The sequence below is a fragment of the Lepus europaeus genome, chromosome 2 (assembly GCF_033115175.1).
Source record: "Lepus europaeus isolate LE1 chromosome 2, mLepTim1.pri, whole genome shotgun sequence".
Classification (NCBI taxonomy): domain Eukaryota; kingdom Metazoa; phylum Chordata; class Mammalia; order Lagomorpha; family Leporidae; genus Lepus; species Lepus europaeus.
The window spans coordinates 131,629,689-131,701,082 of NC_084828.1; the positions used below are offsets into that span (position 1 = coordinate 131,629,689).

General features: G+C 43.5%; 2 protein-coding genes and 1 pseudogene across 2 annotated transcripts; 2 read left to right on the plus strand and 1 right to left on the minus strand.

The window, feature by feature from the left end:
• The first annotated feature begins 1,485 nt into the window (after positions 1-1,485).
• ANKUB1 (ankyrin repeat and ubiquitin domain containing 1) lies at positions 1,486-36,662 on the plus strand. Its single transcript, XM_062178541.1, has 5 exons — positions 1,486-1,575; positions 3,830-3,973; positions 18,185-18,401; positions 31,421-31,535; positions 35,723-36,662. The coding sequence occupies exons 1-5, from the start codon at positions 1,486-1,488 to the stop codon at positions 36,660-36,662; spliced, it is 1,506 nt and encodes a 501-aa protein (XP_062034525.1).
• A 12,993-nt stretch (positions 36,663-49,655) lies between these two features.
• COMMD2 (COMM domain containing 2) lies at positions 49,656-64,300 on the plus strand. The gene is made up of 5 exons (XM_062213186.1): positions 49,656-49,795; positions 49,881-49,958; positions 51,228-51,310; positions 51,856-52,029; positions 63,755-64,300. The coding sequence occupies exons 1-5, from the start codon at positions 49,729-49,731 to the stop codon at positions 63,950-63,952; spliced, it is 600 nt and encodes a 199-aa protein (XP_062069170.1). The 5' UTR covers positions 49,656-49,728; the 3' UTR covers positions 63,953-64,300.
• Positions 64,301-68,168: 3,868 nt separating this feature from the next.
• LOC133749382 (large ribosomal subunit protein eL42-like) lies at positions 68,169-68,576 on the minus strand (annotated as a pseudogene).
• Between the last annotated feature and the right edge of the window lie 2,818 nt (positions 68,577-71,394).

Below are 71,394 nucleotides of genomic sequence, written 5' to 3' on the forward strand. Positions count from 1 at the left end.
ACCCTTTGCCCTTTATCTGCTTTCCATTTTCTCAAACATCTTACAGCTGAAACCCAAGTTGGGCACCAGAAGAGATCACTCAGCAGATTAACATTTCCTCAGCACCTTCCATGTGATTCACTTCGTGCTAAGTGCTTTTGAAAATAAAAATAGGCGCCAGTGTGGTGGTGTAGCAAGTGAAGCCACCGCCCGTGACACTGGCATCCTTATGGGCCCTGATTCAAGTCTCCACTGTCCCACTTCCAATCCAGCTCCCTGCTAATGGCTTGGGAAAAGCAGTGGAAGATGGCCCAAGTGCTTTGGGACCCTGCTACCCACGTGAGAGACCTGGAAAAAGCTCCTGGCTTCAGCTGCATTTGTTGCAGCCGTCTGAGGAGTGAACTACCCAGTGGCAGATCTCTCTCTGTCTCTCCCTCTCCCTTTATAACTCTGACTTTCAAATAAATCTTTTAAAATAAGTACAAGATAAGAATTCTGCCCTAGAAGGTATTTCAGGAAGGCCAAAGTATGTCTATGAAAATATGAACAGACATAATAACATTAAACCAGGTGCATAATACTGGATATTTCAGAGAATAAACAAAATTAACAGTAAAATGCTTGCTCTATAACCTTGAGTAATGGTTATCAATATCTTCACTCAGTTATTGAGTGTGGTTTGAAATGCTCCCCACCAACACCAAGGGAGGTTGAAGTAGGTAACAGTGACAAATTGTTCTAAATAACATAAAGGCAAAGACTAACAGAAATATCAACTATGTTGTGTTGCTATTCAGCAGATTCCATTATACAGAGACGGGGAGGGAAAGCTGCAGAGCCATTTGCCCACACATTGGTCTCCCTGGTGCAAGTGGGTATTGTTCTGCATCCCATGGTAGGATTAGAAATACTGCCAAGGAACAAATACACAAAGTTGTTATGGAAACCAGAATTCTTGGGCTCTGAGTTATTTACAGAGAACTTTCAGGATTACCACATTCAATAAAATCAACTCTGCTGTACCCTAGGGCAGTGCATCTCAATCAAAATCTCTTTTTTGAGGTTCTTCAACCAGCTATACTTAGGTAAATAGGAACTCAAGAGTCAGCAGATCGTGGTCACCTCACAGAGTCTAATTTATACATAGCATTTGTGAGTGACATGTTTGATGCTTGTTCACACTTGCCTCAACCATGGTCAAGTTCGCTCGTTTCCGTAATAGGAAGAAGGCAGCTGTTTACTATGCCTTCAGCCAAGAAACACTTCCTCCAGCGGAGCTGCTGTCTGTTTTGCCTGATGCTGTGATGCTGTGGGCTGTGGATTTTCACATTCTCTCTGTTCACTTTTGAGGTTACCCAGTGGCAGCCATCTCTGGCCATTATTTTTGACCTTGATCGTGAATCAATATTTTTCCAGCTACCCAGAAGGATCTTTGAAACAAAAGTTTTCAGTTGTTTTTTTGTTGATGTTGTTTTGTTCTGCTTTGTTTTGGAAGGCAATTGCACAATGAGGATTTTCATAGCCTTTGAGGGATCTTTCGAACCCTTCGATGTTGCAGCAGATGTGACTGTAGAGGCTGTGAAGCTGATGATACAGGTATGTATGATGCTCCTGACCCTCTACAACGTGCAGTAACTGTAACTGTGCAGTGCAGCTTAAAGTGAACCTAGACTGGACATCTTGTCGGGGATATTTTTAGCAAACAATGACCTAAAACTATCTGAGAATATCATTATTTGTTTGTATTAGAATGATAGGAAGACAGCAACTCTAGAGATGTTAGGCAAGAAAACAGAGCCAATAAATTCTCAGAAAAAAAAAAAAAAAGAGCTTCCTTTGTCTTTGGGGGATTTGTGGGTTGTGCATGGGCCAGGCAGTGTTACTACGGAAGAGAACAAAAACAACACAGTAACTTTAGGCTATAGAGATGAAATGTGCTAGGTGGCAGAGGGAGGCCTTGTTTGGTGAGCAGGCAATTAAAGAACCAAAGGATTTTGAAACAGAGACACTTTACACAACAAGTGCACTATAGCTTCCTTTTTCACTGAGAGAAAACTGAATGCAAGCTCAGATAGACTATCTTATCTAGGATCACCAAGCAGAATAAGAAAAATGTGCATACAGTATCTCCCTATAAATTTCTTAGAAATATTCACTCTAAAATGAAAAATTACACAAAATTATTTAGTCCCTGATCATAAAATATCTAACCTGGAGACAGTCATTCCCATCTGCTAAGGAGCATTAGTGAACCATAGTCACACAATATTTAACAGATTACTCAAATCTAGAATTTCTAACAAAAGAAATCTTAACCTTGGGTACCTTAGGAAGTCTGGTGAAGCCTATAGACTCCATAGAATGTCCTTAAATACATAAAATAAAATATATATAAAAAAGGAAACCTATTACATAATATACAATTTTCAAATATTAAAAATAGGAGCAGGAGGCCGGCGCCGCAGCTCACTAGGCTAATCCTCTGCCTGCGGCGCCGGCACACCGGGTTCTAGTCCTGGTCGGGGCACCGGATTCTGTCCCGGTTGTCCCTCTTCCAGGCCAGCTCTCTGCTGTGGCCCGGGAGTGCAGTGGAGGATGGCCCAAGTGCTTGGGCCCTGCACCCCATGGGAGACAGGGAGGAAGCACCTGGCTCCTGCCTTCGGTTCAGCACGGTGCGCCAGCTGCAGCGCACTGGCCACAGTGGCCGTTGTGGGGAGTAAACCAACAGAAAAAGGAAGACCTTTCTCCCTGTCTCTCTCTCTCACTGTCCACTCTGCCTGTCAAAAAAAAAAAAAAAATAGGGGCAGGTGGTATGGCACCTGCAGCAGGTTAATTCAGTGTGTGGGACCCACGCATCCTATATCAGAATGCTGGTCTGAGTCTCTGCTACTCTGCTTCTGATCTAGCTCCTTGCTAAAGTACCCAAGAAAGCAGTGGAAGATGACTCAAGTTCCTGGGTCCCTGATACCCACATGGGAGACTGAGATAGAATTTCAAGTTCCTGGCTTTGGCCGGGAGTTGACTGGGGAGTGAACCAATAGATGGAAAATTTCTCTCTCTCTTTCTCTGCCTTGCAAGTAGATGAAAAATAAATAAACATTAAGAAAAGATGGCTTTAAAAATATATATTAAGGGGCCAGTGCTGTGGTGTAGTGGGTAAAGCCACCTGCAGTACCAGCATCCCATATGGGCACTGGTTCGAAATCTGGCTGCTCCATTTCCAATCCAGCTCTCTGCTATGGCCTGAGAAATCAGTAGAAGATGGTCCAAGTGCTTGGGCCCCTGCACCCAACTGGGAAATATAGAAGAAGCTCCTGGCTTCAGATCAGCCCAGCTCTGGCCATTACAGCCATTTGGGGAGTAAACCAGCAGATAGAAGACCTCTCTCTGCCTCTGCCTCTCTGTAACTCTGCCTTTCAAATAAAAAAAAACTTTATTTTATATATATATAAAACATTTGTGATATAGTGACATGTGGGATTTTTTACAAACAAGTTCTAGCAGTGCATCTAATAACTACTGTACTTTCAAAGTAATGGTAAATATAAATAATATTTTGAATGACTGCAACAATGGTTATGTAAAAACATCTGTGATTTCCTTGGTGAAAAAGTCACAGGACAGCTGGGTACTACTACTATAGCTTGTTGCCTACATGTGTCTTTTTTTCCCATCTAAATTTATTAATTTGGGGAGAGGTCTAAAAGTTATGAAACCCTGTCTAATACTTTTTCCTTCTTGTCCCTAACAATTATAATACTAAGTGGAAAAATGTAAAAGAAAGAGATTACATTTCTGGTCTGGTAATACAGAAATACACTGTTTTCATAATATGCTCTTGATTTTAAAGGATTATTTCCACATTCCCCTCTCTGAAGACAAACAAGGCAGGCGGTATCTGGAACTGATGTACGCTGGAGCTGCACTAAAGAACAGCTGGAGTCTTGCTGATGTTGGAGTATCTTTCTGTTCAACTCTCAAATGCTTTCTTAAGGTACATTGACCATACCACATTTGTCCAGGTTGTCTTTCCTGTTTTGAATAAAGTAATTGAAAAGTCAACCAAAGTAATTTCATAAACTTGGAGATGTTCTTACCTTCTGCTCTCTTCCATTTCTGTAATGGTTCTTAGGCACGCTCTGTGTTGTAAGAAGAAGTAAAACAAGGAGCCTGAATAGCATTCCCCTTGTTTTACTCATTCGTCCCCTCCTTTTCCTTACTCCTTTGCTGCCTGCCCCATCCAGAGCTCACCACCACACAATATAGGAAGAAAACCAAGGAACATTTCTGGGATATTGACACGCAGAGAACAGGATTAGCTGCCTCTATGGAGCACACAATCATTAGGGGCAGAGGAATGAGGAAGGAGAAGAAAGTTTTAGTAACAATAAAAATGAAGGTGCAGTTCATACATCAAGAGTATCCTCCAACTTACGCATGCAAGGGAGATAGCTTTTCCACTTATGGAGCTTCCTTGATTGATGGTGCTTAACTTAGGGCCCATGGCTGAGCTTTAAGAACCTTACACAACCCTACAATGGTAAAATATATAAAAGTATGCTCCTAGAAAGTTTCCTGGATAAACTATCCTTAGCTTCAATTTTTAAAAAAGATTTATGGACCGGCGCCGTGGCTCACTAGGCTAATCCTCCGCCTGTAGCGCCAGTACCCCAGGTTCTAGTCTTGGTCGGGGCGCCAGATTCTGTCCTGGTTGCTCCTCTTCCAGTCCAGCTCTCTGCTGTGGCCCGGGAGTGCAGTGGAGGATGGCCCAAGTGCTTGGGCCCTGCACCCGCATGGGATACCAGGAGAAGCACCTGGCTCCTGGCTCCTGGCTTTGCACCGTGCCGGCCATAGCGGCCACTGGGGGGTGAACCAACGGAAAAAAGGAAGACCTTTCTCTCTGTCTCTCTCTCTCACTGTCCACTCCGCCTGTCAGAAAAAAAAAAAAAGATTTATGTATTTACTTGAAAGGCAGAATTACAGGGAGACAGAGGAGGAGACAGCGAGAGATCCTCCATCTGCTGGTTTACTCCCCTGAATGACCATGACAGCCAGAACTGGGCCTGTCGGAAGCCAGGAACCAGGGGCCAGGAGCCCCTTCTGGGTATCCCACATAGGTGCAGAGGCCCAAGCACTTGGGCTACCTTCTGCTGCTTTCCTAGGTGCATTAGCAGGGAGCTAGATCAGAAGTGGAGTAGCCAGGACTCAAACCGGTACCCATACGGGATACTAGCACCGCAGACAGAGGCTTTACTTGCTATGTCACAGTGCCAACACCAGCTTTCAATTTTTTAAATGGACAGGTACTCCAAAGAATGTAAGAGCTGCTGTATTTGGGTGGAAGTATTATTCTATACTAGCTTTTTACCCCATATGAAAACTTGGGCCTCAAGGAACTTCAAAAAGCACATATTCTCTGCTAAATAAGGAACTAATCTTCTCATATCTAGCATTTAAAAAATTTTGTGATACTTTAACTTAAGTCCTTGTTTTATTATGTATTTTAATTTATTTGAAAGGCACAGGCATACAGAGAGACAGACAAATAGGCAAAAAATCTGCCATCCTTACTCTACAGATGCTAGCAACAGAGAGAGAAGCTGAGAGCTGGGAATTCAGCGCAGGTCTTCCATGCAGATGACAGGAACCCAACCACGTGGGGCATCACCTAATGCCCCCGAGAATGCTAGTTAACAGGAAGCTGGATCAGAAGCAGAGTTGGGACTTGAACCCAGCCACTCCAACATGGAATGTGGGCCTCCCAAGTAGCATCTTAACCACTGTGCAAACACCCACTCTAGTTCCTTAAAGTGTTTTACTAATTGACTAGATGAATGTTCAAAATGAATACATCAATAATCATTAAGTAGTATAATTTGTAAAGACAAATTACAGAATAGCAGGCATTACATGATGCCATTTAGATTTTTTTAAAAAGACCATCTTAGATGTGCTTTTTATATTTATATGAGCATTTAATATTTGAGTTGGCTGGAGGAATTTGATGGCTCCTCAGGGAAGTAAATAAAGTGTGCTAACAGCACACTGCACTCAATAAAAAAAAAAAAAAGGTAGGAACTATATACAATGAGGCTTCAAAATTTTCACATAAAAAGTGGTAAGTGTTTGGTGCAGTGGTTAAGATGTACATTGAGACTCCTGCATCCCATATCAGAGTGTCTGGGTTTGACTCCTGGCTGTACTTCCAATTCCATCTTCCTGCTAATGTACATCCTGGGAGGCAGCAGGTGATGGCTCAAGCAGTTGGGTCCTTGCTGTCCACATGGGAGACCTGGATTGAGTTCAACCTCCTGGCTTTGGCCTGGCCTAGTGCTGGCTGTTTAAGGCATTTGAGGAGTAAACTAGGGGGATGGAAGATTTCTCTCCTTTTGTCTCTCTCTCCCTTTGAAATATATAAAAATAAAGATTTTTTAAAAGTTCTTAGAAATGCATATTATGAAAAAAACTATGCATAGTTTTCATGATTATCTGGCATCAAAATAAACTTATCTTTTTTTAATTTATTTTTATTTATTTATTTTTTTGACAGGCAGAGTGGACAGTGAGAGAGAGAGACAGAGAGAAAGGTCTTCCTTTGCCGTTGGTTCACCCTTGGGCCATCCTCCACTGCACTCCCGGGCCACAGCAGAGAGCTGGCCTGGAAGAGGGGCAACCGGGACAGGATCGGTGCCCCGACCGGGACTAGAACCCGGTGTGCTGGCGCCACAAGGCGGAAGATTAGCCTACTGACCCGTGGCGCCGGCCAATAAACTTATCTTTTAATTTCATTTTCCACAAACTTTCTGGAGTCTCCTAATGCAGTAAAAAGTCTCCACCTCTGCTCCAAGTTTCTCTCACCAGAGGCAACCTGTGTGTTTGTAGTTTTATTTACAAAAACATTTCATAAATTCTGCTAATAAGGCATCTCCTATCACAGCAACACAAGCTTCACCCTGAAATCTTAACATTTTCCTGGAGTTCTAAAATCCTAATGACAGAAATAGAATGTAGAGGTGAGAGAGCTTATTCAAGAGGGTCTAATGCAGAATATCACTACATGCCACATGGCCAACACACAGGGAATAATTAGAAATTCTCAAGTCCCATGGAAATCTTACTCATTTAATTCTTTACTATGTCCAGTAGAGTCACATTTAGAGAATTTCTGTCACTAGTTTGGGCTCAGAGAATAACATCTTTAATATCTGAAAGTAAAGAATTACTTAAATACTGGTTTCCACCCCAACTTAGTTTCTGTTTAAACAACAGAAGATAACAAAGCAGGCCTATTCTAAAAGTCCACACTACTTACTGTATGTGTGTGATAATAGTCTAAAATGGGCTTAAGGGGGCCTGCGTGTGGCATACATAGCAAATTAAGCCTCTGCCTGAAATGCTGGCATCCCATGTGAGCGCTGGTTCTTCGTGGCCTGGCTGCTCCACTTCCAGTCCAACTCCCAGCTAATGGCATGGGAAAGGAGCGGATGATGGCCCAAGTACGTTGGCCCCTGCTAACTCCTGGAGAGACTCAGAAGAGGCTCCGGTCTCCTGGCTTCAGTCTAGCCCAGTGCTGGTGGTTGCAGCCATCTGGGGAGTGAACAAACAGATGAAAGATCTCCCTCTCTCTGTCTCCCACTTTCTCTAACTCTGACTTTCAAAATAAACAAATAAACCTTAAAAAAAAAATGGGTTTAGAGGGCCTACAACTCAACAGCTCTATGTGGGTGCCTGTGAAGGATCCTAATCTCAGGCCCCAGGATACACAAGAAGTTGGCTAGATGCCTCTGTGAAACAACACTTAGAGTTGATCTCCATTTTAATATTCTCCTAGGATGTCTTTAAAAAGTCTGGGACATGGGGTCGACGCTGTGGCATAGTGGGTAAAGTCGCCGTCTGCAGTGCCATATGGACGCCAGTTCTAGTCCCGGCTGCTCCACTTCCAATCCAGCTCTCTGCTATGGCTTGGGAAAGCAGTAGAAAATGGCCCAAGTCCTTGGGCCCCTACACTCGCATGGGAGACCTGGAAGAAGCTCCTGGCTCCTGGCTTCAGATGGGTACAGCTCCAGCTGTTGCAGCCAATTGGGGAGTGAACCACCAGAAGGAAGACCTTTCTCTCTGTCTCTCCTTCTCTCTGACTTTCAAATAAGTAAATAAATCTTAAAAAAAAAAAAAAAAACAAAAAAAAAGTCTAGGACAGCTCAGATACCAACTGAGACCAAGAATAAGAAAATTAAAGTTAGCATTTATCAAAAAAAATGGGTTTACAGCAACTAAAATAGATCATTAAAACATCCCACACCTCAAAGAATGTAGTCATACCTGCTCTATGTTGTTTGATCTACCACAGATAACGAGAGCTGTTTTTTAAATCACGTCATTGCTTTATAGTATAATTATATCCCCAGATTTAACCAGGACCTTTCCTCTTTATACTATCTCACTGTGTGCAAGTTAGTTCTACCTTCGGAGAATCTCTGCTAGCACCCCTTATTTTGATACAATTTAGAAACATTATAATATGAACAAAAATTTTTACAAAGTTCAAACACTTGGCTCTGGTAGGCAGTTTTCCTTTTTGAAAAGGTACAAGTAGGTAAGTGCAATGAAATAAACCCAAGATAATTGATTTCCCTATTTTGTTCATGTATATGTGTAGCTTTGTTTCTATAAAAAGAAGGAAAGATATTAGATAAATGCAGAGCAAATCTACCCTTAAATAAATTTTAAAACAGTTAATCCACCTTCCATGCTTTTTACATCTTTTCTTTAGTGATAATGTAGGCACATTTGGAAAAGTGAACAGGAGGGTAACACAAGAGTAGTGAGGAAAGAATATTGCACTAACTTTCCCATTTTTGAAAAAGAACTCCTACAGAGGCCATAAGCAATATTTTTATGGCATGCAACTCCACGTTCCACTAGCACAGGTGTCAGTCCTGCCTGTTCACTGCCAACGCGCTTACTGTTCACTACATTCCTATAAACCACGGCCTGTGATGTTGTAAAAACCCAGATTTTTGTCCAGCATGCAGAGATAATATTGCTTTTTTAAAAACATATTTATTTGGCCGGCGCCGCGGCTCACTAGGCTAATCCTCCGCCTTGCAGCGCCGGCACACCGGGTTCTAGTCCCGGTCGGGGCGCCGATTCTGTCCCGGTTGCCCCTCTTCCAGGCCAGCTCTCTGCTGTGGCCAGGGAGTGCAGTGGAGGATGGCCCAAGTGCTTGGGCCCTGCACCCCATGGGAGACCAGGAGAAGCACCTGGCTCCTGCCATCGGATCAGCGCGGTGCGCCGGCCGCAGCGCGCTACCGCAGCGGCCATTGGAGGGTGAACCAACGGCAAAAGGAAGACCTTTCTCTCTGTCTCTCTCTCTCTCACTGTCCACTCTGCCTGTCAAAAAAAAAAAAAAACATATTTATTTATTTCAAAGGCAGAGCAACAGAGAAAAGGAGAGAGAGAGAGAGACAGACAGACAGACGGCAGGGCGGGGGGGTGGGGGGGTCTTCCATCCACTGGTTTATTCCCCAAATGGCCACAACAGGCAGGTATGGGCCAGGCCAAATCCAGGAGCCAATGACTCCATTCTGGTATCCCATATGGGTGGCAGACCATCTTCTGCTGCCTTCCAGGCACACTAGCTGGGAGCTGGATCAGAAGCAGAGCATCTGGGCCTCAAACCAACACTCTGATGTGGGATACCAGCATCACCAGTAGCATTTAACACGCTGTGCCACAACACCTGACCCAGATATTGAGGACAGTACTGCTTGAGTTTTGCTGTTGTCAACCCGTGCCTAAACCAATACCCAACATACCACAGACTCTACATAAATATGTGCTAAATGGATGAATTGATAAAGGCCTTGAGGGACATAGAATGAAAATGAACAAGAAGGTATGTGGCTATAATTGGAAACGTCAGAGCAAGGTACTGAGATGTATTTCAGGGTCGGGATCCCTTGATCGTGGTATCTCCCTTCCATCTCTACCCTCAAGGCAAGGTGCCCCTGAGAATTCCTGCATTTCTCTCTGTCCAGAACAAGGTCCTCAGTTGTAAGCAGTAGAAACAAACCCTGAGTAACTTAAGCAGGAAATAAACTGAAAGACCCCGGGGTAGTTTACAGTCTTACCAAGAAGAGTGGAGAATCTGGCTCTAAGGTTACGCAGCCAGAAACGACACCTAAATCATGCCTCAGAACCAACCCAGGAAGGCTGCTCCTGCGGCCACCACGGCACCCCTGCAGCAGGCACTAGACACACTGCTGCCAGGGCTGGAAGGCTTCAGAACTGCCGCTGCCATGAGTGCTGCGTGTCCCTTGCTACTCTGCCTTACTGGCTTAGAATTCAAAGTGGAGGGGGACAATTAGGCCCCATTGGGAGCACCTTGTCACACATCCATGCCCTCCTGCAAAGGGGACAACTGTCCCGGAGGCTGTGTCTTCTAGAGTATGAGGTCGGCTCAGCTTCCCTAAGACTCCCTCTGGTTTCCCTGCCTCCTTATAAAGCCACACTCCCACCAGCCAAGTGCTGGGCTAAAACAGTTAATCCCTTCTGATATCCTTGGAATGTGAGAAGCTGTTTTCTGGTGAGAGACTGTGTTAATCTTAGTGCCATTGCTTAGATGTCTGTCAGAGAAGTTGGAACTTATACTATATTGATAAGACTAAAACTGATGGAAAATGATACACAGTTTAGCTTTTAAAAGACAGTGTGACTCAGCCTTCTGCCTCTCTGCTGAGCTGCCCACCTGGCCTGCCCAGGTGTATTCTCTCCATTCAACCATGTAAACTCGCTCTCCCCCAGTCTGAGGCACTGGGCATTCTCTCAGTTTCTGTCTGGAGAGGTGCCCATCTGTTCCTACGGATGTCCCTACCCTAATAAACCTTGCTATTTGCTTTCCACTTACAAAAAAAAAAAAAAAAAACAAAAAAAAAACAAGACAGTGTGAGGCCAGCACCGCGGCTCAATAGGCCAATTCTCCGCCTTGCAGTGCCGGCACACCGGGTTCTAGTCCCAGTCGGGGCGTCAGGGCACTGGATTCTGTCCCAGTTGCCCCTCTTCCAGGCCAGCTCTCTGCTCTGGCCCAGGAGTGCAGTGGAGGATGGCCCAAGTGCTTGGGCCCTGCACCCGCATGGGAGACCAGGAGAAGCACCTGGCTCCTGCCTTTGGATCAGCGCGGTGCGCCGGACGCAGCGCACTGGCCACGGCGGCCATTGGAGGGTGAACCAACGGCAAAGGAAGACCTTTCTCTCTGTCTCTCTCTCACTGTCCACTCTGCCTGTCAAAAAAAAAAAAAAAAAAAAGACAGTGTGAATTTACAGAGACCAAAGTCCATGAGCTGCATACGTGGTTTTACACTTCCTATACATTTTTATACACACACAAAAAAGGTAGATATGTTTCTTTTTTTTTTTTTTAAGATTTATTTATTCACTTGAAAGTCAGAGATACACAGAGAAGGAGAGGCAGAGAGAGAGAAAGAAGCCTTCCATCCCTTGTTTCACTCCTCAAATGATCACAACAGCCAGAGCTGAGACAATCCGAAGCCAGGAGCCAGGAGCCAGAAGCTTCCTCCAGTCTCCCATGCAGTGCAGGGGCCCATCTACTGCTTTCCCAGGCCATAGCAGAGAGCTGGATTGGAAGTGGAGCAGTGAAGACTTGAATCAGCGCCCATATGAGATGCCAGCACTGCAGGCGGCGGCTTTACCCACTATGCCACAGTGCCAGCTCCAACATGTTTCTTAAAAATGTGCAATTTAGGGGTGAGCATTTGGTGTCCTGGTTGAGGTGCCATTTGGGATGCCCACATGCCATATCAGTGTCTGGGTTCATGACCTAGCTCTGCTTCCTCTTTCAGCTCCTGCTGCTGTACATCCTAGAAGGCAGCAGGTAATGGCTCAGGTAGTTGGGACCTTGCCACACATGTGGGAGACCTGGAAGGAATTCCTGGCTCCTGGCTTCAGCATGACCCAATCCCAGCAGTTGCATGCATAAGGAAATGAACCAGCAGATGGGAGATCACTTGCTCGCTCTCTCTCTCTCTTTGCCTTTCAAATTAAAAAAAAAATTAATGCACAACTTACAAACGAAAACATACTTCTAAAAAAATGGCTATCTTTCAAAGATGAGCCATAGTGAACAGTCTAGAAAGAGTTTGGTGAAGAAAGGTTTTCCAATTAAGTGTCCCAGATTGCAAGTATAAATTCTCCAAGATGATGGTGGTATAAGAGGAGAAATTTATTAAGACATCTCAACTGGAATTCATTCACTTTAACAAAAACAAACATTGCTTCTCCTTCTTGTTCATTCTGGAATAGCTGGTGCAAGTTCCTGTTCATTTGGTGCTACAACTCCAAAACAGCAAAAAAAAAAAAAAAAAGAAGAAGAAGAAGAATATATATATATAAAGTAGAACTTGAGAAAAAAGTACAGTAGCGTTCAAGACATATGCCAACTTCTGCTTTGTTTCAAATTGCTTTAACTTTTCCTGTTTTGTTGTTAGTGTTCTTTTTAAAGATTTATCTTTATTTATTTGAAAGTCAGAGTTATACAGAGAAAGGAGAGGCAGAGAGAGAGAGGTCTTCCATCTGATGGTTCACTTTCCAATTGGCTGCAACAGCTGGAGCTGTGCCAATCAGGAGCCAGGAGCTTCTTCTGGGTCTCCCATGTGGGTGCAGGGGCATGAGGACTTGGGCCATCTTTTACTGCTATCCCAGGCCATAGCAGAGAGCTGGATAGGAAGTGGAGTAGCAAGGACTCGAACTGACGCCCATATGGGATGCCGGTGCTTCAGGCCACAGTGCCGGCCCCTATTGTTAATGTTAATATATGTATTTACAGGGAGTTTGCATCTGTTTTTTTGAAAGCAAACGTAGAATTATTCTCATGAAATAGTAGGATGTACTTGTTTTTATTGAAAAGTTGGTGTGCATCTCCTATGGCAGTGTCTTTGTTTGTAAAGGAGAAAATGTATTTACCCCTGGGTGTAACTCATCAGCCTTCCTTGATTCAGAATGCTTGGGGAAGAGTATCATGTAGGTATTAAGGTAGGGAGATGCTATCAGCTATGTGCATAAGGTGAATTAGCAAGTTGCTATTAATCAGTAACTATCTGTAACCTCCTAGTGCAACCAACAAGTATCTCCAACCAGTGAGCCTCATTAGAACTCCTAATAAATTTTCCCACAAAGACAAGTTTTGTAAAATGGTGGATATGTATTGTTGAAAATAGTGCAATGAGAACTGTTCCAGATACATTATGAATTATTTGGGCCTTGGATGTCATGCAACATTTATTATTTATTTATATGGTTAAAAGTTTCTGGAAACTGAAAAAAAAGATTTTATAGCAGTAATTTTCTTGATATTTAAAAACCTAGCTTTGTTAATAATTAATATTTCCTATGCACTTTTTAAAAAAGTATTATTTATTTATTTTCAGTTATTTGAAAGGCAGAGTGACAGAGATGAATCTTTCATTTCCTGGTTCACTCTCCAAATTCCTGCAATGACCAGGGTTAGGCTAGGCCAAAGCCAGGATCCTAGGACTCCATCCAGGTCTCCCATGTGGTGGCAGGGACCCCAGTACTTGAGCCATCATCTTCTGCCTTCTAGGATGTGCACTGGGAGGAAACTGGATGGGAAATGGAGTAGCCAAGACTTTAACCAGGCACTCCGATATGAGATGCAGGCATCACAGATGGTAAGTTAAGATACTGCACCAAACGACTACCACTCTTCCATGCATTTTTTTCCACCAGGGAAACCTTTTATTTAAGGAATACAAATTTCAGGGCTAGCGCTATGGCACAGTGGGTTAACACCCTGGCCTGAAGTGCCAACATCCCATATGGGTGCCAGTTCGAGACATGGCTGCTCCACTTCCAATCCAGCTCTTTGCTATGGCCTGGGAAAGCAGTACAAGATGGCCCAAGTTCTTGGGCCCCTGCACCCAGGTGGGAGACCAGGAAGAAGCTCCTGGCTCCTGGCTTCGGATCAGCACTGCTCTGGCCGTTGCAGCCATCTGGGGAGTGAACCATCAGATGGAAGACCTCTCTCTCTCTCTGCGTCTCCTCTCTCTGGTTTTTTGTTGTTGTTGTTGTTGTTTGTTTGTTTGTTTGTTTGTTTTTTGACAGGCAGAGTGGATAGCGAGAGAGAGAGAGAGAGAGAAAGGTCTTCCTTTTTGCCGTTGGTTCACCCTCCAATGGCCGCTGCGGCCAGCGCATCTCGCTGATCCGAAGCCAGGAGCCAGGTGCTTCTCCTGGTCTCCCATGCGGGTGCAGGGCCCAAGGACCTGGGTCATCCTCCACTGCCTTCCCGGGCCATAGCAGAGAGCTGGCCTGGAAGAGGGGCAACTGGGATAGAATCCGGCGCCCCGACCAGTACTAGACCCCGGTGTCCGGTGCCGCAAGGCAGAGGATTAGCCTGTTAAGCCACAGCGCCGGCCACCTCTCCTCTCTCTGTATAACTCTGAATTTCAAATAAATAAATAAATCTTTTAAAAAAAGGAATACAAATTTCATAAGTACAACTTTAGGAATATAGTTATTCTTCCCACCATACCTGCTCTCCCACCCACATTCCCACCCCTTCTCCTCCATCCTCTCCCCTTCCCAGTCCCATTCTCCATTAAGATTGATTTTCAACTAACTTTGTACATAGAAGACCAACTCTATACTAAGTAAAGATTTCAACAACAATTTACACACACACACATACACAAACTGAGAACAAGTTTTACAGTTAACTCTCATAATAGAATTCAGTGAGGACAGAGGTCCTACAATGGGAAGTTAGTGCACAGTGACTCCTGTTGTTAACAATTAACACTCTTATGCATGACATCAGTGACCACCCAAGGCTCTTGACATTAGCTGGCTACTATGGAAGCCTTTTGAATCCACAAACTCCATCAGTATTTAGACAAGGCCATAAGCAAAGTGGAAGTTCTCTCCTCCCTTTAGTGAAAAGTACATCCTTCTTTGATGGCCACTTCTTTCTACTTGAGTCTCACTCACAGAGATCCTTCATATAGAACATTTTTTTGCCACATTGTCTTGGCTTTCCATGCCTGAAATGCTCTCATGGGCTGTATAGCCAGACCAGGAAGCCTTAAGGGATGATTCTGAGGTCAGAGTGCTACTTAAAGCGACTGTCATTCTATAAGTCTGCTATGTGGACTGCTTCTCATGTTGGAACATTTCCTCCTTTTTAATTCTATCTATTATCATTACCAGACACTTGATCCTATTTATATGATCACTTTAACACTTAATCCTATCTATATGTTCACTTTAACATTTAATACGATCACTTTAACACTTAAGATGACATTTTTACCACCCAGCTTAATGGGATTTGGGGTCCCTCCATGTACTTTTGATTTTCATTTAAAGATAGCCAAATATTTTTCAATATTCCTTGTTACTGCTTATTCCAGAGACAGCTAAATGTATAGCTAGGTTATATAAGCTAATCTTATAGACAGTAATGTATGATTGGTCCAATGCTAAGAAGTTTCTTTTTAATTTACTTATCTAACATCATATAGTAGTAGCTAGTTAATTGCTTAAAATGATTTGGGTGTCTACTATTTTGCTTACATATTATTCTATTTGTTTTAATTTCATGTGTTATTTGTGTGTATATAATTATAAGTCAGTAATCACACCAAAGGCTAAAGAGAAATCAGAGGGGTCTTAAAGAAATAAGAATAGCTATTATATAAAAGAAATTTTTTTCTCTGTTTCTCACTACCTTTTTATCCAGTTTTCAGGAATTTTTGCCTACCCATAATTACTACAAGGATTAACTTGAACAGACACTGACCTCATTGAACCATAAGAAATCATGAATATGGCGAAAGGAAAATTCTGTATTCTTTTGTTATTGAGTGAGTTTCTGAGAAATAACAATGAAAAATCGCTCTATGTATTTTGTATTCACTGAAGAGCATAGCTTGCTGGGCTGGCTTTACCTGCAGCTAAAGAGGGACTGAGCTTTCTCCCAGTCATTTTTGTTGTTTGTTTTTGCTTGCTTGTTTTTTGTTTAATTTTTTTCCAATGTATTTATTTATTTTTTTGACAGGCAAAAAATATAGTGATAGTGAGAGAGAGAGACAGAGAGAAAGGTCTTCCTTTTTGCCGTTGGTTCACCCTCCAATGGCCGCTGTGACCGGCGCACTGCGCTGATCTGAAGCCAGGAGCCAGGTGCTTCTCCTGGTCTCCCAGGCGGGTACAGGACCCAAGCACTTGGGCCATCCTCCACTGCCTTCCCGGGCCATAGCAGAGAGCTGGACTGAAAGAGGGGCAACTGGGATAGAATCCGACACCCTGACCGGGACTAGAACCCGGTGTGCCGGCGCCGCAAGACGGAGGATTAGCCTGTTAAGCCACGGCGCCGGCCTGCTTGTTTGTTTTTTTAAGACCTATTTTATTTATTCGAAAAACAGAGTTATAGAGAGAGGTAGAGCCAGAGAGAGAGAGAGAGAGAGAGAGAGAGAGAGAGGTCTTCCATGGGCTGGTTCACTCCCCAAAGGACTGCAACGGCCAGAGCTGAGCTGATCTGAAGTCAGGCGCCAGAAGCTTCTTCTGGGTCTCCCACGTGGGTTCAGGGGCCCAAAGACTTGGGCCATCTTTTTCCAGGCCATAGCAGAGAGCTGGATCGGAAGTGGAGCAGCTGGGTCTCAAACCACCGCCCACGTGGGATGTGGGCACTAAAGGCCGCAGCTTTAACTTGCTGAGCCACGGCACCGGCTCCCAGTGATTTCAGTCACTGAAATGGGCCCAAGACTGAATCATTGCAGGTCTGAATCTCATCACCTCTCCTCAACAGCTTTGTCAACAACTCTGTGTTATCTTGTGGCAATGAACTGAATGTTTGTTAAATCTGCAGCTGGGTGGGGACCCTGGAGGAATCAGGAATCCTGGTGAGAGAAAGTGGGAATGGGAACAACAGGGGGACAAGACAGCAGTGACTGCCTGGAGGGCCCAGGGAGAATTTGCAGGCCAGCTTGTGAGAGCCTGCAGCCCTGGGGAATTCAGGGGGCACTGCACACTGACGTTGACACACATGCCAACAATGGGCCATTGGAGAAAAATATTATTGTCCTGAATCTGCAAAAAGAGGAAGTAAAGCCAGTTTCATTTTTTGTTAGAAAAATGACAATGTTAACCAACTTTCCTCCCCGCTTCCTTCCCCTTTCTCCCATGTGCTGTGTGTGTGTGTGTGTGTGTTTGAAAGATTTAATTTATTTACCTGAAAGGCAGAGTTACAGAGAGAGAGGGAGAGACACAGAGAGATCACTCCCCAGATGGCTGCATTGGCCAGAGTCGGACCAAGACAAATCCAGGAACCAGGAGCTTAATTAGGGTCTCCATGTGGTAGCAGGAGCCCAAGCACTTGGGCCATCTTCCACTGCTTTTCCCCAGGCCATTAGCAGGGAGCAGGATGGGAAGTGGAGCAGCCAGGACTAGTGCCCATATGAGATTCCAATGTCACAAGCGGTGGTTTAACCTGGTATGCCACCACACCAGCCCCTGTGTTTTAGTTTGGGTTTGGCTTGATTAAACTGTTGCTACCGGGAGGATTTGTATTTCCTCAAACTTTTCCTCTTTACTTCAAACATCCCTGTTCCATTGGCCTTCCTATTTAGACTGCAAAATAAAAGGAACAAAAAACCTTAAAAAAAAAAAAAAAAACCTGTGTTTAGTATTTCCCCTTTTAAATAATAAAAGTAAGTACATGTGGTTATTGTATTTTTTTTTTTAATCAAACCATACAGATAGTGAAGAGCTACAATGATAAACAGAAACTCCCTCCCAGGTAACCACCCAGAAAGGATTTTTTAAAAAACTGATGGAAGACTTAGAATCCAAGGTATTCCAGATTAACGTGCAGCACACGGAGAAGGGCTTTCTAACACCTCCATAAATACAGCGTGGTTACATACCGTCAACACTCCTCTTGTGCATTTTGGTCTGCAGACTACCGAGTAAGAAAGTCTCAAAGCCCTGCCACATCCCCAGGTCACTAAAAGCAGGGGAACTTGCTCGTATCCCCAGGGCAGAAGAACAAGCCTCAGATCAGAAGTCACAGCCCTGAACTGACCTTTGCTTTCACCCTTCACACCAATGTCACCCTCTGAAACATCTGTCCCTCAGTGCCACCTCCAGCCAATGAATTCCTTCCTTTTTTCTCCCTTTAGGAAGAAGAAAAGCCTACTCTCTACGTGTTCAATGCTGTAACCCAAGAGACAATGGCAATAATGGAGAACATTTCCCTTCTTGGTAAAAAAGTATCTGATCTGAGAACACTGGTCACTCTGAAATGTGGCTTCCCTGTGAGTGTCTACTGTCTCCGGACCCCAGAGCGAGTAGAGATGTATGACTGCAACTCTCTCAGGGACTACCAGACTGACATCGGTACAGCCCACACATGGGATACTCAGTACTAGGGGTGTCTGATAACCCATCTGTTTTTCCTCAATGCATTTCATTTGAAAGGCAAAAGGAGAGAGAGAGAGAGAGAGAGAATATCTCCCATCCTCTGGTTCACTCCCAAAATAATATGCAATGGCTGGAGCCGGGCTGGGGTTGAAGCCAGGAGCTGAGTTCAATCTCAGTCTCCTGCATGAGTGGCAGGCACCTAAATACTTGCACCATCACCTGCTGCTCCCCAAGGTATGCATTAACAGGAGTGGGCATCGGGAACAGAGCAAGGACTCGAACTCAGGCACTCTGATAAGGAATGTGGATTCCAGGAAGTGTCTTTTTTCTTTTTTAAATAATTTACTAACACATTAGATTCTCAGGGTCACAGCAAATGCATAATTTCTGCAACACGATTCTCATCAATTCTCATGTTAATATGATATTAATACAAAGAGAACATATTCAATGTAGTTTATAATGAAACTCTAAGAATACAATGATATTCCCTCTCCTGTAACTCTGTCTTTCAAATAAATAAAATAAATCTTTAGAAAAAAAAAAAGAAGTGTAAAAGGATGTGCAGCGTAAGTCTCCCTTCTTGCCCTCTAAGTACTCAACTCCCCCTCCACAGGTAACTGTTGGCATTAAGAAGATTTAGAATCCAGAGTATTTCTAAATTGAGTTGCAACAAATGCAATAGTTGTTTCTAAGCTTATTTCATGTCAGCATAGAGAGGCTATAACCTGCCAACACTTGTCTCTTAGCTCTGAGCCTATAGACTAAGAAATAAGAAGTCTCAAGGAGAGTACTGTGGTTTAGTGGGTTAAGCTGCGCCTGCAGTGCTGGCATCCCATATGGGCACTGGGTCAAGTCCCGGCTGCTCTGCTTCCAATCTAGCTCCTGCTAATGCATCTGGGAAAGCAGCGGAAGATGGCCCAAGTGCTTAGGACACTGCACCCATTTGGGAGACTCTAAAGAAGCTCCTGGCTCCTGGTTTTGGATTGGCACAGCTCTGGCCATTTCAGCTATTTGGAGAGTGCACCAGATGATGGAAGACCTCTCTCTCTCTCTCTCTCTCTCTCTCTCTCTCTTTCTGCTTCTGCCTCTGCCTCTCTGTAACTCTGCCTTTCAAATAAATACATAAATCTTCAAAAGAGAGAAAGAGATAATTCACATCATTTTTTTTAAAAAAAAAAAAAGGTGTCTTCAAGTTTCATTCTCAAAGCAAGATTTACTAATATCTTCCAGATGAAAGAGCAAAACACACATCAGCTTATCTTTTCCAAAATATATTTCATGCATATATAGAAGTAAGTTCATGTACATATTCTCTTTCTCCTCGTTAATGCAAATGATAGCATATGATACACACTGTTCTGAACCCTCCTGTGCAATCACATCTTAAAATGTTGCCAGTTATATTGAAACAATTTTTTAGATTTATATGCATTTGCTGGCTGAAAAGCTGCCTTAGTGATTGGCATTTTCCCTGGTAGATCACAACCTCTCTTTAAATACTGTACGTCCATGTCATGTCATGATGTAGCCAAACCTCTGTAAGACAAACTCATATCTGACAAACTGCCAGGCTCGTTTCACCCACAGTGTGAACAGATTACTGCTTGAGGTGAGTGAGTCCTTGCTGACAGTCAGAGCACCTTTAGGTAATTCTGTCCTGCAGCATTGGCTGCAGTGGGATTTGAGTACTCCCAACTTACACACAGGGCTTTGAAGGCACGTGTAAGTAGTTCAGCTTTTTATAACCACTAGATTTGTATTTATTGACATACACTTCTATCACATTCACAGAATTCTTTCATGTTATTTTAAATTGAGTCCTCAAAAGCTTGTCATTGATTATTGTCCCTGATTTGGTTTAGAAGAGAAGTTCTAGGATTTCTCCCCAGAGCACTTCCCTGTAATAGGCACCGCTGTTTTGCAGGCTTGCCAGAAGCTGGGCCCTGCCTGGAACAGCATAGGAGCCTATATGAGGAAGGACACACAGTGGCATTTGTCCCTAAGCAACCAATAATCTAGTTGTCTAACAAGCTACCAGACGATCAAAACAAAGCAGAGTCAACTCAGGACGACTGTTCTTCAGGCCTGTCCTGCTCAGACATGACACTTTAGAGCTGAAAGAAAATTTAGTGATAGCTTGGCCCAAACCTAACTTTTACAGATAAAAAAAAAAAAAAAAAAAAAGTATCTGAATGGTTACATGACTTGCTCAAGGTGTTTCAAGCAAAACACACCAACCCCTTAAAATGATTTTCTGACAGTGGGAACATTAGGGAATGAGAGTTTTCACATAAAATGAAGGCCCCAAGCATGAGCTAGGTAGGCTGCTTTGGCCACAGTGAGAATACAGGAAATCAGCGCCAACGCTAGGAAAGCAGGCCCTCAGAGGGGAAGGAGGGAGCGTCTTAGGCCTGCTTCATGCCCTTCGATCAAGCTTAGCTAGCTTTCTGCAAGCAGCCAGCCCACGTTTGTTTAAACCAGAGGCTTAAGGATCTTGGGTCACTTCTCTGGTCTCCCCTTTCTACTTAGTGAGGAATCCTTGCTGCTATCAAGAGGTAAATCTTAACCCCCTTCTCTAAAAGCAGTGGAAAAAGGAAGGTTTTGGAGTTGTGGTTAAATCTAGGTTGAAAACCAAAGATCTAAGTAGCTCAGTCAGTGTACATACTTGCTTATACAGAAATATACAAAGCTGCCTCTGCCCTCCAGGCATTTACTATAAAGTGGCAGAAGTGGGGCCCATATTCTCAGTTACAATTCAATAAGCCAGCTCAGTCAAGCTGGAGAGCTCAAGGGAAAGCATCCTGCAGGAATTCTGGATGATTTGAGAGGAGGAGTGGAAGACATTCCAGGATTCCGGAACAGGAGAAAAACAGAAGCCATGGGCGCATGAACACGGACTTATCCCAGGAAGGAACAGAGAGGAGGAGGGGCCTTGCCAAAAGCACAGGCCTCACAGGTGGAAGCAGCTTGAGACGTGCAGCCGCAACCAGGTCCACGTACATCCTGGAAGAGAATTGTCATCTAGTAGCTAACTGGTACGAAATACAGAAAGGGGAGAGGAGAGGCTAAAGGAAGAGTGGTGAGCTAACTAGAATGTAGTATCAACTATTTTCACCAGCAGTGGAAAAGACAGAAAGACAGATCTGCTAGGACAGGGGAAGGGAATTGAGGAAGAGAGTAGTGCTTTGGATTAGAGAGTATTTATGTTTGGGGTCTTGTCTTCTCTCTCTTTCTCTCCTCCTAAATGCCTGCAGTAGCTGGGGGCTGGTCTGGTCCAAGCTGAAGCTCACAAATCCTGGAACTTAATTCAGGTCTCCCATGTGGGTGGCAGGGACCTAACCACTTGAGCCTTCACCTGCTACTTCCCAGGATATGCATCAGCAGGAAGCTATACTCAGGAACAGAGCTAGGACTAGAACCCAGGAGCTCTAAAATGAGATGCAAGCCATCTCAATCAATAGTTTAACCACCAGGCCAAATGCCCACCCACCCCTCTTTTTTAAGTTACTCGGTTTATCATTAGGAACAAAGCTGTAAGAACAAACCGCATCTTCTAATTCTCTCCAAACGTGGAATGAGGGCTTGTGTGATGGATTGGGTTGGGAGATATTTATGTAGGCATCCTGCCCACACAGGGGTCAAGCCCTGTATAGGGGCTCTCTCTAGAGAATAAATATACAGAGGAAGCATCAAGGGTCAAAGGCCCATAGTCAGGACACTCTGAGTTCAGGGCAAGCAGACAGGGGAAGAGTCAGAAATGAGACACAGATGCTGCCAGAGACAGGAGAACCGGGACTTTGTATGAATAATATTAACAGATGATAAAGAAACAACTGTTGCTGAAAAAAGGCCAAAAACAGTCCTGAGAAAAAAACTTTTGATTTGGCTTAAAGGTCATTGGTGACCTCAGAGAGAATAGTTTTATTTTATTTTATTTTTTGACAGGCAGAGTGGATAGTGAGAGAGACAGAGAGGAAGGTCTTCCTTTTTGCTGTTGGTTCACCCTCCAATGGCCGCTGCGGAGGGCGCATCTCGCTGATCCGAAGCCAGGAGCCAGGTGCTTCTCCTGGTCTCCCTTGCGGGTGCAGGCCCCAAACACTTGGGCCATCCTCCACTGCCTTCCCGGGCCATAGCAGAGAGCTGGCCTGGAAGAGGGGCAACCGGGATAGAGTCCGGCGCCCCAACCGGGACTAGAACCCGGTGTGCCGGTGCCGCAAGGCGGAGGATTAGCCTGTTAAGCCACGGCACTGGCCAGAGAATAGTTTTAATAAAGTAGTTGGAGACAGAAAGATTGTAGGAATTAAGGAGATAAAAAATGAGGGATAAAGCAGTTTTTTGTGGTGAAACATTTAATGACTGACTTACCAAAAACCTCTGAGTCTAAACATCCTAATATTTGTGATTTTGTGACTTGAAAATTAGTGGCACATCACATAGGTCCAATACACACACACAGATTTATTTTAGCCCCAAGTCTAGCTCTTAAGTCTCTCCACCTTAGCTTTTGCTTTTTACTTTCTTACCTACATGCTTATCTGTGTGTTATTCTGTCTATATTTTATACATGATCACAAACACATTAATCCTTTCTGGAACAAAGTGTATCTAAACAAATGAGTGAATTAATGAATGATTTTTCTTTATGGATGATGTCAGTTGATACATTTCATGGCCACCCTGGGCTCATCATATCTGAGAAACTACTGCAGGTGCCAAGTCCACTAATCCCCTGAAATGTAGGCTGACTCCAGGGTCCTACTACCAGCTCTTAGGACCGCGGAGATCAACTGTGCCATATTAATTTCCTTTGCTGATGAGAAAACTGAGGCTCAGGGAATTTACATGACCTGATCAAGGTCATACTGCCAATAAATGGTAATCATACACCCAGAGTTGGATTCTTTCCAACAACTGATACTGCCAAGTCTTTATTGATGCCCTTTAAGTTCTGATCAATGTTTCTTTTGCTTCCTTAGACAGGGGGAAGCCAGATAAATACTTTCCATATTCAGAAGGAAAAAGTCCAAATCAGATGGGCAGATATTGACCTCTGGGATATGAATGAGAAATCCAGAAAGCTGGGAGACAGGGACTTCACAGGGCCAAGCAGAACAACTGCCTAGAATAGGCAACTGTTGCTCCCACCTGCCTGCCTGTGTGGCCTGGGCATGAAACATGGGTTTACAGGCAGACAGAAGGCAGGTCCAGGTTTGGAAAGCTCTGACTGCAAAATTAAAAATAGAAAATTAGAAGGCTCATGCAACGAGGGGACCTCAGGCTAAGTCTCATTAGTTTTACTTTCTTTTCAGTAATAGATTTGACTTGTATTTTCAGGAGCAACATAGCATTTTTCAAGTAAATTTCTACTTTCAAATCACTTTCCTAAGCTTATGAAGGAATGTGACAAGAAAAGCTTTACAAATCGGTAGGGATGAAAGTGTTACCCAGTAAGTGCTGCTGGCTAACTTGCTTAGAAAGTTGCTGGATCTTCAAAAGTTGAGCATTAAGAGAAAACCATCCATTGTTATCTTTGTTCCTTGAGAAATGAGGGCTGCTTCACTGTGAGGAACTGCAGCAACAGTTTGAACACTTGTAAATTTGCCAAGAGACAGGGAATTAAAGCAGAATAAAATACAGGGCTTGGTGAAGGTGCCCCAGTGAAGTTAAGGAAGACTGAGCAAGAAGACAGCTGGACCTTGAGGCTAGTAACCACTGAGCGAATGAGAGGAAAAACCTGTGGACGTCCAGCCAAAGGAAATTAGCTTCAAACAAGTTCTGCTGGGGGGAGTGCCAGAATAAGCAAGTGAGTGTGCAGCAGACAATGGGTAAGGCCAAGGAAAGCAGAGGTGACCCTCCGGAACATCCAGCAAAGACCTGGTAGGTGAGCCGGAAGTGAACGAAAGTATGGCCCAGAGATGGGAAACTAGAGCAGCTGGGCTCTGACAACATGTCACAGAAATCTGACCCCAGAGAGTGGGGTTCAGAGGAGGAAATTCAGAGATAGGACTTTAGTCTTGAAGCCAAGAAGGGGAAGTAGGAAACTGGGATTCGTGACATGGCACACACTGTGGGGCTATTCAGGAGAAATGGAGCAAGTAACCAGAACATCTGAGTAGAATGAACAGGAAAGCCAACTTCCCTCAAAACCTCTGAGCTAATGGAGTTCCTCTTCTGCAATTGAAATTGTTCCCTAAACCTGGGGGCCAGGATGTTCCTTAAATGGAGGCCTCCTCAGCTATGGAGGACCAATGGGGTTGGAGTGCAAGAAGAGGATATTGCTTTTCACTGATCATCTGTGGGTGATTTTTACAATAAATCAAAAACATAGCAAATCGTTCAAGTCAGAAGATCAAGTAAGTGCACCTGGAGCAGTGTTTAAAGTCCTTTGTTTCCAGTGCTACTCATGAGAATTAAACATTTCATAAGAGAGTTTAAGTACAGTAAAATGCTGTCCAGGCCAGCACTGTGGTGTAGTGGGTTAAGTACAGTAAGGCACTGTAAAGAAACTTAATTTGTGTGGCAAATATTGTCCATACTTGAGAAAATCTGTATCAAGGCATTTCTACAAAGCAGCTGCGGAACCACCACTTTGTCTCTGCAGAACACACTCATTCCGTAATTGTCCAGCAAGGAGAGTGGACTCTCCTAGCTCAGGCCAGGTTCATGAGGGTGAAGGCAGGTTATGGGGATGAGGGCAGCAACACAGATCAGGCTGTGAGTAAACACGTATGTAAGATCCGACTCCTAAAAGAAGCAAGTCCAGGAGGCAAGAAGGGAAAGAACGGAAGCAAAAAGCAAAGAAAGTGAAAGGAGAATGTTTTCCTAAGCATTAGAAAGAGTGTGAAAGATAGAACTCCAAGGCAAATTCTCCTCTAGCTTGCTGAGTAACCTCAGGCAATGAGCCCATCTCTCTGGGTCTGTTTCCTAGTCCATAAATGGGGACAACGGAGTGGGCTGGTCTTTTAACATTTTAGTTTCACCATTCTGTGGCTCCAAGACTACTGGTGTTAGGAAACCACAGCCAGTTTAGAAGGTTTGTATAGCTCCAAATAGTTAATGAGGTCAGCTGGCTAGCTGGTCTACCTCTCCTCCATCCCTCCTTCCTCTTCTTCCTGTCTCCCTGCCTTCCTGCCTACCTTCTTCCTTCCTCCAAGTATCTATGTGGACCTACTGTGTCTGAATCTGAGGATATGCGAGTCTCTCTCTCCCTCTCTCTCTCTTTCTCTCTTTCTCTCTCTCTCTCTCTCTCTCACACACACACACACACACACACACACCAGCTCTTATTACCGAAGCTATCACATTGATTCAGAGGCAGTCAATCGATAGGCTTGCCAGGGGTATCAACTATCACACTGGGCCAATTGCATTTTTATTTGGAAATGAGTGTAACACAGAAGATAGGAACAGGGGTGCAGGAACTGAATCACCTGAATCCAACCCCTGGTCCCACTACTTACTAGGTATATAAACCCTGAGCAAGTTATTTAAGCTAATGATGCGTCAGTTTCCTCAGGTATCAGATGGGGAAAAAAATACTACTCTGGGGCAGGCCTTTGGTGTAGTAGTTAACATGCCACTCCGGGGCTCCAGCATCATGGTGCATAAGTTAAGCCACCACCAGTCACACCAGCATCCCACACCAGAGCAGCAGTTTGGAGCTGCTTCCAATCCAGCTCCCTGCTAATTTGCCTGGCAAAGCAGCAGCAGATGGTCCACGTATTTGGGCCCCTGCCACCTACACGGGAGACCCAAATGGAGTTCTAGTCTCCTGGCTTCAGCCTGGCCAGTCCCAGCCATTGCAGTCATTTGGGGAGCAAAACAATGGGTGAGTGGGTGGAAGATTTATATTTCTCTCTCTCTCTCTCTCTTTCTCTCTCTTTTTTAATGTCCTCTGCCTTCCAAGGAAATACAAATATTTTTGAAAAAAGATGCTACTTTGGATGCCTGCATCTCATAAAGGAGTGCCTAGTTCAAGCCCCAGCTACTCCACTTCCAATCCAGCTTCCTATTAAGGCACACCTTGGGAGGCAGCAGATGATTGCTCAAGTAGTTAGGTCCCTGCCATCCAAGAAGGAGACCCAACCTGGATTGAGTTCCAGGGTCCTAGCTTTGGCCTGGCCTAGTTCTAACTGTTGTAGGTGTTTGAGAAGTGAACAAACACTTGGATGGAAGATGTCTCTCTCTTTCTTCCTTTCTCTCTCTCTTTTCAAATAAAATGAAAATAAGTAAATTTTTTTAAAATTTTTTGACAGGCAGAGTGGACAGTGAGAGAGAGAGAGACAGAGAGAAAGGTCTTCCTTTTTGCCATTGGTTCACCCTTCAATGGCCGCTGTGGCCGGCGCACCGCGCTGATCAGAAGCCAGGAGCCAGGTGCTTCTCCTGGTCTCCCATGGGGTGCAGGGCCCAAGCACTTGGGCCATCGTCCACTGCACTCCCTGGCCACAGCAGAGAGCTGGCCTGGAAGAGGGGCAACCGGGACTAGAACCCGGGGTGCCTGCACCGCAGGCAGAGGATTAGCCTAGTGAGCCGCGGTGCTGGCATAAGTAAATATTTTTAAACATACTATTCAGCACTTAAGATTATGGCAAATTTTACATTAGTGTACTCATGTCAAGCACTTGGAACAGCGTAGAGCACATGGTAAGCACACAATAAATGCTCAGTTGGGCTCAGAATACAACACCACAGAGTAAGGTCCTCTAGAATGCTGAGTACTTTGGACTGAAGGAGACCTGAGAGTCTCTGGGGCAGATTCTCTTTGATCTTCTCCAGTTCTGCCTTTTCCCCTGGAAGCAAGTATGGATACCAGAGTTTCTCTTCTTCAAGTTGGGACATTGAAACTAGAACATTTCTCTTTCAAGGAAGCGATGAAACCTAGGAAATTACTCATTTGCTCTTGCCTTTCTGTGTAGAAGCTGGCCATAAAGAAATGCTTTGACCTACCTTGCCTGATAGTAACTCATCAGCCCTCATTCCAGAGGGTCCTGCTCTACACCTGGGAGGAAGGAATGTCACACGAAGAGGCCTTGCTAGGTTTCCTTCATCCGTCTATTACCATTAGAAAATACTATTTTTGTCCAATCACATTTCACATGGCTGTCCATGATTCATCAAACCTAATCCTGGGTCTTTGGGTTTTCATTTCTTTTTTTAAAAAAAAAATATTTTTTATTTATTTGAAAGGCAGAATTATAAAGAGAGGAGGAGAGACAAAGAGACAGATATTCCATGTGCTAGTTCACTCTCCAAATGGCCGCAATGATCAAGGCTCGGCCAGACTGAAGCCAATAGCCTGGAGCTTCTTCTGGGTCTCCCACATGGTGCAGGGGTCCAAGGACTTGGGCCATCCTCCACTATTTTTCCAGGCTCATAGGCAGGGAGCTGGATGGTAGGTGGAGCAGGTGGGACTCAAATCAGCACTCATATGGGATGCCGGACTCACAGGCAGAGGCTTAACTTGCTAAACCACAAAGCCAGCCCCAGGTTTTCATTTTGAAAACCTCTGTGTCATATAAATAAGTAAATTTGTCATGCCTTTCTCTTATTAACCTGCCTTTTGTTAATGGGAGTTTCAACTATGACCCTTGTGAGGAGTAAGGAGAGGTAATCATTCCTTTCCACCCTGATGTTAGTCATTATTATTATTAATTAATTTTAGTTGTGTGAGGTTTAATAGAGAGATGAAGCTGGTTATTGGTAAGGAGAGAAAATGAAAGTTATCATGAAGCAGGATTGAGTCACGCAAATCAATATTGTATGTTTACCAAAGTTGAAACAGGACAGAAACCATAAATAAGCAGGGACAAACTGTCAGTAGAGAGAGGGAGAAGACATATAAAGCAACACAAAGGGCAAGAAAGAGATATCCTGGAGATCCCGAGGAAGATGGGGAATGGCCCACCTTGAATGGTGCCTAATGCATGTCTGGCCATTGTCTTTCTATATAGTAAATCCCATTTTATTGAGGACCTATGGCAACCCAAAGGTATAATTAAAACTAGGCCTCTAAGACTAGACTAGACATGATTCTTGGGCTCAGAGTTCTCCATTAGTGTTTATACCCAGCAATTCCAAAGCAGCAAATATGTTCAATGATAGAGTTTCAAAATATATATTGGAGGCTGAGGAGAAGCCCTTCAACCTGTTTGGGGAGGTAAGGAGAAGGCATCCTCAAGGCATCATTACGGAGAAAGTGATGCCAGGGCTGCATCATAATCTGAATTGGAGATTGTAGGGTAGGGGTCAGAAGAGTTCAGAAAGAAAGGACACCAAGAAGGTCCCCCAGGCCAGAGACAGCTTGGTGTGCATGCAGAAATGCAAGCCAGGCTGCTGAGTTAGGAAAGTAGCACATGGTAGTGAGGGCTTGGGGAGCTAGACAGGACATCGTTCAACAAATGTTTATTGAGCATCCACCATGAGCTAGCCCCACAAAGGAGAGGGGGCATGGTGACAACATCCCCACCCTCCTGAAGCCTGCTATTCAGTGGCAGAGGCAAGAATCTTCAAGCGGGGGCTGCCGCTGCAGCATGGAGGGTTAAGCCACCACCTATAGTGCCAGCACCCCATACAGGCGCCAGTTGTGTCGTGGCTGCTCCACTTCTGATCCAGCTCCCTGCTAATGTGCCTGGGAAAGCAGAGGAAGAGACAGTCCAAGTGCTTGGGCCCTCATACCCATGTGGCAAACCTGGATGAAACTCCTGGCTCCTGGCTTAGCCTGGCCCAGCCCAGGCCTGCAGCCATTTGGGGAGCAAACCAGTTGATGAAAGATCCCTCTCTCTCCATGTCTCTCTCTCTCTCTCTCTCTCTCTCTCTCTCTCTCTCTAACTCTGCCTTTCAAAAAAATAAATCTTTTTATTTTTTCATTTTTTTAAAGATTTATTTATTTGAGAGGTAGAATTACAGACAGTGAGAAAGGTCTTCCTTCCATTGGTTCACTCCACAAATGGCCATAACGGCTGGAGCCGCGCCAATCCGAAGCCAGGATCCAGGAGCTTCTTCTGGGTCTCCCACGTGGGTTCAGGGGCCCAAAGATTTGGGCCATCTTCTACTGCTTTCCCAGGCCATCCATCTTCTACTGCTTTCCCAGGCCATAGCAGAGAGCTGGATTAAAGAGGGGCAGCTGGGACTAGAACTGGTGCCATATGGGATGCCAGCGCCACAAGCGGAGGATTAACCTACTGCACCTCAGTGCCGGCCCCAAATAAATCATTAAAAAAAAAAAAAAAAGTACCTTCAAGTAAATAAATGTTTAAAAAGAGATACAGACTATGAAGTGAAAGGAAGGGTAAGGCAATAAGACCGAGGCAGTAAGGGGAGGGAAGGCTACTTTAGGATAGTTGGTCAGGAAAGAAGATGACATTTTAGCAGTGACCCAATAAAGACAAAGAGAGGCTGTTAGGAGTTTCTCAAAGCAGATTTAAGTGAGAGGTGGGCTAGGCCTGAGACAAGGTAGGACTAGTCGAGACAGAGGCATGGAAACAGAGTTTGCAAATCCACATGAGGTAAACTTGCTGGGTCTACACAGTGGTTTAGATGTAGGGTCTGACAAAGGGGAGCAATGAAGAGCAACTCCCTACACCTAGCGTAGGCAGCAGGAAAGACAGAGGTGCCACAACCTGAGACAAACAGCAAGGGGGCAGAGCAGGCTGGGGGTGCATGATGGGGTCTTTTAGAATAATGGGCTGTAGTGCAGTCCCTCATACCCTCATACCCCCAGCAGAGCAGAGGCCTGGCCTGGAGATTTGGACTTGGGAGTAAGTGGCGCATGGGTGGTCACTGGAGCCACTAGCTGAGATTGCCATGGTAAATCAGTGGCCACTGGCCATGTGCCAGGCTTTGTGGCAAGTCCTGAGGGAGCTTTCTTTTTAATGGGGTCAGGAGAAAAAAATCTCCAAACAAGTAAAATGATTTCAAATGCTAATGATAGGGGCTATGAAGAAGTAAAAATAAGGCCATGGGGTATAGTGACAAAGGTGGGTAGGTGGTGGCAGCAGAGAATGCCTAGCTATGGTGGCCCAGAAGTGTCCTCTGCAAGGACATGATGTTTGAATCTAAGGCTGAATAAAGAGGACACAGCTTTGCAAAAACGTAGACGTAGGCCCTTTCAAAGGAAAGAACCAGTAAGTCACTAGGTCCTGAGTTGGGAATGGACTTGGTGTGTCTAAAGGACAAGTGAGCTCGGGGTTTCGTAGGTAGCCGAGCAGCTCCCCCACTGCGATCTATTGAAAGTCAGCCCTCGAGACACAAGGGTTTGTAAAAAATGAAAAATAAATAAATAAAGGACAAATGAAAAGTCAAGGTACCCAGAACAGAGTGAGTGAGGCAGAGTGGAGAGAGACAAGAGAGGCTGAGTGGGCCAGATAGGGAGGGTTTGGGTTTCATCCCAGAAGTGTGCAGAGAGCAGAGCCGAAGGTTGGGGAAACAATGCCAGACAACAGCAGCCCATGGACAGAGGCAATGTGGAGTCACTGATCCTTCACTTCAAGGAGTGAAGGATCAATTTGTCAGCAGTGAGGACTTAGGTTTACATTCACAGCATAGAACAGCCCCTGTTTCATGAAGGGTTAACTGGCAAGCACCATTCAGCTCCCTCACAACCCACTAATAAGCCAAGGGCCCAAGAAGGCCATTTGCCCTGCCACCATCTCCTTGGTTCCCTCTTCCAACATAATGCCTCTAGCTTCTTTCATAATACATATATCAGCATTAAATCAACATCCACAGGATTGTTTTAAGATAGCTTCAAAGCACATTTCAATACTATATGCAAGCACTCAACAGATGAGAAAAGGGCAGGGCACAGAAGCTAAGCAGCTTTTGCAAGCCAATAAAAGCCAAGGTTAAAAATAGCATCCCTGTCTCCTAGTTCCAAGGTTGCTTTTTGTTTTGCATTTATCTAGCTCTGCTTGGGGAAGCTGTCATTAGAAGTTTTATGGATGGACAGCTGCAGTGGTGGGTTGGAACCATAAACTGCCTCTTCTGATCCCCAGGCACCACACTTCGCTTGGACGTCTGGGATGGATGGAAGGAATTTCTGATGGGTTGTCTCCTCGGACAAAAACTGAAAGTCCAGCGCTACCTATCAAAAGAAGGACCAGTACTCAAGTAGGGGAGAGAAAGCAAATGCCACGTTAATTTAAGTACTTTTTAAACTAAATTATTGTACCATGGATGTGAAGTTCACCATACAACTGGGTGCTGCTCCATGCCAGTCCTCCTTGGCGTGTGTCAGTCAAAAGTCTTCATCAAGATATTTGCTGGAGCGAGATGCCAGCAGGGCTGACAGCCTTGGTAATGGGCTACTATTCAGGTAGACCTTCCTGAGAAATCACCTAATAAAATGGGTGACTGCATTTAGCCTGGCCATCAGACTTTTAACAAACCCCTTTAAAGCCTGTCATAGTAGAGTAAGTACCTTGCCACTTTCAAATCCAGTTATTCTAAAAACAAGGACACTTGCTAACCGGTTACCTGAAATCACTGGCCAGCTCTTCCAGAGCTCCCATGCTACTTTCCAAGCTGAATTTAGTACAATCATCTACACAAGAAGCATAAGGTCATTGGCTGGGGCAAAAAAGTGGGGGGATTATAGTAGCAGTGAGGTGGGATTACCACAACAGCTTCTCAAATGCCTAAATTGCATTAACCCTTGAGTTTAATTCAGTGGCATTTTAGAACAGTGCCCCCTTGTGGGTGATTTATTTAGGTTTCATGGAAGCCCAGACACCCACCAGGAGCTCTACCAACTAGCATTGTAGTTTATACAACATTATAAAATTCTCCAATATTTCACATTAATGCCTATTTAGAATAGTGATAATTCTATTTTTTATGTTCTAAATACAAAGAAATAGCTGTGCTGCATTGCAACTTCTAATAGAGCATATTTATTCAATATTTTCTTTGTGGCATTTACTGTTAAATTTATTACCTCATTTTCTACTTACAACAATCGTATAAACTGAATTTTTAATCTTGCATTGCAGTTGAATAAACGGAGATTAGGACCCCTGCCCACTCTTCTACAGCTAGGAAGGGCAGAAATGGGTATTGGATTCTGATGATTTAGCACTCATGTGTGCTTACCATCTACATTCAACTTAATCTTTAAATAAAATCTAAGGGTTCAAAAACTATAGATGATTGAACTGGAAAGCTCTTTTTATTTATCCAGCCATTCAACAAGTATTTACTGAGCACTTACAATGTACTGTATAAGATCCTAGGAATACAGCAGTAAACTGCCTTCAGCAAGTTTATGGTCCAGTGGGAGAAACAGAAAGCAAGAAGCCAATTCCTGGAGAAGCAGAATTGCAAAATGTTTGGGAGTACAAACTCCAGTGCCCATCTGCTTGGGTTCAAAGTCCTTCTCCCTCAGTGTTTAGCTGTGTAAACTTGGGTAAATTATATAAACATCCTGCACCTCCAATTCCTCTTCTATAAGATGCGAATAATAATAATATCTACCTTGTCAAACTACTTTATAGATTATATGACTTAATAACATTAGAGAACTTAGAAGGGTGCTTGGTGAATGGTAAGCAGGATGTAAGTGTTAGGCCTGGCTGCTGTTACCATTCAGCATAAAAAAATGCTATGCTGAGAACACAGATGATACAGGAATGCACCATACGGATAACCAACTAGAGTTACCGGGTAAGTCATCCTCAGAAGGAACTTTAAGTCAAGATGAGACCTGAAGCATTGTTACTCAGGTAGGTGGGAAGGAGAAGAAAGAAAGATGCTCCAAAACAGATGGAAATATATATACAACCAGATGGCAGGAACTGAAAGAGGAGTGGCAGGTGGCAGAGGTAGCACAGCAGCTGGAAGAATAAGAAGAGACAGTTGACACGGGCCTGTGGAAGAATGTAAAAGAATCTGACCTTTATCTTTCAGATGCTGGGAAGACACTGTAGGGAGGGAAGGGCCAAGATGGGTTATGCATGTAAGAATATGGCTCTGCCTGCAGTGTGAGGAACAGAGGCACACAGGAAGACAAGGGAGGCAGACAGGTGGTGGCGTGAACTAGGCTTATAGCAGTAGCGGTGAAGCTAAGAGGACAGACTATGAAAAGATACATAAGGAAGCCTAGTTAACCTGTAGGTAACAAATTAGGTAAGGGATGAGAAGGAGAGGAAGAAGAAGGCAAAGATGAAGTCCAGGCCCTCAGCTTGAACCGAGGGGTGGAAGGAAATTCTGCCCGCCCAGGAAGGGTGTGCCATCACAGGAGCAAGCTTTGGGGAGTGCAGTCACGGAAGTGTCACATGAAGCACTTACTGGACCCACTAATGAAACTGTGGATGTGTGAAGGGGAAGCACAGGGCCCAGCTGCACAGAGAGCTCAGGGGCATCTCCATCTAGGAGGGGCTCTTTATCCCAGAGGGAGAAAACTGACCAAATTCAGAGACACTGCCACACAGTAATGAATTGCAAAAGAAACTGATATGTGATCCAAATGCCAGCACATTGGTTTATAACTTCAGTTAGTTATAATTTAAGTGCCAGGAGTTTCCAAAGACCCACAGGCTCTGGGCAGGACATCTTCTCCATGGAGGGAAGTATGTGGGAAGCCACATACACATCAAAAGGTGGGCTGGTGAGCATACAATCAGAGATAGGAGGGTCAGTTTTATGCGGTGGAGTTCGGATGAAGGCAAGCTGGCTTGTCTCCACCAGCACAAAACACAGACACCCCTGCACAAGTGTGCACCAAAGAATACCTGGCAGGACCCTGTGAAGATTGGTATCCCTAACTCTCATCTCTCTGAAGAGCCTTCACCAATCACGCAACATATGCCTTCTGAGCTACTGGAGGGGCAGCAGGAAGTCCAACGTGGCTCCAGGACAGTGAAAGAGGAAGGGAGTAGAGGGGATGGGATAGAAGGGTGCAGGCCAGACGATGAGGCACCCACATAAAGGTGAAGGTGAGGCATATGAATTTAAATTGCAGCAGGGCAGGGGTAGAGTAAGTCAGGGGTGGTGGCAATTAACCTGGTGACTGATAAGCCAGCTCAGACACCATGTCCCACAGGGGTAGCTGGCTTCCTCAGTCCCTGCTACTGCAGACCCTGGGAAGCACTGGTAATGATTCAAGTAGCTGGGCTCCTGCCACCCATGTGGGAGTCCTGGATTGATTTTTTTCGTTCAGCCCCGACTTATCCCAGGCATTTGGGGTGAGAACCAGTAAATGGGAACACTTTCTCTCCGTGTCTTTCTCTCTGCTGCCTCTCGAATAAATAAATAAATGATTTTTCCAGACTAATAAATTACACTAGAGAGCTATTGAAGGATTTTAAAAGGAGAATAGGCACCCCCCAATCTATGGAATAAAAAAAAAATCACCAGGTGCTATACGACAAAAGCCTATATATAGAAAAATAAGAGGAGGCAGAAGACCAACTGAGAGACTACAGCATTGGGGTGGAATAGAGGGGTTTAGAGACTGGGTTTAGACCAAATAGTAGTAGAGATATTGAGAAGCCAGAAAATAAGATCTATTAGAAAAGATATAACAAATATGTATGACTTTTACATTTGTTTTCAAAATGTTTTTCTGGCCTAACTTCTGGCTATAATCTTCAGTACAATTTTGCATAGAAGGGGTGACAGCAGACATCTTTGTCTTGTTCCTGGCCTTAGAGGAAACTATCTAGTCTTTTACTTTTTAAAAAATAAATTATTTATTTGAGAGATAGAGTTACAGACAGTGAGAGGCAGAGACAGAGAGAAAGGTTTTCCATCTGATGGTTCACCCCTCCAAATGGCTGCGACAGCCAGAGCTGAGCCAATCCGAAGCCAGGAGCCAGGAACTTCTTCCAGGTCTCCCATGCGGGTACAGGGGCCCAAGCACTTGCTTTCCCAAGCCATAGCAGAGAGCTGGATTGGAAGAGTAGCTGCGATTAGAACCAGCACTGCAGGCAGAGAATTAAACTATTCCGCTACAGCGCCCCTCCCCCCCCCCCTTTTTTTTTTACATTTCTAAAATGCACTAAGTTGCTTTCAGTATTTTCCAATTTCATATAAAGCTTGATGCTTTTCTTGAACTCCTGATTTTTATAAGAAAGATCATGGCTCCAAGGAAACCAGTTTGCATTATTTACATGTGCATAGAAGGATAATGCTCACAAGCAGGCCCTGTGTGGTTAAACCTGTATGCTCATATTATGATACGTCTTTTCTAAAAACAAGTTTTAGGCAAAAGGACCAAATATTTTAACTGTTCAGAACATACAACTAAGTCTGTTTTCCGGCTTCCTGAACTCCGTCTCCCACTTGATTCACTCCCTCAGGTATCAAAGAAGGGTAGCCCTGTACATTGCTGCCTTTCACGGCCACATCGAGCTCACTGAATGGGCCCTGCAGCAGGGCGCGCGGCCCCACGAGGCGGTCGGTGTTCACCCCTATCGAGCCTGGTGCCATGAAGCCCTTCATGCAGACGTCTCTAAATGCCCCATTCACGCAGCTGCAGAAGCAGGCCAGCTGCTGATTCTGAAGGCCTTTGTCAACTGCAGTGTGCTGTGCCTGGAATGCACAGATGCAGCGGGACGCACTCCCCTGACCATCGCATCCAAACACAAGCACAAAGACTGTGTGTTCTATCTGCTGAGTAAAATGTGGTCCACGGTTTCTTTTCTGAAAATCTCAGTCCCCATGAGGATTTACATTAAAATCAAACAATGGATCCTCAGAGCTCAGAGCCACAGCCTGCACAGCAGCCGGCTGTGCAGAGCAAGGGTCTTTGGGGCCAAAGTCGGAGACACTGTGATGGTGGATGGCTTCACCAAGCCCAAGATGACCTCCAAGAGCTGGCATCAGGCCGAGAACAAGGACTCCCGCAGCACCTTGCCCAAGCTCCCACTTCTCATGGAACACACTGCAAGCAGGACACCTGTCAATCCTTTGGCAATTTCACAGCCGGACATGAAAGAACAAACCCTCAAATTTCCTCCACGGGTGGATGCAAATACATCCTCTGTATTACAAGAACGTCAGCATCAAAATCAGAAAAAAGTTATTGCCACAGCCAGGAAAAAGGAGAAGCTCCTAAAAAATACATATCTCCCCCAAGTGCCCCTCCCTCCAGTTTCCAGGGCGGGATATTCACACCCATCGTTTTACTATACCCCCAGCGCTGACTTTTTACGAAGGTCCTCCTTCGCATCATTCTCAGAGCACAGCGGGAGGACTCCAAGGGAGAATGCAGTCTACTGCCTGGCCATGGCGAGGTAATGCTTTCCCTTTATACATGCATGGGCAAACTCTTGGGGCTTTTGGTTTTTGTGGGGTTTTTTGTTTGTTTTGTTTTGTTTTTTGTTGTTGTTGTTGTTTTGTTTTGAGAGAGCACCAAGCTATTGTTTCACTCCCCAAATGCCTGCAACGGCTGCAACTGGGCCAGGGCAGGTAGACGCCAGGAGCCAGGAATGAAGTCCACGTCTGCCATGGGGTGGCAGGGATCCAACTACTTGAGCCATCAGTTGCTGCCTCCCAGGGTGAGCATTAGCAGAAACCAGGAGCCAGAGCCAGACATTGGACACACATACTCTGAGTTCTAATCACCTTAAACACTGGATCAAACACCTGCCCTACAGACTTTTAATAAAGCCAATCCAGGGCAGTGAATGGTCCATGAAAACCTACTCTGCCACATAGAGTAATACAAATTATTCCAATACATCAGTACCCAGCTTCAAGAACCTCACTAGCATCATGTCTAGGGCAAAATGAATTGATATTATTGAGCATTCCAATCTGTGTAGTGCTTTGGTCTTCAAACTTTCAGGAGGAAAAAAGAACAGTGAAAAGAACTGTTTCTGGGGCAGGTGCCTGTGATGCTAGCATCCCATATGGGCACTAGTTCTAGTCCCACTGCTCCAGTTCCAATCCAGCTCCCTGCTAATGTGCCTGGGAAAAGCAGGGGAAGATGGCCCAAGTGTTTGGGCCCCTGCGACACACATGGGAGTCTCAGATGAAGCTTCAGGCTCTTGGCTACGGCCTGGCCCAGTGCTGGCCGTTGTGGCCATCTGGGGAGTAAACCAGCACATGGAAGATCTCTCTCTCTTCCTCTCTCTCCCTCTTTCTTTCTCTCTCAAACTCAGTATTTCAAATAAATAAATAAATCTTTTAAAAACAGAATTGTGTCAATTAGTAAGGCCCATGGCTGCTGCTTCTTACTTTTCTTTGAAGCTAGTAAGAAATTATTAATTATAATTAAAGGGAGAAGAGGCAATCTTGAAATATGAGAGGGAGACATCAAAAGCATCATTGAAGACTAGATGGTAATGAAAGTGGAAGGAAAGATAGGAATAATTTAATAACAAATTGAATCATAAAGACTTAAGTTGGCTTACTGAGCAAGATAGACAGGGGAGGATAGGGTGTTAGAACTGACATTAATATTTAAAGTGAGTTTAAAAAGGCAATCCATTATCACACTCAAAGAGTGAAGCAAGTACATCAGAAATAGACCTTTCAGGAACATGCATTTCATCAGGTAAATTTTAGTCATCAGATTTCACGGCAAACACAATTTTCTGATTAGATCTCAAGTGCCACTCATTACTTATATTAGTGGATGCCTACATTACAGTAAAAAAATAGATTCATGCATGACTTTTCCCCTTCCTCAATAAAGTCAGAAGCAAGGAAAAAGAAGCTACATTGTTTTATTTGCCTCTCTCTATTTAGTCTTTAGTTAATCTCAGCTAAGTTGGTGCCACCTAGTGGTCAGAGTATTTGGGGCTGTAAAAGCGGCAAAATCCAAGATCAAAGATGAGGTTTACAGTAGTTGAGACACTGCTTAACAGCTTCAGTCTTTGTAATTTATAAGCTATCTCTGACTAGAATGCATTAAAAGAGGTTATCCAAAATCCTAGGAAAATTATTAGTTTTAAAATTACATGTATAGACTATCTTAAATGGGGCCATAAATATAAGAAAAGAAATAATGGTTTGTTATATCAGCAGAAGCACAATAAAAATGAGTTTATTTTTCAGACATTCAGTAAGTGCTTATTGTGACTCAGTGAAGTGTTAGGTAGAATGGAAATGTGTAAAAATATTTATCTGTCTAAGGTGGGAGTGCATGTGGTTTTAGATGAGAAAGGCTGCTAATTGTCTATGACATGGAATATTTCCTCAGGGAGTGAGTTCTGAAATATACAGCAAAGTGCATAAGAAGCACTGTCCTACATGTACAGCCTATTGATTATTTGTGTTTGCATACATCAATAAACCACTGCCCATATCAAATACAAATTATTTCCAGAGTCTCCAACTTTCCTCTCCTGTCCCTTACCAATCAATAATCCCTCCAGATAGAACCATGTCTGATCCCTACCACCAAAGGTAAGTTTATCCTATTCTTGAACCTCATATAAAGGATATCATAGCATAGCTACCTTTTATGTCTGCCGTTTTTGCCCCACATATTGCCTCCGAGGTTCACTTGTGTCTGTGTGTGTACTGATTGTTCTTATTTCTATGTAATATTCCATCTCTATTTTGTATTTCACACCCTAATTTATCTACCTATTTTCCTATTGATGGACATTGTTTGTTTCTAATTTGGGAGCTATTTTGAAAAAATATGTACAGTTATTCTTGTATGTTGGGTTTGGAGGACATTTGCATACATTTCCCTTGACTCTATGCCTAGGAATGAATTAATTGCTGGATCATAAGTTTATATTTAACTTTAGTAAACACTTCCAAATAGTTTCCCAAAGAGGTTATATCAGCATGCTGTTTTTTGCAAATATATTTCATAAGGATTGGAGTTAATCAAGTGAAGTCAGTTTCAAGGCCAAGAAGGAAATTGCATTAAAGAAAGGGGTTAATGTGTGGGGGGGGGCATTTGGTGCAGTGGTTAAGTCATCCCTTTGGATGCCCACATCCTGTATCAGAGTGCCTGGTTCAAGTCCTGGCTCCTCCACTTCTGATCTAGCTTCTTGTTAATGCATACGTTGGGAAGCAGCAGATGATGATTCAAGTACTTGAATTTCTGCCACATACGTAGAAGACCTGGATGGAGTTCTGGGTTTCTGATTTCAGTCTGGCCCAGCCCTGGCTGTTGAGGATTTGGGGGGAGTGGATAAGTACATGCAAGATCCGTCTTTCAAATAAAATGAAAATATAAATAAAAAAGGAGGTTAATGCAGAAGGGAGATCTGTAGGAGAGATGATCAGTTTGACTGTGGACTTACCCTAGCAGAGTTAATACAAGCAAATGCTTTCTCTGTTTCTCTTTTCCCAATATCTTCTTCTACCCTCTCTTCCCTCTCCTTTATTTCCACTGCTTTCCCTGGATCTATTCCACCTTCCTTTGTTGGTGAACTATGAGGGGGAAAGAGAGACCAATGGTCTCATGCCCTTGCATACTCTTCTAGATCTGGTTCATGCCTCTCACAGGAGTCAGGAAAGCACCTATATCTACCTGAAACAGTCAATCAAGCCATACAGTCAGGTGGTCTGAGAACTCAGCTTTAAATGACCAGTTCAGCTCTTGTGCCAAAAAGACAGACATGAGGAACATACAGACTCTATTTTGATTGCTACATGCACAAACACCCTGATAGTATCATAGCCAGGAGATGAGGAAAAATTTATTGCAGTCCTCATGATGCTGGCCCATGGAATTCGATCAGGGAGGGCAAAATAGCCACCTGTTGTTCTTGGTTGCATAGGAAGTAGAGTCTCCCAAATCAAGACTTGTGATACTTCAGCTGGCATCATGGGAAAGTATTTGTTGTATCACATGCTGCTCGGGAACTCTGGATTCATGAAAATACACCTTTTGGACTTGATTCAAAGATGGTATTGCTGTAGTTAGCTCAGGCTGATGTGGAGTCTGCATTGGAGAGTGCATAGGGTTGGTGAAGAGTTAACAGTGAGTCCAGGAGGTCACACAGAGTCTCACTCCTTAGCCAGGAAGATGGGGTAGGCTTTACACAGATAAAAGAGTATCTTTAAAGTATATGTAGAAAAGAGTTTTCCTTATTGCTTATTACCCAAATCCAGTGAGGTTTAGTGGCCTGAAAGTCCAGTTTCATGAGCATTCAAATGTGTGAGCAGCTCCAGAAGGCTTAGTTTCAGTGGACTGAGTACAGGTGGTAATCTCAATCTTCCATGCTCTGGATAGAAGTCTCTGGTTTCTTTCTTTATAAAGGGGCATTCCTTGTGTGTTTTGTTCACATTTTGTATCTCCAGCACATAGAATAGTAAGTGTTTAAATAAACAATTTTTGAATAAATGCAGAAAAACCAGGTTTCAAATGCCAAGAAGTGAATCAGGACAAACTCTGAGTTTAGGAGGAATTAGGATATACATCAGAATGCAAGAGAGAGAATTTCAAATTAAATCACCTGGAATATGAGGTAAGGCTAAACAAAGGAGCCTGAGTGATTTTCATGGGACGCATGAATGGGTTCACCCAATTTAGACAGCCCAGGGAAGTAGGCCCATTGAGGTGAAGGAGTTAACACATAACAAAAGTTAAATCAGACAGACATGGACCTAGGACAAATGTCTGAAACACTACTGTACTTTTATGCGAAGCTGCTCCTAATACTTTTACATTGAGTACAAGCCCTTTAAAAACTGATTTGCTGGGGGCCGGTGCCATGGCTCACATGGCGGTTAATCCTCTGCCTGCGGGTGCCAGCATCCCATATGGGCGCCGGGTTCTAGTCTGGGAAGGCAGTGAAGGATGGCCCAAGTGCTTGGGCCCCTGCACCAGAGAAGCACCTGGCTCCTGGCTTCGGATCAGCATAGCTCCAGCCGTAGCGGCCATTTGGAGGGTGAACCAATGGAAGGAAGATCTTTCTCTCTGTCTTTCTCTGTCTATAACTCTACCTGTCAAATTAAAAAAAAAAAAACTGACTTGCCAGACTAAAGGGTAGCAGTAGCCAAAAGAACCCACATAGATATGACAACATAGTCAAAGGCACTGTTTTGTGGAAGAGTGAGTAAGAAATTTCATTTTAAGGATAGCAAGTGGATCTGCAAAGAGCATTTTAGGGGGGTCCAGAATTGTCTGGAGATGTGAATTGCAAAGTAGAGTGTACCTACATTAAGAAGCATCTCATGTACCCAAGTGCAGAGCTTTCTCCCTATTCCCCTTTCTATGGGGTAGGAGGTGAGTGAGTGGGAAGTTACAGAGGTTAACTTTTAGAAGGTAAATCACATAATCAGTTTTTAAAGACAAATTTAGTGACAATGAATGGAAGTCTCACTGAAAAGGTGTGGAAAGACTACAATAGGTTTGGGAGGCCACAATAAGACAATTAATAGACAACAAAGACCTAGACCAGAATAGTAATAGTTAGGGAGAAGGGAAAAGGCCAAATAAGAGAAATGTTCAGGGGGAATAATTTGCAAAATTATGTCACTAATTCATTATGGGAACAGAAAAAGAAGGAATTGAGTTTTCCACCTTTGGATAGAGATGGTGAGGAGAGCAAAGTCACCGTGTTAGAACAAGGATACTGAAGAGGGACAAGTTTACAAAGGAGTTAAAAGGTACATTAAATAAGGAAAATCTATGAGATAAATATTTTATTTGGTAATTGGAGCTATGCAACTTTTAAGAAAGATCATAGAGTCATGGAAATAGAAATTGAAGAAATGAGTAAATAAGGTCTCCCAGAATGAGGGTACAAAAAGGGAAGAGGAACAAAGGGATATAAAATCCCTCTGTAATGAATGACATTTGCATCACAAAGTAAGAGTAATATTCAAATTTACAAATCTTATTAGTATGTAGCCATATTTTACATACATACATACATACATACTATGGTATATGTACCATAAAACATTAAGCTCCATTGCATTTCAGTTAAAGATCATCAAATATATCTATTATTTTTTTCAGTCAAAAACCCTAATGTGTTTTTGACAGAAAGGAGAAAATTTCAAGGAGTATGTGATATATAGGGAGGCTTAGGGAAGACAAATAGAAAAAGGCATATCCCGGAGAGATCTATGTGACATTGAGGGTCTTTCTGTTTCTAATGGTGAGTTCTGAATGTGCAATATTGCCTTGGGAAAGGAACATTCCTACTGTATCACAAGGAATGATCTTGGAGAGATTCCTATTTCTATTTCCCATCCTACCTATGTGATAAAATAAACCAGGCATAGCAACCACATCAGCCTCAGAGTTCCATTCAGCCAGGTATAGGGACAAGATCGGACCTCCTTTATAAATTCTGTCTTGTTTCTTTTGCAGTGCCTTTAAAGAGAAACGGTGGCTTCAGCAATTAGGAATAGCAAGAGCTTTGGCCAAAAAGAGCATCGCCAATCTGACTCCCCAAGGAGGCCTGACAGCATGAGAAAATCCTCCAGGAATTGTGCTTTGAAAAGTCATGACAACCTTAACTAGGGCAAACACCTGATCAAAGAGAATTTCCAGTTCTAATGTCCACATTTATAATGCTATCATCTCCAGTCACAGCTCTTAGTGATGCTAACTGTTCTAAAGCTACATGGCATTCAACAGGATGTTGAGTGTTTACCACCATGTTTCTTTAAGACTCTATAACCCTAAGTGAAAATATAGGGCTTTTTGTGTGTTTCTTGTTTGTTTGCATAAAGAGCCTGAGGACGATTTCCTAAGAAACTGAGAATAGTAGTTGCCTATGGGGTAGAGGTACTGAGAGCAATGGAAACAAGGATGGGACTGAGAAGTGTTTTTCGTTTGTTTTGTTTTGTTTTTTTTTGTATTTGAGAGGCAGAGAGAGAGGGAGAAAAAGACAGAGAGCGCCCATCCACTGGGACTGAGGCAGAAACGAGGAGCCAGGAAAGCAATCCAGGTCTCCCAAAAGGGTGGCAGAAACCCAGTGACTTCAGCTGTCATTAACACGTCCCCACATAGGCCTGAGCAGGAAGCTGGAGTCAGGATGCAGAGCCAGAGACTGAGCTCAGGCGTTCTGATTTGAAACACGGGTCTTATCTAGGCCAAATGCCTACTCCAGGACTGAGAAACTTTGTTTTGCCTTTTATTTTTCTAAGTTTGCTTAATGTTTTTGACTTTTTAAGCTATATTAATGTAGAACATTAACAAAAAATAAGTAAAATTTTAAAATATGATACAAGTAAAGTCCTTAGGAAAGTTACAAATACCATCTGGCTCTAGTGCTCTGATTTTTTTGAACTTCTGCTAAAACATTGCATTCCACTAACTTTTAAAAAAAAAAAAGATTTATTTATTTGAAAGTCAGAGTTACACAGAGAGAGGAGAGGCAGAGAGAGAAAGAGAGAGAGAGGTCTTCCATCCGCTAGTTCACTCCCCAATGTTGGTGGCAACAGCTGGAGCTGCACCGATCCGAAGCCAGGAGCCAGGAGCTTCTTCCAGATCTCCAACACGCGTGCAGGGGCCCAAGCTCTTGGACCATCTTGTACTGCTTTCCTAGACCATAGCAGAGAGCTGGATCAGAAGTGGAGCAGCCAGGTCTCCAACCAGTACCCATATGGGATGCCAGCTATGGTGTTAACCCACTGCGCCACAGCGCCGGCCCCACTTTTATTTTTTTTAAATATTTATTTATTTGAAAGTCAGAGTTACACAGAGAGAGGAGAGGCAGAGAGAGAGAGAGGTCGTCCATCCAATGGTTCACTCCCCAATTGGCCACAACGACAGGAGCTGTGCCAATCTGAAGCCAGAAGCCAGGAGCTTCTTCCGGGTCTCCCACGTGGGTGCAGGGGTTCAAGGACTTGGGCTTTTCCAGGCCATAGCAGAGAGCTGGATCAGAAGTGAAGCAGTTGGGGCCAGAACCGGCGCCCATATGGGATGCTGGAGCTTCAGGCCACAACACAGCACCAGCCCCAACATTCCATTAACTTTTAAAAAGATTTATTTATTTACTTTGAGAGTCAGAGTTACAGAGACAGAGGGAGCAACAGAGAGAGAGAGAGAGAATCTTCCGTCCACTACGTGGCCACAATGGCCAGCACTGAGCCAGAACAAAGACAGGAACCAGGAGCTTCTTCCAGGTCTCCCATGTTGGTGGCAGGGACCCAAATACTTCAGCTGCTTTTCCCAGGCCATTAGCAGGAAGTCGGATTGGAAATGGAGCAGCTGGAACACAAACCGGTACCCACATGAAATGACAGTGTCGCAGGCGGTGGCTTTACCTGCTACACCACAACACTGGCCCCCTCCATTAATATTTTTTTTACCATTAATATTTTTAATTGAGGTAAATTTACATACAGTGAGTTGGATCTCAAATGTAAGAGTCACTTGGTTTGATAAACATACGTATCTGTGTATCCAATATTCTAATCAAGACATACCACACCATTATTACTCCAAAAAGTTGTTTCAAGCTCCTCTCAATTCCAATCCCCTTCAAGCAACTGCCACTCTGATTTGTATCTCCACAGACACGATTCCCAAAGCATTGGAACCATGCAGTTGCTGTACTTAATGTTTCGAGATTCATTTACATGTTGCACATACCAGTAGACCATTCCTTTTTATTACTGAGTAGCATTCCATTGTATAGATTCACCATAGTTTACCTGTTCAACTGTATTTGGATTGCCTCCAGTTTTAAGTACTACAAGTAAGTTCTTATGAACATTATTGCAAAAGTCTTCAGACATGTTTTCATTTCCTTTGGGTAAATATCTAAGAGTAGAATTGTTGGAAAATGGGGTGAATGAACATTTACATAGTAAGAAACTGCCTGAGAGCTCTCCAAAATAGTTTTATAATTTCACATTTCCATTAGCCATGTACCAGAGTTATGGTTTCTTCACATGATTGCCAACACTTGGTGTCAGCAGTGTTCTTCAGTTTTAGCCACCCTATTGTGTTTGAGACAGGACATCATCGTGATCTTAGTTTACAGTTCCCTGAAGACTTGATGTTAAATCTTTTTATATGCTATTGGTTATTTGTATATCCTCTTGTATGAAGTATCAATTAAAGCTTTTGCTCATTTTAAAAACTGGGTTATCTTTTAATTATGAGTTGATTGGAGATTTTTATAAAATCATGACACATGTTCTTCATCAGACATATTTATTGTGAAAAATTTTCCTAGTGTGCAGCTTGCTTTTATATTTTATTTATTTAGCTAGTTAGTTGAAAGGCAGAGAGAGATAGAGAGAGAGATCTCTTCCATTCACTGGATCACCTCTCAAATGGACACAAATGTTGGGGCTGGGCCAGGCTAAAGCTAGGAGTCTGGAACTCCATCTGCGTCTTCCACATGGGATGCCAGAATTACAGGCGGCAGCTTAACCCATTGCGCCACAATGCAGACCCCTGCTTTTTCATTATTAATGATGTCTTTTGATAAACAAGTTTTCAACTTTGATGAAATACAATTTATCATTTGTTTTCTTTCGTGGTTCATAATTTTTCTTACCTCTCTAAGAACTCCTTGCCCATCACCAAGTCATGAAGACAATCTCTTGTGTTTTCTTCTAGGAGCTCTGTGGGCTTAATTTTCATGTCAAATTTATAATCTATCTGAAATTATGTGTGTGTGTTATGTGTAATAAGGATCAGTTTTGCTCTTGTACAAGATGTTGAAAATATTTTTCTTGGCCAGCACCGTGGCTCACTAGGCTAATCCTCTGCCTTGCGGCGCCGGCACACCGGGTTCTAGTCCCGGTCGGGGCTCCAGATTCTGTCCCGGTTGCCCTTCTTCCAGGCCAGCTCTCTGCTGTGGCACGGGAAGGCAGTGGAGGATGGCCCAAGTCCTTGGGCCCTGCACCCCATGGGAGACCAGGAGAAGCACCTGGTTCCTGCCATCGGATCAGCGCGGTGCACTGGCCACAGCGCGCCGACCACGGCGGCCATTGGAGGGTGGACCAACGGCACAAAGGAAGACCTTTCTCTCTGTCTCTCTCTCTCACTGTCCACTCTGCCTGTTAAAAAAAAAAAAAAGAAAGAAAATATTTTTCTTTCCTTCCATTGAATTATATGGATATTTCTGTCAAAAACCAGTTAATAGTATATTTATGGATCTATGTCCATATCCTAGTCAGTTCCATTCACCTATTTGCTTGTGCTGATACTAATACTACACTGCTTTAGTTACTGTAGCTTAGTTTTGAAATCAAGTTATATGAGTCTTCCAGGTTTGTTCTTTTTTTCAACTTTTTTCTGGCTATTCTCAATTCTCTGCATTTCTATACAAATTTCAAAATGACTTTCTATTCTCTATCCTTAAAAGCCTGTTAGGATTTTGACTGGGCACAACTAACAGTTTAACAATATGGAATCTGGGGCTGGTGCTCTGGCATAGCGGGTAGAGCCACCACCTGTAGTGCTGGCATCCGTATGGGTGCCCGTTTGAGTCCCAGCTGCTCCACTTTTGATCCAGCTCTCTGCTATGGCCTGGGAAAGCAGTAGAGAATGGCCCAAGTCCTTGGGTTCCTGCACCTACGTGGGTGAACTGAAGGAAGCTCCTGGCTCCTGGTTTCGGATCGGCACAGCTCCGGCCGCAACCAATTGGGGAGTGAACCTGCAAATGAAGACCTCTCTCTCTCTCTCTCTCTCTCTCTGCCTCTCCTCTCTCCGTGTAACTCTGACTTTCAAATAAATAAATAAATAAATAAATCTTTAAAAAATATGGAATCTTACAACCCATGATATATTTTTCCATCCTCATTTAAGCCTTTTAAATTTCTTTCAGCCATGTTTTATGATTTTATTATGGAAACCTTATAAATCTGTTCAATTTTTTTCTAAATATTTTAAATTTTTTATTCTACTTGCTTAGAAGATATTAAGATAGATTATGCTGATACGATAGTCAGAGGCCCCTAAAACTTAAAGCTGATTTCAAATATACTTCTGAGTATCAAGTTAGATATTAGAGGTACAAAGCAGATTAAGAGAAAATAAATTCATAAATGATACTAATGAAATGGTGTAAGGCAGCATGTGTTTAGGTTCACTGCAGACAGGGTAAAAAAGGGATACAGTGGAAGTGAGAACAACAAAGGTTCTGGGTGTTGGTAACATTCTGTTTCCTGATGTGGATTAATGAGTGAAGTCAATTTGAGTAAATTCAACAAGGACTATTTTTCAACTGTACCCTTTGTTATATGCATTTATGATATCGTTGCTTAAAAATGACCTGAAATAATGAAAAAAATCTCAGGAGTTAATTGCTGCATTTGATGCAATCCTCAGACTCAGAGGAGAGTGGTTCCTGCAAGTGAGGCATCTCATCATGCTATTATCCCTTGACAGTGGACTAAACTGAACCACAATTCCTTGCAGCAGGTGGTAAAATTTTATGTATCATTGAGACACAGAGCCAAAGAAATACCTTGTGCAAAGATTCTGGGGCTGTTGATGTCTAAGAATAAAGGAATATGGGAAATCTAAAAGAAGAAGATAAATGAGTTGGAGGAGGATAGACAAATGAGGACAAAGTGTGAGGAAGACAACTGATATGAAGCCATGTTCTGTACCACAATCAGTGAAAACCACTAAGTATTTATTCTTTGTTAATGTTAGCCCTGGAAGTAAGACAGCATGAAGTGCCATTAAGAACACATATTTTTATAATGTTATATAACTGTAAGGCATTATCGACATGCACAGGATATCCTGGGACATTCATTTGGAATCTGAACCATAATGAAATTAGAATGAGTGGCCACCTTCTCCATGCTTCCACGTTGTTTTGTATATTCCTCAAGTATGACCAGTCACCACACTGTATTGAAATTGCTTCATTGTCTCCTTCACTTCACTGCCTTCTCTTAGAATGCAAGGACACCATTTTATTCATCTCCAAATTGCCAAGGTATAAGCATACACTCGAGTATTTGAGATTCCTTAATAGTTATTGAATTAAATGAGTGGATTTTTAGATAAACATGCCCATGGAATTCTCATTTACGTACATAATAAAAAGTTGCTTCTATAAAACATAATCACTTCACTTTACATATCCTTCAATCACTTTATACTAATTTACTGTTTCATTTAATCATCAAAATCAGCATCTTGATGTGAATTATTAGTTCATTTGATCAGCACAGTAGCCCTGATATGGCTCAGAAAGGTAGTTGTTAGGGCCAGCATTGTGATACAGTGGGTTAAGCCCCAACACCAGCATCCCATATTGCACTGCCAGTTCCAGTCCCAGCTGCTGCGTTTCTAATCCAACTCCCTGCTATATGGGAAAGCAGCAGAAAATGGCCCAAGTGCTTGGGCCTCTGCCACCCATGTGGGAAGCCACGATGGAGTCCCTAGCTCCTGGCTTTCATCCCATGGTTGCAGCCATTTGGGGAGTGAACCAGTGGATGAAAGACCTCTTTCTCTCTCTGTCACTCTGCCTTTCAAATAAATAAAACAGATCTTTTTAAATAGGCAGTTGCCATTAAAATATCCATTTTACAAATGATATCAATAAAACAAAAACAAATTTCACGTGGGTCCCTACCACCTATGTGGGAGTCCTAGAATGAATTCCAAGCTCTTTTGCCTTTGTCTTGGCCCAGCCCCTGTTGTTGCAAGCATTTGGGGAGTGAACCAACAGCTGAAAGATCTCCCTCTCTCTCCCTTTCAAATAAAAAGAAAATATTTTAAAAATACATTGCTCTGAATCCCGTAAACATTGGTCACAGTCATCAGCTTTGTCAGCATTTGAATTCTAATTTATAATTGTTTATAAAACTTGTCACAAACCTGCAGCTTTCATCCCGGCAGGTAGAAGGCTGGGCTTGGAGCAGTGGGTAAGGAACCCGACCCTCTCCTTCCAGCTCTGTCACTGGCTTTCTCACATTATCTTTGGAGTTTTGTTTCTTCCTCTGTAAAAAATGAAGCCATCGCTACGGAGTATATTAACTAGATAAATAACACAGACAAAAGTTCTGTGCCAACTAATAGCTCTATAAAAGCTTCAGTTGCTTGTCTGCCTCTGTTTCCCTATCATTAACGGAGACAACAGTGGACCTATCAGAATTAATAAATGTTCCAACAGTCCTAACAATGCTTAACAAGTGCTAGCTGTTGTTAATACAAGCTCCACGAGGGGACTCGTCGGATTGTAAACAACGTCCATCTCCTACACACCCTAGCTCCGCGCGCCCCGCAGGCGCTCACACACGCAGAAGGGACGACGTAGGAATGGAAGAAGCGTTGCACCTCCCCGTTCTCCCAGCATGCAGCGCAGCGGGTGTCTCAGGGTAGGACGGCCGTAGGCCGGAACCCAAAGCTTGGCACGGTCCCGCGCCGGAGCCTCTTCGCTCCTGGACGCAGGCGCCGGAAGTGCGGAGGGCGGGGTCTGTGCTGCTGGGTGAGGTCCGCCGCCCTGGGAAGATGCTGCTGGACTTGTCGGAGGAGCATAAGGAGCACCTAGCGTTCCTGCCCCAAGTGGACAGCGCAGGTTAGGGGAGGCGGGGGCGGTGGTTTGTGGACTGGGTGCCTACGGGAGCGCCCGGAGCTCACGGCCTCCCGACTTCCTTTTGCAGTGGTCGCGGAGTTTGGGCGGATTGCTGTGGAGTTCCTGAGGCGAGGCTCGAACCCTAAGGTCTACGAAGGCGCCGCCAGTAAGAAGGGGAGGGGCGCCTCTGCAGGCTGGGAGGGGAAGTGCGGGCCCGGAAGAGGAAGGGTGATGGCGACTTCGGGATCTTATTCCCCCTGTGGTAAAATGAAACCAGCGGAGCTCATCAGTCAGGGATTAAGTCCTGTCGGTTCTGTAAGCAGCAGTGAGATTTTTTTTTTTTTAAAGGCTCCGTTAAAGTCGGTTTTTCAGGCGCTTTTCGGGAATATGGTGATGCTCAATCAATACTGTACATATCCATGCCTATGGAATATATCCAAACGTGCAAGGCTATTCAGATATAAGCTTTTGCTGAAGTATTACTGTTTTCCCACTGGATGAGGGGCACTCTCTGGGATTAATTCCATTCCTCTTGAGTTCTGCCAGGCGTGAGGGACTGCTCACTCAGGGGAAGGGCTGTGTGTCTGGAACAGTCTCCGCGGCTCTGCATTTTGTTAAGGTTACCTGGTGGGAAATATAGAAGACATCTGTTTGGAAGTCCAGTGAGAAAGAACAAGAGGCTGTGACCAACTTCTTATTTTTTCATTGTAGTGTTTGAAAGCAAGGAATAATGGACACTATCTTTTTATTTTTTATGCTTTAAGATTTTTTTTTTTTTTTTAATTTGAAAGGCAGAGTTTCAGAGAAGAGGAGAGACAGAAATCTTTCATCCATTGGTTTACTCCCCAAATGGCTGCAACAGCCAGGGCTTGGCTAGGCTGAAGCCAGGAGCCAGGAGTTTCTTCTGGGTCTCCCATGTGGGTGCAGGGGCCCAAGCACTTGGGGACACATCACAGGCATTGGCCTAACCTACACCACAAGGCTGGCCCCAACTTTCTGTTTTTAAAAACGGGTTTGATTGGGGGCCGGGCTGTGGCGTAGCAGGCTAAGCCTCCGCCTGCAGCACTGGCATCCCATATGGGCACCAATTCATGTCACATCTACTCTTCTTCCGAGCCAGCTCTCTGCCTGGGAAAGCAGTAGAGGATGGCCCAAGTGCTTGGGCCCCTGCACTGGCGTGGGAGACCCAGAGGAGCCTCCTGGCTCCTGGCTTCTGACTTTGGATTTGCACAGCTCCGCTGTTGTGGCCATTTGAAGAGTGAACCAGCGAATGGAAGACCTTTCTCTCTGTGTCTCCCTCTATCTGCAACTCTACCTCTCAAATAAATAAATTAAAAATCTTAAAAAAGAAAACAGGTTTGAGTAAAAGGATCATTGAATAAAAGGATAAGTATCACACGATTATTTACTTGCATGTTTTCCTTTTCTTTCTCAGGAAAACTCAGTGTGAGTAGTGACACTGTCCAGCATGGCGTGGAAGGATTAATCTATCTCCTCACTGAGAGTTCAAAGCTCATGGTAAGGACTTCCATGGGCTGAGTTATATTGCCTGGATCCTTACAAAATGTCCAGTGTACTCTACATCATGAGCTTGGCCAGTACCTGTGTTTTGCAATAATGTTGTCAGTGGTTTATAATGGATTTGTGAAGGTATCGCTAAACAATACGACTGTAACATCATCTGCTGTGAATACCTCTTACTGGTATAAATTAGAATGACCTCTACTTCTTCATGTTGTTAAACCATGTGCCATGGTGTATGTATCCTAGGAGGAAGGAGTATGGATTCATTTGTTTTGTCTTTGCATATCAGTGATATCTGCATAGATACAAAATAGGAGGGTAAACTAGGCATCTTATTTCCTCTTTGTATTTAAAATATTATTATATATCAATAGCTCATTATTTTGGAATAGTGGACATTGGTTGTCCTTAGTTGTAAGGAACATTACTTTTACTAGACAAATGAATTAGGAGAGATAATATTCTTTATTTGTATTTTAGTATTTTAGCATTTACCAAAGATAAATTTTGACATTCTGTTAAACTGAATTCACTTTTAGATTTCTGAACTGGATTTCCAAGACTCTGTTTTTGTTTTGGGATTCTCTGAAGAGTTGAACAAATTGTTGCTTCAGCTTTATCTGGACAACAGAAAAGAGATCAGAACCATTCTGAGTGAATTGGCACCAGACCTTCCTAGTTACCATAACCTTGAATGGCGACTAGATGTACAGGTACAGCTTTTTCTAAACGTGACATACTTATTGTAATCCTTATCACATCAACAAAGCTCTGGTTTGAACTTTGATTATTTAGTCTTTATTTTCAGCCTATTTATAAATAGCTTATTTTCTTTTTTAAAAGTTATTTTCATTGTATTTGAAAGGTGGAGGGAAAGAGACCTTGGTTCACTGCCTAAATGCCTCCAAAAGCCAGGGCTGGGCCAGGCTAACGCCAGGAGCTCAGATCTCCCACCTCAATCTCCCACATGGTAGTAGGCATCAAATACTTGAGCCAGTACCTGCTGCCTACCAGGAAGCTGGATTGGAAGCAGAAGAAGTGAGACTCACATTAGGCACTCCCATATGTGATGTGGGTATCCCAAGTAAAGACTTATGCTCTGCACCAAACACACATTCCTATTAAATTTTTAATGTGTTTAAATCAGTTTGATTTTCAAAGCTTGTAAGAAACTGGTTATTTTAGAAAAGGAGATAATTGGGTTGACTTTTAAGGTAATGCTTAGATTTTTTTAAAAACTTTCCTTTAGGTTTAATGTGTATAGAGTTCATGGGTCAGTTTTCAGCTTAGTGAATTATCACATGGTAAAAAACTTGATGAAACAGATTATTATTAACAGATTAACCAGGACTAGGGTCCCAGAAACATTTTTCATGTCATCTTCCGCTTACTGCCCTTTGCCTTATTTCCAAAGGTAACCAGCATCCTGACTGCTAACACATAGATTATTTTTGCCTGCTTTTTAACTTTCTGTCTATGGAATGACTCAGTAAATATTCTTTTGTATCTGTTTTTGCACATTATTTCTGTGAGATTCAAGATGTAGAAATGAACAAAAGGGAGTTTTCAGGTCATTGTGGTAGTAGCCCTGTATTAAGTAGTAACCGATGAATTAATAGGTGTTTTATTGACGGTCACCTGTTTGCAAATTAGAGCTGTGCTAAATGCTTTGGGACAAAACAGTATAAAGCATGGGCATTTTGGCGTAGTGGGTTAAGCTACCACTTGGGACACCTGCATCCCGTATTAGAGTACTAGTTTAAGGCCTGGCTCTTCCACTTTCTATCTAGCTTCCTACTAATGCATTCTGGGAGGCAGCAGGTCCTTGCCAGCCGTGTAGGAGACCCACACTGAGTTTTGGGCTCTTGGCTTCTGCCTACCTATTGTGGGCATTTCGGTAGTGAATCAGCCAGTAAGGGATATCTCATGCTCTCTGTCTCTCTCCTCTGCCTTTCAAATAAATTAAATGAATAAAAATTCTTTCAGAAGTCACCTTGAAAAACCAAAATTATGGCCGGCGCCGCGGCTCACTAGGCTAATCCTCCGCCTTGCAGCGCCGGCACACCGGGTTCTAGTCCCGGTCAGGGCACCGATCCTGTCCCGGTTGCCCCTCTTCCAGGCCAGCACTCTGCTGTGGCCAGGGAGTGCAGTGGAGGATGGCCCAAGTGCTTGGCCCTGCATCCCATGGGAGACCAGGATAAGCACCTGGTTCCTGCCTTCGGATCAGCGCGGTGCGCCGGCCACAGCGTGCCTACCGCGGCGGCCATTGGAGGGTGAACCAACGGCAAAAGGAAGACCTTTCTCTCTGTCTCTCTCACTGTCCACTCTGCCTGTCAAAAATTTAAAAAAAAAAAAAAAGTTAAAAAAAAAAAAAAAACCAAAATTGTGAAATACTTTTTTTTTTTTTTTTTTTCAAAATTTATGTTATTTATTTGACAGAGTTTCAGACAGAGGTAGACACACACACACACACACACACACAAGTCTTCCATCTGCCGGTTCACTCCCCAAATGGGTGCAACGGCTGGAGCTGTGCCAATCCAAAGCCAGGAGCCTGGGGCTTCTTACGGGTCTCCCACATGGGTGCAGGGACCCAAGGACTTGGGCCATCTTCTACTGCTTTCCCAGGCCATAGCAAAGAGCTGGATCAAAAGTAGAGCAGCTGGGACTCAAACCGGTGCCCATATGGGATGTCAGCACTGCAGGCCGGGGCTTTAACATGCTGTGCCACAGCACTGGTCCACGTTCTTAGCTGAAAAATATGTTGCCATTTGGTTAAAGATACTAGGTGTTCTCCCTTTTTTTTTTTTTTTTTAATGTCTGCATTTTTTTAGGATTTATCTACTTATATATTCAATCGAAAGGCAGAGTTACAGGGAGAGAGACAGACAGACAGACTTCCATCTGCTGGTTCACTCCCCAAGTAGCTGCAATGGCTGGGGGTTGGGCCAGGCTGAAGCCAGGAGTCAGAAGCTTCTTTTGATCTGCCACATGGGTCCAGGGGCCCAAATTCTTGGGCCATTCTCCACTGCTTTCCTAGGCACATTAGCAGAGAGTTGGATTGGAAGTGGAGCACCCAGAACTCAAACCAGCACCCATATGGAATGCAGGCATTGCAGAAGGCAGCTTAACCTGCTACAACGCTGGCCCACGTCTTCTCAAAATAACTAGTACTTAAGGGTAATTATAAAATTCTGGAAGGGAAAGGAATGTATAATTGTATAAATGAAGGTACCCACTGTGTTTTTCAAAAAAATGTATAGCTTATACAATTCTTTTTTTTTTTTTTTTTTTTGACAGGCAGAGTGGACAGTGAGAGAGAGACAGAGAGAAAGGTCTTCCTTGGCCGTTGGTTCACCCTCCAATGGCCGCCGCGGTTGGCGCGCTGCGGCCGGCGCACCGCGCTGATCCAATGGCAGGAGCCAGGTGCTTCTCCTGGTCTCCCATGGGGTGCAGGGCCCAAGCACTTGGGCCATCCTCCACTGCACTCCCTGGCCACAGCAGAGTGCTGGCCTGGAAGAAGGGCATCCGGGACAGGATCAGTGCCCCGACTGGGACTAGAACCCGGTGTGCCAGCGCCGCAAGGCAGAGGATTAGCCTAGTGAGCCGCGGCGCCGGCCTAGCTTATACAATTCTATGTGTGCTGACATGATCCAGTAAAGTTTCAGCAAAAGAGTGACATTTTAGAAGGATGAATGAATATAAAAAGTCTGGATATATATTCTTGATAGAGGAGGCAGTGTAAGTTGTAAAGGCCTTGTGGACATGGGAATGAGCCTATGAATATGTGGTTTAGTACACTGGTTCTTTTTGTTGTTGTTGTTTTGACAGGCAGAGTGGATAGTGAGAGAGAGAGAGAGACAGAGAGAAAGGTCTTCCTTTTTGCCGTTGGTTCACCCTCCAATGGCCGCCGTGGCCGGCGCGCTGTGGCCGGCGCACTGCGCTGATCCGAAGCCAGGAGCCAGGCGCTTCTCCTGGTCTCCCATGCAGGTGCAAGGCCCAAGCACTTGGGCCATCCTCCACTGCCTTCCCGTGCCATAGCAGAGAGCTGGCCTAGAAGAGGGGCAACCGGGATAGAATCCGGCGCCCCAACCGGGACTAGAACCTGGTGTGCCGGCGCCGCAAGGTGGAGGATTAGCCTGTTGAGCCATGGCGCCGGCCAGTACACTGGTTCTGAAACTAGATTGCATATTGGAATAACTTAAGGAGCTTTAAAAAAAATTCTGGTATCTGTGTTCTACCCATCTAGGTTCTGATTTTTTGGTAAAGGCTTTGGCCTGGGCATCAGGATTTTTAAAAGCTCCCTTTTCACCCAGGTAATTCTAAAATGCAGTATACTTTATGAATCACTGTTTCAGTGGATTCTTCTTCACTTGAATTGAGATAAGATTGTTAAAATAGATTTGACCAGCGCGCTACCGCGGCGGCCATTGGAGGGTGAACCAACGGCAAAGGAAGACCTTTCTCTCTGTCTCTCTCTCTCTCTCACTGTCCACTCTGCCTGTCAAAAATTTAAAAAAAAAAAAAAAAAAAAAAAAAACCAACAACAACAAAAAAATAGATTTGACACAGCAGACTATAGGAAGTCCTTGCAGATTCTCAGATAAGAATAACATTAAAGCAGTCAGTTAGGAAGAGCAGACCGGAATGAAGTTGGGAATTAGAAGTATGTAGAACTTAAGGCCATTACACATTTTGTCTCTCCATATGAAATACTTTTTCTGCCCTCCCATTACTTCTTGACTACTTACTTTTAAATTTGTTTAAATTGGGGTTCAACTGGCCCTTGGACCAAATCTAGCTTGCTACCTATTTCTGTAAATAAATTTTTATTGGGGTACATTCATTTGTTGACATACTATCTATGGCTGTTTTCCAGAGTTGAATAGTAGTTGTGCCAGAAACTGCATGGTCTACAAAGCATAAAATATTTACTATATGGCTGTTTACAGCAAAATGTTTGCTGACTTTTGCTTTATTTATGTATGTTTAAAGATTTATTTATTTATTTGAAAGGCAGAGCTACAGAGAGGCAGAGAGAGAGAGAGAGAGAGAGAGAGAGGTCTTCTATCCTCTGGTTCATTCCCCAAATGGCTGCAGTGGCTGGAGCTGAGCCAGTCTGAAGCCAGGAACCAGGAGCTTCTTCCAGGTTTCCCACACGGGTGCAGGGCCCAAGGACTTGGGCCATCTTCTATTGCTTTCGCAGACCATAGCAGAGAGCTGGATCAGAAGTAGAGCAGCCAGGACTTGAACTGGTGCCTATGTTGGATGTTGGCACTGCAGGCGGCAGCTTTACCCACTATGCTGCAGCGCCAGCCCCTGAACTTTTCCTTTAAATCATGCCTCCTGAGAGAAATGCCCTGTGCCACTAGTCACAGTTAAATCCTGCTGGCATCTGTGTTTCTTCTTTGGCAATTTATCTCATTCATACATACCTGTTTTCCACAGTAAACTGTAAACTCTGGGAAACCAGGGGCCCTGCGTGTCTTATTTCTTCTATTTCTTCAAAGCCTCAACACCTCCATGCTCCACATTCTTAGCTATTGACTTTGTCTCCTGATTGGTTAAGAAAAGAGAAGAATTCAGAAGAGAATTCTCACATGCCTCTGCCATCCTGCCTCTATCAGTTACTGCTTGCTCTGCCTTCTCTCTTGTTACTCTATGTCGTTGTGGTTTTTTTTTTTTTTTTTTTAAGATTTGTTTATTTATGTATTTGAAACTCAGAGTTTACAGAGAGGGGGAGACAGAGATCTTTCATCTGCTGGTTCACTCTCCAGATGGCAGCAACAGCAGGCTGGGCCAAGCCAAAGCCATGAGCCAGGAGCTTCTTCCAGGTGTCCCATGCAGGTAGCAGGGCCCAAACACTTAGGCCATCCTCTGCTGCTTTTCCCAGGCTGTTAGCAGGGAGCTGGATTGGAAGTGGAACAGCTGGGACACGAACCAGTACTATATGGGATGCCCATAGTGCCGGCCATTCTCATATCCATAGTCAACCTCTCCCTTGTACAATTAAATCCATCCCCATTTGTACGCATATGGACATAATTCAAGCATCCTTCCCTTTCTTGTCTGCAGCATACTTTTTTACTGCTGTACTGAATTGTTCCCTTCAGTACTCAGAAACCTGGTCTTGACTCTGTCTGCCCCTTCTACCTACACCCCACTAGCTTGCTTCCTTTTACACCCAAACTCTTTGAAAGAGTTGTCTTTCTGTGTGTTCTCTCTCGAACCAACTCTGATTAGGCTTCATCATCACCAGTCTACTAGTATAATTTGATGGGGTCATTGCTTTTTAGTCTTTATTCCATTCTGTTTATTAACATTTTATGTTTATTAAAATATTGATATTTTAATTATTAAATTATTAAATTATAAATTATTACATGTTTATTAACATTTAATCCTTTCTACTTGAAATGCATTCTTCAGTTGCATTCTGGGAAGTTATTCTCTCTGGTTCTCATCCAGCCTCATAGGCCAGTCGTTCTCAGTATCCTTTGCTGATTCTCTTGCCTTGTTGACCTTTCAACATTGGAATGCCCCCCAGAGTTCAGCTTTCAGTCTTCATACCTTTTCCACTTTGATTCATTAGCTGATCTCATCCAACTTGATGGCTTCAGATACTGCCTTGTAGACTCTGGATTCCCAAACTTATGTCTTTATACTAGACCTATGCCCCGAACTCCAGAGTTACCAGTTGAAACCCATTTAACATATCCAATTGGGTGTTTAATAAGTATTCAAATACAGTTCATCAAAACTTGAAGCCTGCCTTCCTCATCTCTCTCCCTACACTCCTCATCTCTCTCCCTAAACTCCTTCCATAATCTTCCCCTGTGGTTTGAATTACTCAGGCTAAAAAACACTTGGACTCATTCTTTTTTATTTTTATTTATTTTTTTGACAGGCAGAGTGGACAGTGAGAGAGAGACAGAGAGAAAGGTCTTCCTTTTCCGTTGGTTCACCTCCCAATGGCCGCTGTGGCCAGCGCGCTTCGGCAGGCGAACTGTGCTGATCCGAAGCCAGGAGCCAGGTGCTTCTCTTGGTCTCCCATCCGGGTGCAGGGCCCAAGCACTTGGGCCATCCTCCATTGCCCTCCTGGGCCACAGCAGAGAGCTGGACTGGAAGAGGAGCAACCGGGACAGAACTGGCGCCCCGACCGGGACTAGAACCCGGTGTGCCGGCGCCGCTAGGCAGAGGATTAGCCTATTGAGCTGCGGCGCCAGCCTTGGACTCATTCTTGAGTCCTCTCCTTATCCTTCATCCCAGCCATCTGCACATCAGTTTCTGCCTTGAAAAGATATCCACAAACTGATTGCTTTCCTTCCATTGTTTGAGAAAAACTGGTAAATTCCACACCAAAATTATAATTTCCAACACCTCTTAAAAAATCAGAAATACAGGCAACACAAGCAGCCACATTCACACTTAGCATTAATCAATTCAAGATGCAATGAATCTAAGGTGATGGTGGCATAAATTTCAATCTCTATAGTATTTGAGGATGTGAGCTTAGAACTTGGGTGCAAGATGAGTTCCAAGTACAAATGAGAATGATTTCTCCAACAACTGACTTCAATCATGTTGGTTATTCACTCTTAATAGAAAGAAAGCTAGCACTAAAATAAGGATGGTTAGGGGGAAAGAACAACCTCTAGTACAACACAATATCTTACTGAAAGTAAGAGCAACATTGAACATGGGGGGATCCTCAGGGGTGTCAGAGTTGAGATAAAGGGTTCAGGATTTGGTTGAAAGAAAGATATAGCCATCATAGTATAGATTTTACCCTTGGGATAGGATAGCTAGCTTAGAGAGAAAAGGTATTCTGTTGTCACTGAGCATCCTTGGTTATGTGCAGATAACCATAGAAAAGATAATTTTTATGTTTCACTTATCCATTGATGATTCTACCTTACTATTCATTTATCAAACCATTTGTTGAATGTATGCTGTATCCCAGGCCTTATGGACATAGCAATCAAAAAAACATAGTACTTGCCTTTAAATCCACACAGTCTTACAGAAGGAGACCCCCGAAAGTAGATGAAAAATCACGAGGCCAGTATTGTGGCACAGCAGGTTAAGCTATTGCTTGTGACACTGATACCCCATATCAGAATACCAATTTTTGTCCCACTGCTCTACTTCTGATACAGCTCCCTGATAATGGGCTTGGATAGGCAGAGGAAGATGGCCAAGTGTTTGGGTCCCTGCCACACATGTGGGAGACCAGGATGGAGTTTCCAGCTCTTGACTTCAGCCTTGCCCAGAACTGAGTGTTGTGGACAGTTGAGGGGTAAACTATCAGATAGAAGATCTCACTGTTGTCTCTTCCTCTCTCTCTGTTGCTTTGCCTTTCAAATGAATAAATCATTTAAAAAATAAAGTTGAAATTTTGTGATTATAATCAAGTGTAATGAGTTCTTGAATAGGCATGAACACAAGATAGGGTAGAAACTAGACTATAGGCTCCATGAAGGCAGATATGGCATCTCCAGCCAGTACCTACCACATAATAGGTGTTCAGTGTTAAAGAGTGGTTGTTAAGGGTTGGCACTGTGTTACAGTAGGTTAATCCTTCATCTGCGGTGCTGGAATCCCACATGGGTGCTGGTTCTAGTCCTGGCTGCTCTTCTTCCAATCCAGCTCTCTGCTGTGGCCTGGGAAAAACAGTAGAAAATGGCCCAAGTGCTTGGGTCCCTGCACCCATGAGGGAGACCCAGAACAAGTTCCTGGCTCCTGGCTTTGGATCAGCTCAACTCTGGGTGTTGCAGCCGTTTGGGGAGTGAATCAGTGGATGAAGACCTTCTGTCTCTCCTTCTCACTGTCTGTAACTCTACCTCTCAAATAAATAAATAAAATCTTCAGGGACAAGAACAACAACAAAAAAGGTGGTTGTGAGGGGAAAGGTAGCATAGGCTTAAATTATTTATCAAACATTTGTTTTACAACTAATGTTTGCCAGGTGTTATGGATACAGCAAAGAACAAGACACACTTCATTCTCATGCGGACATCATATGCAGCAAGCATGTGGGGATTGTGGGGAAGAGATCACTGTAGTTAAGCCTCTATAGGTAGGACCTTTCACAATAACCAGGTGAAGATGTGGGAATGGTCATGTTTATGTGATTCAGCAGTCATTTGTCATCGATCATTACCTGTCTTTTGTGTTGGAGTATCCTCTGATTTGGGGGTTCAGTAATTCTTAATAGTTCTCTTTTGGCTTTGTTGATTTGCTTTATTTTTTTCCCATTATGAAGACATTTTATAAAGTCACAAAATGGGGCCGGTGCCGCGGCTCAATAGGCTAATCCTCCGCCTGCTGTGCCGGCACACCGGGTTCTAGTCCCGGTCGGGGCGCCGGATTCTGTCCTGGTTGCCCCTCTTCCAGGCCAGCTCTCTGCTATGGCACGGGAAGGCAGTGGAGGATGGCCCAAGTGCTTGGGCCCTGCACCCGCATGGGAGACCAGGAGAAGCACCTGGCTCCTGGCTTCAGATCAGCGCAGTGCGCCGGCCGCAGTGCACCGGCCACAGCGGCCATTGGAGGGTGAACCAACAGCAAAGGAAGACCTTTCTCTCTGTCTCTCTCTCTCTGTCCACTCTGCCTGTCAAAAAAAAAAAAAAAAAAAAGTCACAAAATGGGGCCGGCACTGTGGCATAGCGGGTAAAACCACCATCCACAGTGCTGGCATCCTGTATGGGCGCCGGTTCAAGTTCCGGCTGCTCCTCTTCTGATCCAGCTCTATGCTATGGCCTGAGAAAACAGTAGAAGATGACCCAAGTCCTTGGGCCCCTGCATCTGCATGGGAGATCCAGAAGAAGCCCCTGGCTCCTGGCTGCAGATCTACACAACCACAGCTATTTTGGCTAATTAAGGCGTGAACCAGCAGATGAAAGATCTCTCTCTCTCTCTCTCTCTCTCTCTCTCTCTCTGCCTGTACCTCTCTGTAACTCTGCCTTTCAAATAAATAAATAAATCTTTTTTAAAGAAAGTCACAAATTAAGAAACTGAATTTTCTACAATTAAATTTAAGAGAGCTCATTTACCCAATGAAATGAATTTGAATTGCTGAATTCATATAAGGCTGATTACGCTTTAGAGTTGAGGGTTTACTGAATGAATATTGCCACTTAGGGTGAAATGCACTTAAGGGCTTACAAAGCTACATAAAATTAATTGAGATCCTGTGCTCATTAGTTGAAATTATTATAAGGGTTTTTAGCTGTAGTAGAATTTTCTGTTTGTGGCAAGAAGAGGGCATGTCAGATGAGACCAGCTAAATGGCTGGGAAACTAATAACAGGATACAGAGCCTTTCATTTTTGAGTAACTGGAGACTGGTAGTGAATGGACAGTTACCATATAATTATGGTGCAGTTGCTTATGGGAAACATATTAATCATCATATTTTAATTTCTTGTAGGAATATTTTCCCATATGTCATAAATTGTCAGCACAATTGGTGCCCTTTTAAAAGTTGCTGTTATTATTATTGGGTTCACAGGGAAGGTGGCAGAATTTCATCTCCATTAAAAAATAAGTACATGTCTAGAACTTTGTTAGCTGTGGTTCTTTATTCTGTAGTCTGAGAGACATCTTTATGAGAAAAAATTAGCTCAGATTATGTCTATTTTTTTTTTTGAGGTTTTATTTATTTGAGAGGCAGAGTTATAGAGAGAGGGAAAGATTGAAAGAGAGGGAGAGATTGAAAGAGAGGTCTTCCGTCCACCAGTTCACTCCCCAGATGGCCACAACAGCCTGATCTGGGCTGATCAGGAGCCAGGAGCTTCCTCTGGGTCTCCCACGCAGGTACAGGGGTCCAAGCACTCAGGCCATCTTCCCAGGCACATTAGCAGGGAGCTAGATCAGAAGTGGAGCAGGACTGGAACTGGTGCCCATATGGGATGCCAGCGCCACAGGCAAAGGCTTAACCTACTATGCTGTGGCACCAGACCCCTGATTTTGTCTTTACTGACTGTTTGCTAAGGATGTTTTATAATCTCTTTTCTAGAATTCTAAAAGAATGTTATAGATACTTATCTGTAAGGTTGCTAATTTAGATATATTATTTAAAATTAAAGGGTAAATGGAGTGACTTAAGTTTTTCAACAAAAAAATTGTAGCTTAATTACAAACCTAAGTATATTCAGTCCCTGTTAGTGCAGATGTAGAGGAAATAAAAATGAATGGTACATAATTGAATAAGTAGCTTTTCCTGTGATTGTATTTATAGTTTGCATATCTACCCTAGCTGTACTTTTCTATACTACAGAGATGATCTTAAAGAGATATTTTTACCTTAAAATAACTGGTTTATGTTTGGGGACTTAGCACACCTAAAAGAATTGACCTGTTTACAGATTATTTTGGGACAGTAAATTTCAGTCTTTGATCAGTATCTTGGTTCTTTTATAAAATGCTGATTGAGATCTGTTCATTTTTCTCTTGGGTTTTGAGAGTTTTTCTCTTTGATATTAAATCAAAAGAATTCATTATAAATTTTGGATATCTTCCAGGGTTTTTTGTTGTTGTTGTTTGTTTTTTAGTATTTATTTATTCATTTGAAAGACAGAGTTACAGAGAGGTAGAACCAGAGATCTTCCATCTTCTGGTTCTTTCCCCAAAACGCCACAACAGCTGGAGCTGGGCTGATCCAAAGCCAAGAGCCAGGAGCTTCTTCCAGGTCCCTCACACAGGTGCAGGGGCCCAAGGACTTGAGCCGCCCTCTGCTGCTTTCCCAAGCCATAGGAGAGAGCTGGTTTGGAAGTACAGCAGCCAGCTCTCAAGCCAGTGCCCATATGGGATGCCAGCACTGCAGACAGTGGCTTTACCTGCTAAGCCACAGCACTGGTACACCTTCTTCTAGTTTATCACTTCTGTTGTCTCCATTTTTAGGTATTCTGTGTTTTTTTTTTTTTTTAAATATTTATTCATTTATTTGAAAGGCAGAGTTATAAAGAGAGAGGGAGACACAAAGAGAGAGATCTTCTGTCCACTGGTTCACTCTCCAGCTGGCCACAACAGCTGGGACTGGGCTGCACCAAAGCAAGGAGCCTCCTCCAAGTCTCCCTTGTGGATGCAGGGGCCCAAGAACTTGGGCCATCGTCTGCTGCTTTCCCAGACATATTAGTAAGGAGCTGGATTGGAAGTGGAGCAGCTAGGACAATATGGGATGCTGGCATTGCAAGCAGTAGCTTAACCACCTACACCACAATGCCAACCCCTTTAGTATTCTTTGAAGGCTATTTATTGCATATGTTCTCATGTTTTTTTTTTTTTTTTCCTTTACAAAGATTTTTAAGTTTACCTTTCATTTTGAAGTCTGATCATCTGAAGTTTTATTTTTGTGTTAATGTATAAGGCAATTATAAACAGAATGTACTCATTGTGGTTATTAAATAGTTGCTCCACTCTTACTCCATTTAAAATCAAGCTGGCAAGCAGAAGTCTCAGGCAGCAGATCAAACCAGCAGTGACCATAAAACTACACCTTAATCAGAATGGAGATCATAACACCAAGGTTCTACAGACAGATCCAGCCACCCTGCTCCATTTGGTTCAGCAACTGGAACAAGCATTGGAGGAGATGAAGACAAACCACTGTAGAAGAGTTGTCCGCAACATCAAGTAGGGCCAGCTTCAGAGTTTTAGTCCCTTTGAATCATTTGTGAATTGGTAATATATAGCAATTGCTTTTCAGAGTTTGTTTTTTTAATTGTTGGTGATATATCTGATTCCATGACATTTCTTCTTATTCCAGAATATTGAAAAGTTCCTTTTCCTGGTGCTAAATGTGGCCAGCTTCTTGACAGATTAAGATGTATTTTGTATTTTAAATGTGTACATAAGATTGAATCAACTAGAAATGAATGTATATTGTTCATATTTTCTGTATATATGAATGAGTATCCTGTTTTTGGTACTTCTTTTGACTGCTTTTTATTTTCCTCATTATTGATCAGAATTTAAAAATAAAATTCACAATGCAATACTGTTTATTAATATTCAGAATATTTCTACACAGTTTAATGGTTTTTTTACTTATGAAAGCACCTCATGATGTTAGTAGCCACAGAATAATTAAAAGTAAATATAATTTTTAAATGCCATATTGTTATAGGCAGTTTGTACATTTTTTTCTTTGTATTTGAAAATGATAAGTCTTACCCTGTTGCCTAAGTTTGAGTTGTCATGGCTAATTAGCTTAAATAGTAGTCACATTTGAATAATCATATATTGTATTTTATCAAGAACTGATTTTACTATTAATACCCAAAGGATCTAAAAGACACCCTGCCATTTACATTCATAAATAATGGATGCAGAGTAATATAGTCGATTGTTGATTACCTAGATATTACAGTCACTTTTATAATTTTATTTGAATAAACCATAAGGGGGGGGAGAGAAGGCTGTTTTATTACATTATAGGCAGATGTCCCTTCTATACAAATCTGAATGTTTTGTTTTTTTAGTAGGCAACCAAAAACTATTGGCCTGAAAAGCATGCCAATTTATTAGGACAGCCTAAGAGAGTGCAGACAAGATGACAGGAGTTAGGGAGAATTAGGTGGAAGAGCAGAAATGGGAGTTCGTTCTTAACTATGTGTCCAGGGCCTTAACCTTAGAGTCTTATCCCCATGGAACAACCTAGGAGGTCCTTCAGAATGGTCAGACTTTAAGCTGGACTCTAGGCTCTATCAAGATTTTGCTTCCTGAGAATTAGAGATTTTCAGGTCAGACTGACATATCTTTTTCCAGAGAAGAGAGAGAGCCTGGCAGGGGACAGAAGTCAGAGAAAAGCACACTTGAAATTGCTACCCATTGTCACCTGCAGGCACACGGACCCTCCCCCCCCCCCCCCTTTCCTACAGGTATATAGTCTGCAATTGGGAAACAATTGTATTGTTAGGTAGTAGCAAACTAATTAGAAAAAAAAAATTTTTTTTTGACAGGCTGAGTGGATAGTGAGAGAGAGGAGAGAGAGACAGAGAGAAAGGTCTTCCTTTTTGCCGTTGGTTCACCCTCCAATGGCCGCTGTGGCTGGCGCACTGCGCTGATCCGAAGCCAGGAGCCAGGTACTTCTCCTGGTCTCCCATGCGGGTGCAGGGCCCAAGCACTTGGGCCATCCTCCACTGCCTTCCCGGGCCATAGCAGAGAGCTGGCCTGGAAGAGGGGCAACCAGGACAGAATCCGGCGCCCCAACCGGGACTAGAACCCGGTGTGCCGGCGCCGCAAGGCGGAGGATTAGCCTGTTAAGCCACGGCGCCGGCTAGAAATAATTTTTAATTATGGTAACAATTTGATTAATGAACTTCACTTATTAACTCATAAACAAAAGGAGACTTTATGTATTGCATGAAATAGTAGCATATGCCATTGAGTTTAAAAGCAACCTGCCTGCCAAGCTTATATGACAAAAATAGCTGTGTGAGGCTTATTTGTCCACATTTGATAGAAGATAAACAGGGCTGACTCCAGCCAGAGTGAAATAATAGCCCTGTTTCCCCTCAGAGCAACCTCTTTTACCTCTTTGTCTGCTGTTCTTAACTGAATCAAAACAAGAATGCCTGTGCTAGTCTTCTTTTCAAATTTGTATCAGACTCCTCTGGTCGTCTGTATCTGAACTTTACTCCTCTGATAGCCTGCCTTCTTCACCTTTTGGAGCCAGGATGAGCTGGGAGCAGTCTCCCTACCTTCTTTCAGAATCTGGAGTTCACTTTTTGGTGTAAGCAGTTGAATGAGCCTCTTCGTGTTGAAACATTCCATGTCCTTGTGGATTCTCTTACCTTAGTGGTTTATGCAATATTTGATATATTTTCTTAATGACTGGTTTGTAAGAGAGACTTTTTTTTTTTTTTTGAAAGTTTATTCGTCATTTGAAAGGCAGAGCAACAGAGAAAGAAAGATCTTCCATCTGCTAGTTTACTCCCCAAACCCCTACAACAGCCAGGAACTAGGAACTCAACCCAGGTTTGCCACATGGGTGGTAAGGACCCACAAAGTCGAGCCATCATCTGCTGTCTCCTAGGGTACATATTAGTAGGAAGCTGGATCATAAATGTGAAGGCAGGACTCAATCCCAGGCACTCCAGTTTAGCATGTAGTCATCCCAAGTGGTAGCCCAACCCACATGCCGAATCCACAGTTGATAATTTCCGTAGCTTGTTTATACACATAATTTTGTGTAGATACTCTCATTATTCCACTCTTCGGTATAACCCAGGTTTGTTAACTCTGGGTAATATGCCTTTCACATCTATAAATAACTTGAATTTTTACTGAAACTTTGGATTATGAATATGTTGGTTCTTTTAACATTTTGTTGAAATATAGTGTACTACCAATAAATGCACATAAATGTATAGAAATATTAGTTTCTGGTCCTCTGATTACACTCATAACCATCATCCAAATTAACAGCACATTGCTAGCACCCCAAGAATCCTCTTCCCTCCACCCATATTTTTAATGTGAGGAAGAAGAATATATTGTCACTTACATACTAACATTTATAACTATATAACAAATGATAGGACATACACACAAGTCTTATACTGTATATGTTGAGTACCACAAGTAGGAGAAACATGGTATTTGTCTTTGGGTCTGGCTTATTTCATTTAGCATAATGATCTCCCCATTGCATGTGTTGCAAACATCAGGATTTCATTCTTTTTATGACTGATACTCAGTTGTGTACATTTACCACATTTTCTTTTCTTTTTTTTTTTTTAAAGGATCAGATGCAAGATAAGACAGCCTTTCAGCTTCATTCATGAAAACACATCGATAGTAAAGTAAAATTAAAAGCTTGTTTTCATTAGCTTTCTGGCGAGACACAGCCATTCAAGAGCCCAGCTAGGAACCCAGGGGCAGTATGGTTCAGTTACAACAAACTTGATCTGTTCTTTGTGGGACAGAAACACTAAGGAATTACCAGATAATGATCAAGCTCAAAGCCATGGTTCCCTCACATTTTCCTTTCCAGCACAACTTCTTGATGCCTAGTTAAGGTTCAAGAACTAAAAGGATAAGGAGACAGTGTTTTAAAATGCCTTTAAGAGTTATGCTGAAGGATTAATTCCCTTGATTTTCATACCTGTTCACCACTGCCTGTGGTATTCACTGCACAAGCACCTTGTGCAGTGTTTTTCAGTGATAAACCTTTTAAAACGAATCTCTTCGGGGCTGAGGTGGAGGCACAGCAGGTTAAGCCGCAGCCTGCAACACCTGCATCCCATATGAGCGTGCATATACCATGTCTTCTTTACCCAGTCATCCATTGATGAACACCTAGGTTAATTCCACATCTTAGCTATTGTGAGTTGAGCAGTTAGAAATGTGTAGAAAGAGCACAAACTGGCTAATGCATGCTTAGACTTAAGCATTATATCCTTTATGTCTCAAAGTCAGAATAGTAACCTGACACTTCAGAGCATAGCAATGAGCATATACCTATGTGTGTATCACAAAATCTGTATGTACTAATTGGCAGTCTCCACACATGTTTCACAGAATTTCAACAAGCTGGGTTTGTTGTTGGTTATCTCCAAGCTTGGACAAATTTAAAGCAGCTAATTAGAAAGGGGTGGGGAGTATTATAGCGTATCTTCTCTGAGAACTGAAAAATCAAGTAAAGTTTGAAAAACCTGGCCTTTCTCAGCCCTGGCTGTTGCAGATATTTGGGGAGTGAACAAGTGGATGGGCAATAATCTCTCTCTGTCATTCTGCTTTTCAAACAAATTTATTTATTTTTAATTTCCAAGAGGAGTTTCATTGATGACTCTGGTTCATTCCCATCCAAAAGACCAAATGAAGTGAACAGTGGTAACCTTTAGATTTTATTGTCTTCATAACAAAACAGAAAACGAAGATTAGAACTGGATCACTTGCCCCTTTCTCTTCTTAACTCCTCCCAATTCAAAATGTTTACATCTCTTAATAGCCAGAATTCTCCTGGATCTGCACTTGGGCTCCACACACTCAAGCCTCAGCACAATCTTTGTAGTTTTAGCCTTTTTCCGGAAAATTGGCTTAGTCTGTCCCGCATAGCCACTCTGCTTCCCATCATAATGCCGCTTTCCCTGAGCATACAGAGTCTTTGCCCTTCTTATATGTCACCTTATGGGGCTGGTGCTTGCCATACTTCTTACAGAAGGTCTGGCGGGTTTTCGGAACGTTCATGTTGGCAGAAGCGCTATCGGCACAGAAAGAGAAAGCCAAATAAATCTTTTTTAAAAAAAGAGTTTGTGTAAAGGATTCATATGTCAAGTCCTTAAAGTTCATAATAGTTCATGACTTTTAAGGATATAAATGAGGAAGGTAAAGGGCTAACATTAGTAGTTGGGGGCCGATGCTGTGGCTCACTAGGCTAATCCTCCACCTGTGGCGCCAGCACCCCAGGTTTTAGTCCCAGTTGGGGCGCCGATTCTGTCCAGGTTGCTGCTCTTCCAGTCCAGCTCTCTGCTGTGGCCCGGGAGTACAGTGGAGGATGGCCCAAGTCCTTGGGCCCTGCACCTGCATGGGAGACCAGGGGGAAGCACCTGGCTCCTGGCTTCGGGTCGGCGCAGTGCGCCCGCTGTAGCAGCCACTTGGGGGTGAACCAACGGAAGGAAGACCTTTCTCTCTGTCTCTCTCACTATCCACTCTGCCTGTCAAAAAAAAAAAAAAAAAGTTGGACAAAAGAGTTTGGATTTAGGCTCTGCAGCTTCTTCTGGGTCCTCCTAGAGCCTTACTTTCTTCACCTCTAAAATGGTGATCGCCTACCACACTGGCTTTTAAGGACTAAATGAGACTGTGTATGCAGATTGTCCAGCTTTAGGAAGTACTCAACAAATGCTTACCATTATTGAAATAGTTGTGTCACCTAAAGGCTCAACTATTTTATAACTTTGAATTATGTGCAATATACTCTGTTTAAGAAATGGGGAGAGGGGCCAGCGCTGTAGTGTAGCAGATAAAGCCGCTACTTGCAGTGCTGACATCCCATATGGGCGCCAGTTCAAGTCCTGGCTGCTCTACTTGAGATCCAGCTCTCTGCTGTGGCCTGGGAAAGCAGTAGAAGATGGCCCAAGTCTTGAGCCCCTGCACCCGCGTGGGAGACCTGTAGGAGGCTCCTGGCTCCTGCCTTCGGATTGGCACAGCTCCAGCCGTTGTGGCCAATTAGGGAGTGAACCAGCAAACAGAAGACCTTTCTCTCTCTGCCTCTCCTCTCTCTGTGTAACTCTGACTTTCAAATAAATAAATAAATCTTAAAAAAAAAAAGAAGAAGAAGAAATGAGGAGAATGCTAACTGGTTGTTTCTTTTCATTGTAATCTCGATAATGAGTTTGACTTTCATAACCTTTAGAAGAAAACATTTTATTTTAATATGATATTTTCACCCAAAACTGTGTTTGTAATCTGAGAGCGAGAACGCTCCTGTCCAGTGATTTACTGCCATAGTGCCTCAGTGAGTGGAGCAGGAGCTCAATCCAGGTCTCCCACAGTGGTGGCAGAGATCCAATCTCTCAGGGTATCACTCCTGCTTCCCAGGGTGTGCATTTGCAGGAAGCTGGAATCTGGAGACTCCAATCCGGGCACTCGGATCTCTGAGTGTCCTAGCTGATGTTTCAACTAGTAGGCCAAATCCCCACCGCAGAAATTTTAATTATTAGAATGATGAACACGAGGCTCTCAAAAAGCTCACCTGTTCGAGGCCATTGCTGAGGCGCAGTCGGTTAATGCCCTGGCCTGAAGCACCGGCATCCCATATGGGCGCCGGTTCGAGACCCAGCTGCTTCACTTCCAATCCAGCTCTTTGCTTTGGCCTGGGGTAGCAGGGAGGATGGCCTGAGTCCTTGGGCCCCTGCACCTGCTTGGGAGACCCAGAGGAAGCTCCTGTCTCCTGGCTTCGGATCAGCGCAGCTCCAGCCATTGTGGCCAATTGGGGAGTGAACCAGCAGATGGAAGACTCTCTCTATCCCTTTCTCTCTCTCTTTGCCTCTCTTCTCTCTGAGTAACTCTGACTTTCAAATAAATAAAAATAAATCTTAAAAAAAAAAAAGCTCACCTATTCAAAACTACTCACTCCCCAAAGGACTCAGACAAGCACGCTGAGAACTTGATGCCTAGAGTTCCTGATTTCTGCCTGTTTTCCTCCAGGTGAGTAAAAAAAAAACCATGGGAATCTCAAGACATGCTTGAAGCCGGTTCTCTTCTGTAGGTAATAATGATATGGAGGAACTAGGCAGGAAGATTGGGAAGGAATAGGTGAGCCACAAGTTGTTGCTAATAGTTTCTGCCTCTAGCCATGAATTGTAACTCCCCACTTACCTGTCAATCCACGATGCAACTGTGTCCTAACTGGGACCAGGGAGGAAGCGATGCCCTCGTGGCCAGGAAGGCCATGTGGAAGTTAAGCTCCACATGGAGGCACCTTGAAACTCCCAGAATGCCTCACCTGTACCCACCCAGATTTCACCCCAACTGTATACTCAGTCAGAGCACCACCTGCTACCCCATGAAAGTGACTCTTACACATGGGGACGCCCCTTTTGCTTTCTGGCTCTGGCCCTTACTCTCAGGTCCTTCTTGGCCTCCTCCTACACTGTCTCATGGGCAACTCTGTGACCCACTCGTGATGGGTATCTCTCTGTGTGGAAGGTCCACACTCACACATGAGTGTATATTCACTCACTTTTATAAATTCTGCTCTCACTTGTGCACTGTATGTATACCTCTACTTTGAACTCTTCTCTGTCGGGGCAAGAGCTTGGAATAAAAATTGAGGTGCTTAGTCCCTTAAGAATAGTACAGCTAAACAAAATTATTGGTGTTGTTTTTAATCCCCAAAGGAAAGCCCGTCAGGGATATAACTACCTTCTTTGTAGCTGTTCACAGCCCTGTGCTCAGGAAGTTCTGTCAGCTGCTGTGTGAAGTCCTCCTGCTGTAATTTACTCTTCTCTGTACTTAAATATGTATTTGATGAAGTCCCTCCCTAGCTTACACTTCCAGAGTTTCCATAATCATAGGTTACCCTAATGCCTTTTCCTTTCTTTCACAAACTGTAGAAAATATCTTGGTGGAAAG

What these genes read in the sequence shown, in the direction of transcription:
- COMMD2 (XM_062213186.1), top strand. Translation starts at nt 49,729, where the DNA reads ATGCTGCTGGACTTGTCGGAGGAGCATAAGGAGCACCTAGCGTTCCTG. An exon ending in GCCCCAAGTGGACAGCGCAG is followed by an intron (nt 49,796 to 49,880) that starts GTTAGGGGAGGC and finishes TTCCTTTTGCAG; the next exon opens with TGGTCGCGGAGTTTGGGCGG. An exon ending in CTGAGAGTTCAAAGCTCATG is followed by an intron (nt 51,311 to 51,855) that starts GTAAGGACTTCC and finishes ATTCACTTTTAG; the next exon opens with ATTTCTGAACTGGATTTCCA.
- ANKUB1 (XM_062178541.1), top strand. Translation starts at nt 1,486, where the DNA reads ATGAGGATTTTCATAGCCTTTGAGGGATCTTTCGAACCCTTCGATGTT. An exon ending in CTCTCAAATGCTTTCTTAAG is followed by an intron (nt 3,974 to 18,184) that starts GTACATTGACCA and finishes TTCTCCCTTTAG; the next exon opens with GAAGAAGAAAAGCCTACTCT. An exon ending in AAAGAAGGACCAGTACTCAA is followed by an intron (nt 31,536 to 35,722) that starts GTAGGGGAGAGA and finishes TCACTCCCTCAG; the next exon opens with GTATCAAAGAAGGGTAGCCC.